This window comes from Chenopodium quinoa, unplaced genomic scaffold (genome assembly GCF_001683475.1).
Source record: "Chenopodium quinoa cultivar QQ74 unplaced genomic scaffold, ASM168347v1, whole genome shotgun sequence".
NCBI lineage: Eukaryota > Viridiplantae > Streptophyta > Magnoliopsida > Caryophyllales > Amaranthaceae > Chenopodium > Chenopodium quinoa.
Genome location: NW_018744268.1, coordinates 835763 through 907851, shown reverse-complemented (window position 1 = coordinate 907851; position 72089 = coordinate 835763). Strand labels below are relative to the sequence as shown.

Below are 72089 nucleotides of genomic sequence, written 5' to 3'. Positions count from 1 at the left end.
ATCGTTAAGGGGTGTAACCTTCACCCTATGAACGGTTTACAAGTTCCTAAAACTTGTTGGCGACTCTTTTTCGCTATCTTCTTTCCCTTTGGACGCCACCATGCTTAAGTGTATGATCACAGTGGGGTTCAAGTTTGAGATAACGCTTGAAATATTCCCTACAAGTGGAGTTGCCAAAAATATGTAGGGAATATTTTAAGCATTACCCTAAATATGAACCCCACTTTGATCATACACTAAATTACGGCGGCGTCCAAATGGAAAGAAGATAGAGCAAAAGAGTCGCCAACAAGTTTTAGGAACTTGTAAACCGTTCACAAGGTGAAGGTTACACCCCTTAACGATCCAGGAGATCGTCAACTCCAATAGGCGGGGAACCATGACTGGTAGTTCGGGGATGAAGGTACAAATCCAACCTAAAAGAGATTGAACCTGCCCTAATAATAGGCCTCTACTTTATTCTGATCGTATTCATGTGCGCTTTTGGACTAACATGCAATCATTAGGACAACCCTAAACCTGTTTATCTATGTTGGTTGAATATTAATGCACAAATAAAACTATAATTGGCGATCACTTGAATTATAATAAAATTAACCCTAAACAAGATTATTAATTATCTCATTAAGCATGATTATAAGTACAAATTCCCTTTAAACATGCATAAAAGACGTGATCAAGCAATAACAATAATATATATCAAGCAACATAATAATAATCACAATTAAAAAAAATAACCATAATCATAATCATAATCATAATCATGTTAAAGCATAATATTAGAAAGATCCTAGGGCCTAGGCATGATACTAACAAGATTAATAACAAATTCTAGCATGTCACTAAACATCAAAGATCAAACATATAGCACTAACATGATACTAACATGAATATTAGGAAGGAAAATAGGAAACATCACAGAAATTATAATAAGCATATTTGATATTAAACTTTTACCCTAAACATGATACTAGGAAGCTATAAAACTTCCTAACATGATACTAGGAATCAAAATAACAATCTAGACATGATTTCTATATCATAATATCCATTAAGCAATTAAAGAACTTACTTGGATGCCTCGTACCTCTTTCTAATAACAAAATACACCACGTTAGTAACTTCAAGGAAAATAATAAATCAAACAATTAAATTAAATAATTGAAAGAGAGATTTGGAACCAAACCCTCAGAAATTAAAACCTTTCACGTCTAGGGCAAAGGCAACTTCGAATTTGGCTAGGTGCTTCTAGATCTTGTGAATGCGGAATTTTGTATGCAAAAAGCTAGAGAAAAAGAAAGAGAGAGATAACAAGCTTTAGCTTAGATAGAGAAGAGAATTAGAGAGTTGTTAATTATTAATGAGAATTAATAATAATTGATGATGGAAAACAGAGGTTTTAGGAGGCTATTTATAGAGAAAATCAGCAAGACGGATAGAAAAACGAATCAGAGTTTCGAAGAGAATAAAACAACTTAGCGCCCGACGCCAAGCATTAGGACAAGGCACTAATCCTGTCATCAGGCGCTAGAAACCAGCTTCACGCTTTTTCTTAATACAGAAGAGAAAAATTGTACTTTCCTTAAAAAACACTTCTTGAATTCTGATTTTTTTTTTTTTTTTTGAGGAAACGTTAATTCTGATTAAAACTCTAAAAAAAGTCAACCAAAGTCAATTTATCAATGCTAATTAAATTAGGAATGAAAGGAACCTTCTAGAAGAATCTAGAAGACTATAATCAATTCTAACTGCATTAGGAATGGTAAATCAATATTAGGCCCTCCTCTAGATTATTTGACCGCACATAAATATCAAACCAGGCCCTCCTCTAGCCTTAATAGCTACTTGTTTCAAACACTTAGCGAACCAAGGATTGTTTCGACATCCTTAAACATTACTGAAAGATTCTCTATCCTTAGAGAACTTCGCAGAAAGAGTCTCGGATTTATTTCCTTGACTACTTTGATCATCGTCTATTCTAGACTCGATCAAAGTGGGGTCTAACTGTAAACATCTACTTTTGGCCTCTTGTTTTGACAGGAAGTGTAATGACGATAAATAAAACCATCTTCGTGTTGGATCAAAGTGAAGAATACTTATGGAGAACTGGTTAAACCCTAAAAGACAAAAGACTAGCCCAATTAAAGATAAAAGCCAAAACAAAGGTCCAATTAACTAAACCCGATCATAATTAGGTTTAATCCCGTGCTTAAAATCCAATAATGACGGATTTAGGAGCGACTAGGTTAAATTTTAATACTGCCGCATAAAAAGCCGCGTGCATCTCAAACAGTTGCATAGGGCTGCCGCGTGCAGCTAATTCAGTTGCGCACGACACCTAACGCAACCTCTAGAGTTGCAATGCGGAAGATTTAGAATCATACGTGAAATATAAAATCCAATCTTACTATAAAGTCGCGCGCAAGACAATTAGTTGTGTTGCCCACAGCAGCACAACCTAATCACTTGCATTGGGCTGCCGCGCGCAACTCATCCTGTTGCGCGTGACACCTGCTGCGGCAGAATTCTCGTAACCCTAAACCTAATCATTCCTTATAAATAAGAGCTTAAGCCAAGGCTTAGATAGACAGAAAATAACCTAAAACTCTGGCAAAATACTTGTGAACTTGTGCAACCTAGCCCCTCTTCTCCTAAACACTCACCCCTTTTGATATTTTGTTACTACGGTGGAGGTTCCCCAACAAGAATGAGTCCATAAGTATTCTAAATGGAGATCTAGCAAAGAGAAGTGGTAAATTCCCGAGAACTTAATTATATCACATTTATTTTCTTGTTTAAAAGAACCCTAATTAATTAATTAGTGTTGTTTGATCACCTTTAAAATGATTAATTAATCAATTTCACATAGTATCTTGCGTTAAATAAAGATTAGAATTGAATTAAATAATTGTTGGTTGATAAATTAAGCTATGGTGAATATTGTTTATTTTCTTGTCCTTTTCACGAATTTAATAAAATAAAGAATAACGACATTACGATGTAAGTCCTACGTGAATTGGTATGTGTAAATAAAATCAACTAACATAGTTTTAGGTATCGCCTTGCATATATTATTTGGTGATGAAGTTTTGAAAAAGCAAGAGCTAGTAGAGGCCGTACTACGTTATTTTAGTACCCTCGCTCCCGAACTCATTTCTACTTTATCTAGACCAATTTGGGCATGGGTAAACTTATGATTCGTGCTCATTATTCCATGAAATCCACATGGAAGAAAGGCATGAACGAGGTTCATGAGTTTTCCTAAAACTCATTGGCGACTCCTACTTGTTTCTTACAAAAAAGAGTGATGAGAGTATCATTTCTAATTCAAGGTCTCCCAAATAGTCAGGAATTCAAATCCTACTACACCCTAACAAGTGTAAAGTCCTAGGCTTTTAAATGTCCATGGGCATCTAAGGAAGGACCCTCTTACGATGGGATCACCCTCCTTACAATACGTTTTGAACGTTTTTCGTAAAAGTGTCTTAAGATGTTCCGTAGTGGTGCTTTACGTAAAAGCTCCCATAGACAGGTTTGTCATTTTACTGTAATGACGTTATAAATGTCTTGATTTTCTTCTTTTTTTTTCACATCCACAGCAAAAAGAAAGGCGTCATCATGCAGTGTAAAAATGCAAGGCGTTATCATACTGCGTAAAATTGTATGGTGTAGGTGTTGTGTAAAATTTCACTTCTTCCCCAGCTTTACGAGATCTACCTCTTGGAACTAAAAGGTAGAGAATTGCTTTACTTTAGGCGCTAGCTCACGATTTGACAAGCACGCCAAACCATTCAGGAACAGACACTTCTTGGTTGGAAACAAATACGGTAGTTAGTGAGCTTACTCGCTTACCGAACAGTTAGGTGTCGACCACCTCCTGTATAAAGAGCAACGAGACGATGTCGCACCTATGTAGTCACGTGCCCCCAGTATTGAGACACGTGTACTCATCTTGTGGACAAAACTGCTGAGAGATTTATCGCTTTTCTTCTTTCTACACTGGATTTGGATATATGCCTTTAGTCCTAAGACATGTATTTTTATCTTGTGCGCATTAAGTATTACATTTTGACAACCAAATTGTCAAGAACTTTATTGCGGCTGCGAAAGCTGAAACGTTTAGGCTACGAAAGCCAAAAGGCTGCGAAAGCCGAGACGTTCTTTTTTTCATCTTTTAAAACTGTTAAAATCAGGCTAAAGTTTCAATGACGTATTGAGGGACTTCAGCCCAACGATGACATGATTGGGAGGACATCATCCCCTTTTAATCCTTTTAAAATCAATCTCTTCTCATGACATGACATCACCCTATAGGGAATATTTGAAGCATTACCCCTTACTTGAACCCCATTGTGATCATACACTTAAGTACGGTGGCGTCCAAAGGGAAGGAAGATAGAGCAAAAGACTCGCCAACTAGCTTTAGGAACTTGTAAACCGTTCACGAGGTGAAGGTTACACCCCTGAACGATCCAGTAGATCGTCAACTCCAATAGGTCTGGAACCATGACTGGAAGTTCAGGGATGAAGGTGCAAATCCAACCTAAAAGAGATTGAACCTACTCTAATAATAGGCCTCTACTTTATTCTGATCGTATTCATGTGCGCTTTCTGACTAACATGCAATCAATAGGATTAACACTATGTTGGTTGAATATTAATGCACAAATAAATCTATTATTGGCGATCACTTGAATTATAATCATATTTACCCTAAACAAGATTATTAATTATCTAATTAAGCGTGATTACAAGTACCAATTCCTTTTAAACATGCATAAAAGGCGTGATCAAGCAATAAATAATAATAAGCAACATAATAATCATAATTATAATAATAACAATTATAAAAATAATCATGTTAAAGCATAATAATAATAGCAAGATCCTAGGCATGATACTAACAAGATTAATAACATACCCTAGCATGTCACTAAACAATAAAGATCAAATATTTAGCCCTAACATGATACTAACATGAATATTAGGAAGAAAATGGGAAGCATCACATAAATCATAATTGATTTAAGAAACTTATTCTTTACCCTAAACATCATACTAAGAAAAGCATCCTAACATGATAATAGGAATCAAAATAACAATCTAAGCATGATTTTTATATCAAAATATCAATTAAACAATTAAAACACCTACTTGGATGCCTCTTACCTCTTTTCTAATAACAAAATACACACGTTAGTAACTTCAAGGAAAATAATAAACAATTAAAATAAATAATTGAAAAAGAGATTTGGGACCAAACCCTAAAAAATATCAAACCTTTCACGTCTAGGGCGAAGGAAACTTCAAACTTGGCTAGGTGTTTCTAGATCTTGTGAATGCGGAAATTTGTATGCAAAAGGTTAGTTTAGAAAGAGAGAGATAAATAATAAGCTTTAGCTTAGAGAGAAAAGAGAATTAGAGAGTTGTTGATTATTGATGAGAATTGATGATCAAAAACGGAGCTTTAGGAGGCTAGTTATAGAGAAAATCATCCAAACGGATAGAAAAACGAATCAGAGTTTCGATGAGAATAAAACACTATTGGCGCCAGACGCTAGACATTAGCCCCAAGCGCTGAAGGTTAGCGCCAGGCGCTAATAACTGGCGTCAGGCGCTAATAGCCATTTTCACGCGTTTTCATAATTTTGATAAAATTTAGCTGTACGGAAGGGCAAAATCGTATTTTCCTTAAAAACACTTCTTTAATTCTAATTAAAACTCTAAAAATACAACCAACGTCAGTTTATCAATGCTAATTGAATTAGGAATGAAAAGAACCTTCTAGAAGAATCTAGAAGACTAAAATCAATTCTAATTGCATTAGGAATGATAAATCAATATTAGGCCCTCCTCTAGATCATTGGGCCCATATAAAGATCAAACCGGGCCCAGTTTAGTAATTTGTCCATAACTTCCTCATTATTTATCGAAATTGGGCTTATAATATATCGTTGGAAAGCTCTTTTCAAGCCTCATCCAACTATACCATTATTGGACCCTTGAAATGGACCAAACCAAACTAGATTGGATGTTTTTAAAAAATAAGGTAAGAAATGAAATATTTTCATAAAGAGAAAGAAGAGATATTTTAATAAAAACATCCTCATCATTAGACTTTTCACACTTTCTCTTTCTTCGATAATAAAATAACAAGAAAGGTATTCATCACTGGGTTTGGTTTTGGGGAGACACAAATGGGTGTCTACACACCTAGAACACCTTTACTATTAAAAGCGTTCTACAATTGCAAAGGATCAATCTAGATTCTTTAGCGGGTTAAGACTATAAAATACTTTTGTAGCCTTAATAGCTACTTGTTTCAAATACTTAGGGAATCAAGGATCGTTTCGACATCCTTAAAATTTCTGAAAGATTCTCTACTCTTTGAGAACTTCGCAGAATAAGTCTCGAATTTTATTTCCTTAACTACTTTGATCGAGACTATTCTAGACTCAATCAAAGTGGGGGCTAACTGTAGACATATACTTTTGGCCTCCTGTCCCGACAGGAAGTGCAATGATGATAAATAAAACCATCTTCGTGTTGGATCAAAGTGAAGAATACTTATAGAGGACTGGCTAAATTGCAAAGACACAAAAAGAGTAGCTTATCCCAAAAAAAAATACAAACAACGCCAAGTTAACTAAACCCGATCATAATTAGCCTTAAGCCCGTCCTTAAGACCCAATAATGACGGATTTAGAGGCGCCTAGGTTTATTTTATTGTTGCCGCATAAAAAGCCGCACGCATCTCAATGAGTCTCTTTGGACTAGCACGCGCAACTAATTTAGTTGCGTGCAACACCCATCGCAACTGCTAGAAATGCGCTTGCAGAAGATTCGGAATTTCATAAAAATATAAAATAAAATCTTACCATAATGTCACGCGCAAGGCATCTAGTTTCGCTGCCAACAATAGCACAACTAAATTACTTGCCTTGGGATGCCGCGCGCAACTCATCCAAATATGCATGACACCTACTGCGACAGAATTCTTAAAACCCTAATTGCATCCATTCGCTATAAATAGGGGCTTAAAATGAGGCTAAAACACACAAAAATTAACCTAAAATTCTGGCAGAAACTCTTGTGAACTTGTGCTCTCAAACCCTCTTGTCCTAAACACTTACCCCTCTTAATTTTTGTTACTACGGTGGAGGTTCTCGAACAAGAAGGAGTCCATAAGTGTTCTAAACAGAGATCTAGCAACGAGAGGTAGTAAATTCCCAAGCACTTAGATAAATCACATCTACTTTTCTTTTTTAAAAGAACCTTAATTAATAAAATAGTGTTTTTTGACCACTTTAAAAGGATATTTAATTAATCAATTCCACATAGTATCTTGCGTTAAATAAGATTAGAATTGAATAATTAATTGATTGATCACTTAAGACAAGGTGAATCTTGTTTACTTTTGCTCCTTTCACGAATTTGAATTAAATAATGAATAACGACTTTACAATGTAATTCCTACGTGATTAATTCTTGTAAATAAAATTAACTAACTTAGTTTTAGGTATTGCGTTGCATACATTGTTTGGTGATGAAATTGTGAAAAAGGAAAAGCTAGTAGAGGCCACACTAGGGCTAGAATAGCGATTCTCCATTAAAGGGAACGTTATTTTATTACCCTCGCTCCCGAACTCATTTATGGTTTATATAGACCAATTTGGGCATGGGTAAACTTACAATTTGTGCTAATTATCCCATGAACTCCACATGGGGGAAAGGCATGAACTAGGTTTATGAGTTTTCCCAAAACTCATTGGCGACTCTTACTTGTTTCTTACAAAAAACCGTAATGATAGAATCAATTCTAATTCAAGGTCCCCCAAACAGTCAAGAATTCAAATCCTAATACACCCTAACAAGTGTAAAGTCCTAGGATTTTAAAAGGCCATGGGCATATAAGGAAGAATCCCCTACGATGGGAACACCCTCCTTACATATATGATTTTTGATAGCTTGAGTTTATTAGTAGCACATTATTTGATGTTCCCTAAATTTAATTGCATGAGAATGATTTGGATTAGAATAAGATCACCTTTACTTTGATGATTGCATGAAAATGAATTGTTTAAGTAGAGTTTTATGTATTGTGCACTCTTAATCGCTTGTCATGATTAGTGACTGATTGGATACATGAAAGTGATTCAATTAGGACAAGACATAGTTCATTGATTTGCTTATGAAATTGCATGAAAGTGAGTTGTTTAAGTAGATCTTAGCATTCTATGGCATGTTCTTCATGATAATCATCATTGTCCAACTATGTTTGATCATGTTTGACACCCCCATACCCCTAGAGTTGTTTATCTTTGGTTTAATCCTTTTTATCTTTCTTTCTTTATTGCTTTAGTTTATTCAATCAAGAAAACCAACAAAAATATTATCCCATTTACTCTTGCATTAGTTGATTTGGTGTTTAACTTGCGTGCTTCCTCGTGGTTCGACTCTATACTTGTCGCTAACTAGTTTAGTGAAAGGTTTAGGCTTATAAATAATTAATTTGATTAGGGTATTAGATTCAGCGACCTACTTTACCGCGATCTCCTGCGTTTGGGAGGGATTCCAATGCTAGCCGCATGGCCTCCCATTTTGCCTCTTCATCGTATCACATGACTGATAGAGTCGTCTCATAGTGCTTGATGGGCAAGATGGCTTCAGCACCGTATACCATGAGAAATGGGGTTTCACTAGTTGCCCATTTTTAAGTTGTCTGGATGGCCCATAGGACATGAATTAATTCTTCAGGCCTTAAACCACCGGCTCTTTCTATTTTCTTTTTGATGTCGTTTAAGAAAAAATTTTTGAAGGCTTCAACATGGTCGTTTTCTTGGGGTCGGCCAACTAATGCAAAACAATGTGAGATCCATTGATCTCTCAACCAAGTCTTGAGAAGAGGCGTTTCAAACTGAAGGCCATTGTCAAAAATCATAGACATTGGTACCCCAAACCGGGTGATGATGTACTTCAAATTGAAAGAGATGACCTCCTTTCTCTTGATGTTCTTGACCGCCTCCGCCTCTACCCACTTAGTGAAGTAATCCACAGCCACAAGAATGTACCTTTTTTGCTTGGTGTAAGCGTATACGGACCCAAGATGTCCATGCCCCATTTAGCAAACGAGACTAGGCTATGGATTGCTGTCAGGTCAGTTGCCGGATGATGGATGAGCTTGCCAAACCTTTGGCACTTGCCACATTTTTTACCATTTCCATGGCGTCTAACTCATTAGTGGGCCATAAATAACCCTGCTATCTGGCCCTGACATCCAAGGATCTATTGCCTATATGAGAGGCAAAGTATCCTGCGTGCAATTCTTTGAGAAGTTCATGCCCCCTTTCCGGGTTAACGCACTTCAACAACGGCTTTAACAAACCTGCTTTAAAAAACTCTCCATTTTTTATCTCGAAGTTTGCAACTCACTTCTTCAGGACAGCCAATTCCTATGATGAGTCAGGCAGCGTGTTGTCTTGAAGATATGCCTGGATGCCATCCATCCATGTAGAGCTTCGGTCAAGAACTCTAATTGGCTCTTCTTTAGTTATACTTCATTTTTCCATAACTTCCTAGAAGAATGACCAAGGCATATCACAGGAGGCTGGGGATGCTAATTTTGACAATGCATCCACCTGATTGTTTTCAGACTTGGGAAATTGACTCATATGGAATTCTTCAATTGTCTCAGCTTCAGCTTTGACCGCCTGAAGGTATTTGATCATTTCCGGATTGGTGGCTTCATAGTCACCATGGTATTAGCTTACGACCAACAGTGAATTAGAGCAGGCGTCAATTTTTGTTACCCTTGTCGCCTTACACATGCGGATACCGGCTAGCAAGGCTTTATATTCCGCCTCATTGTTTGAGGCCTGGAACTTGAACCGTGGTGCATACTCATATTTGTCCCCCTCGGGAGACTGACAAATTATGCCTGCACCACATCTTTTCATGGTACAGATCTCGTCTACATACACCTTCCAAACCTGATCAAGATTGTCTGGTGCAACCGTTCTTGTCATTTCAACAATAAAGTCAGCAAACACCTGACCCTTCACTGCCTTTCTTGATTCATAAGTGACTTCATGACTTTGTATTTCAATATCCCATTTGTGTATTCATCTGGATGACTCCAAGGTTTTCATTGGCCGTTTGAGGGGTTGGTTTATGTAGACCACAATCGGATGTGCCAAGAAATAAGATTTAAACTTCTTCAAAACCGTGTAAAAGCTAAGGCCAAAATTTTCAGCCATGGGGTACTGTAGTTCAACATTTTTTAGTACATTTCTAATTAAATAGACTGGGAGCTGAATGTTGTCTCTCTCAGCAAGGAGAATGACACTAAGGGCATGATTCGAGACGGTTAAGTACATATAAAGCGTCTCTTTAGGCAGAGGGAAAACAAGCCTTGGCAAATAGGGTAAATGTTCTTTCAATTTCTGAAAGGCTTCCTCAGCATCATCCCCCCATTCAAACCTTGTCTTCTTTATGATTGCTTAGAAGAAATAGAGGCACTTGTCACCTGACCGGCTGAGGAATCTCCCCAAAGCCGCCAGATAACCGGTAAGTTTCTGAACTTCCCTTACAGTATAGGGTGACTTTATGTCAATCATCGCCTGTATCTCTTCTTGATTGGCCTCTATCCCCCTTTGATCAATCAAGAATCCGAGAAACTTCCTAGACTCAACACCAAAGACACACTTCTTGGGATTAAGAATGACCTTGTCCCGCCTAAGTGTAGTGAAGGTTTCTTGGTGGTCAGCAAGATGATCCGTCTACATTCCTCCTAATCTGATTAATAAAGACAATTTTAAACATCCGTTAGAAAATAGCAAGAGCATTCTTCAAGCTAAACGGCATCACAATATAGAAGAATAACCCCTTATCAGTGACAAAAGACGTCTCCTCTTGATCTTTTTTCCACAGGGGTATCTGGTGGAAGCCCGAGTAGGCATCCATAAAACTCATCAAGCCATGCCCGGCTGTAGAGTCGACCAGGTTGTCGATCTTTGGAAGCGGGTAACTGTCCTTTGGACATGCCTTTTCAAGTTAGTGTAATCTACACACATGCGCCAGGTATCATTCGGCTTCTTTACAAGCATAATGTTTGCAACCCAATCAGTGAAGTTACATGGCCGAATGAACCCAGCGTCTAACAACTTTTTAACTTCGGCAGCTGCCGCCTGATTTCTCTCCTTGCTGTGATTTCTTTTCTTTTGCCGAATAGGCTTCTTTTTGGGATCCACGACGAGTTTGTGGACAGCGAGATCCGGGCTAATTCCTGGCATCTTTTCCACTTCAAACGCAAAGATGTCTTTGAAGTCATTCAGCAAAAGGTGCAAGTCTGCACCCAACTTTTCAAAGGCAACTGTCCCTACCTTAACAGTTCACTCTGAACTACTTTCATCCAGAGGAATGTCAATGTGATCATCAGCCGGCTAGGGACGGAGTTTATCTTACCGTTCCCCGGTCAGTGATTGCTATTTCTTCTCTTTCTTCACCTCCACCAGCTGATTAGCTTTTCTTTTCTTTCCGACTATTGGTGGGGTGGGTCAGAGTCCTTGACATCATCAAGATCTATTGGCTCCTTCACATGACCGGTGCAACAACCATTAAACGCAAAATTTTGTTCACCAAGTCTAATCAGACAAAGCTACCAGTCTTGGGGTTGGACATTATGTGTCGCCTGAACTCCGAAGAGGGCCTACCACATGAAAGGTGGGACATACTGCCCGTACGGCATTTGAGGCGTATGCGGGACTGGTCCAATCATCTGAGAGTTAGTATGGGCAGACTTGCCGCTTGTATGGCTCTCTTGCATGGATTAAGAATTCCTTGCAGATGTATTTTTTAAGCTGTCTAGAAAGCTTGATGTAGAGGCTGACTCAGACAGTTGTTGTCTCCAATTTTGCTCGATGATATGTCGGGCATCAGTGAAAGATTTCTTGCTGCCATTCGGTTGGATGTGCCGAATGACCTTCCTTTTTCCCGTCTGGGAATGAAGGATCTTGGACCAGTCAATGGCAGGCGTAGTCTTCTCCTTTGGATGTGGAGTAGGTTGCCTGTCTCTTGCTGAATTTCTCCTCTCAGCTTAAGGAGTCTTTTTGGCCGACTGACCCTTGCGTGAGCTAGTCGTCCTCTTGTTGATCAAGTCCTTGATTTCACCCTTTAAGCTTGTAATCAACTGCATAAGCTCGTCTCGGGTGACTAGAGCCTGACCACGCGTCGCCTGGGTGTTCCGAGGTGGGGATCTAGCAGTCTTGTTGGTACCAGATTCATTGTTTCCTCGTTCCAGCTTATCTCTATAACATATGTGCTTAGAGAGAAGTGACCCATCAGGGCCCACCCGAGTTTCGACTTCACAATCGTTGTCTGTATCTTGGTCTAAATAGACCATCCCATCAGCTCCAGGTCGATTAGGTTCAGGTGGCAGTACAGACTCTTAAACCATCTGACCTAATAGTCTTCACCATTTTGCGGCTTTCTCGAGAATTGGGCTTTGAAGGTCGTAATTCTAGCTCATACCTGAGGCTGACACGTGTTAGCTGGTAAGTGGTCCACATTGGACCTGTCCAGGCTTAACTCGTGTCCCTCTCTATTTGGGTCACGTGTCTAGGGTGTTTTTACCCTAAACAAGTTCATTTCTAAGTCTTCAGATAAGAATAAGGTGTTCTATGAGGTACTAAAAAAGAACAAAGAATTTAAATGACAACAACAGCATGAAGAAGTGTTTCAGAAGTTGAAGGAGTATCTAGCAAAACCTTTGATAATCTCTAAACCAAAGGAAGGAGAGCCACTTTAGCTATACCTTGGAGTATCAAAAGGGATGATCAGCGTTGTTCTCACCAGAGTAGAGGATAAGGAGTAATTTCCAATTTATTACGTAAGTAAAACCTTACTCAGTGCGGAAACCAGGTACGCTTCTGTAGACACCCATTTGTGTCTCCCCAAAACCAAACCCAGTGATGAGTACCTTTCACGTCGAATCATAATCAAATGAAGCGAAAGTGTGGAAAGTTTAGTGTTGCGGATGGTTTTAATTAATTTTCTCTTCTCTCTATTTTTGAAAACTTATTTTAAGAAAACAGCCAATCCAGTTTTTTTGGTCCATGATATGGGTCCAATAGTAGTAGTTGAATAGGGCTTGACAAGAGCTTTCCAATGATATATTATAAGCCCAATTCCGATGAATATTGAGGATGTTATGGCCAATTTACCAAACTGGGCCCGGTTTGAACCTTATATGCGGCCCAATGATCTAGAGGAGGGCCTAATATGATTTATCATTCCTAATGCAATTAGGAATGGTTTTAGTCTTCTAGAAGGTTCTTCTCATTCCTAATTCAATTAGCATTGATAAATTGACTTTTGTTGACTTTTAAGAGTTTTAATTAAAATCAAAGAACATTTTTGAGGAAAAGATACGATATTATCCTCCTGTACGGTAATTTTTTATCTGATTTTAGAAAACACGTGAATTTCTGAAATCAGCGCCAAATGCCAGATGTAGCGCCTGGCACTACGCTTAACGCGTGGCGCCAGCATTGGCGCCTGGCGCCAACAGCCAGCGTTGGCGTTGGTTCGTTTTGATGTGTGCCAGACTCTATTTTTGATATTTTATCTTTTTGGCTGATTTTCCATATAAATAACGTATTAAAAACTCCGTTTTCATTAATCTACAACCAGTTTTCATTCATCAATTTTCTCATTCTTTCTTTAATCATTCACCATCTCTCTTATTCTTTTTCAAAACTTGCTTTTTACATACAAAATTCCGCATTCGCAAGATTTAGAAGCACCTAGCCATATTCGAAGTTGCTTTCGCCCTAGACGTGAAAGGTTTAATTTCTAAGGGTTTTGTCACAAATATCTATTTCAATTATTTAATTTAATTGTTTGATTATTATTTTCCTTGAAGTTACTAACGTGTGTATTTTGTTGTTAGAAAGAGGTACAAGGCATCAAAGTAAGTGCTTTAATGGTTTTATTGATGTTATGATGTAGAAATCATGTTTAGATTGTTATTTTGATTCCTAGTATCATGTCTATGGTAATTTCAATATCAAGTATGATTAAAAGTATGATGCTTCTTATGTTCTTCCTAATATGTATGATTGTTAGTATCATGTTAGGGTTAAAGATTAGATTTTTATTGCTTAGTGACATGCTAGGATTTGTTATTAATCTCGTTAGTATCATGCCTGGGATCTTGCTATTTTTATTATGCTTTAACATGATTTAGGATTATTTTTATAATTGTTTTGATTATGATTATAATTTTATTATTGCTATAATTATTATTATTATGATTAACATGATTATTATGATTATGATTATTTTAATTATAATTTAATTTTATTTTGATGATTATAAATATTATTTTTATTATTTTATTATTATGTTGCTTGATAATTATTGTTATTGCTTGATCACACCTTTTTAAGCATGTTTAAAGGGAATTTGTACTTATAATCACGCTTAATAAGATATTTAATAATCTTGTTAGGTTTAATTATGATTATAATTTCAAGTGATCGCCAATAATAGTTTTATTTGTGCATTATATCCAACCAACATAGATAAACAGGTTTAGGGTTAATCCTAATGATTGCATGTTAGTCAGAAAGCGCACATGAATACGATCTGAACATAGTAGAGGCCTATTATTAGGGCAGGTTCAATCTCTTTTAGGTTGGATTTGTACCTTCATCCCCGAACCCTTATTTGGTTCAAGACCTTATGGAGTTAACGATATCTTGGATCGTTAAGGGGTGTAACCTTCACCTTGTGAACTGTTTACAAGTTCCTGAAAAAACTTGTTGGCGACTCTTTTTCTCTATCTTCTTCTCTTTTGGACGCCACCGTACTTTAGTGTATGATCACAGTGGGATTCAAGCTAGGGGGTTAACGCTTGAAATTTATTCCCTACAGCTTCCTTAGAAAAAATAATTTTAGTCTTAGTCACTTCTTCAATACTTTGAAAGCCATGCTATATATGTACGTACTAATTATCCCATTAAGGCTATAATGAGAAAACTAGAAATGTTGGGAAGGATGGAAAAATGGGCAATTCATCTCAGTGAATATGATATTTAGTAGGATCCTAGAATTGCAATCAGGTCACAAGCCTTGGCAGACTTCGAAGTAGATTTCGGCCTAGCCCTTGAGCAGGAGGCACAAAAAGAAGTATTATCCCTACAGGAACCCAAAACCACACAAAAATGGAAACTCCATACAGATGGGGCAGCTAATATACGAGGCGTAGACTTGGGATAATACTAACATCCCCTCAAGGAGACAAAGTTGTGCATGTAGTAAGGTGCATATTCAAAGCAACCAATAATGAAGCCGAATATGAAGCATTAATAACAGGATTGACCATCGCTAAGGATATGAGGATAAGACACCTAAAGGTAATATCAAATTTCTTACTCATTATAAACCATATCAATGGCAAATACGCAACAAAGGATACCAAGATGATTGCATACCTAGAGGTAATAGGAAATCTCATCAAGGAATTCGAGGAATTCAAAATTTCTCAAGTACCCAGGAATTTGAATACCAAAGCAGACGCTCTAGCAAACCTTGGGTCAAACATTAATCCTGATGAGTTCGGAGCTATACCACTAGTACACGCATATTGTCCCTAGTAATAGAGAATGAGCCAACAATGAACGTCTACGAAGTACAAGTAGATCTCACTTATGAAGAAGACAGCTGGACAAAACCTCTAAAAGATTTCCTCACAGATAAAGTAATATTAAAAGGAAGGGTAGCAACATATGCGTTTACCATGAAGGCATCCATATATTGTTTAATCATCAACGTACTCTTTAAGAAGTCAACAGCGGGCCCATACCTAAGGTGTTTAGAGAAGCAAGAGGCATCACAAGTCCTACAATCATTACATAATGAAGAATAAGGAAACCATTCAGGAGGACGGAATCTAGCTAACAAAGCCCTCAGAATAGGACATTACTGGCCAAGCATGAGAAAAGACACAACAAAATTTAGAAAGAAGTGCCAAGTGAAAGGAATGGTGTCCCTCGAACAAGTGTATTATTCCGATAGAGGGTTCGAAGCTATTGAAAAGCTATTTATTCAATAAGTTAAAGTGATCTGAATGCCTAGGTTGAGGCCACTTCCAATCAGTAATATTAATGCATAATTAATATTACAGCTTAATCTTGACTAAACCCCTTGGGTCACACCCAAGTAACTAACGATTCGACACGACGAATTAATTCGGAAGAAAGTAATGACTCGCTCGAGTAAGAAACATTTTAAATTTCGGAAATCGAGCTAGGAGCGTCTCAAGTCGAGTCAAATTAATTTAAGATGAGACAGTAAACTCACTTAATAATCAACAATTTACCAAAATACCCCTAGCATCGGAATGCCCCAAGTAAACCGAGTGCTAGGGGCATTTGGTATAACCAAGGTGGCTAGCAATCGCACCAAGCCAACCAAGGTTGGCTAGTGCGTGCTAGCGCACCATGGCTAGCAATGTTGCCAGCACATGGCTAGCAAGCCATGCTAGCATGTGCGTGGCAGCCGCAACTAGCTAGCAGCAGTGGGCGCATGGCGCCAGCTAGTAGCACATGCCGCAGCATGCTACTAGCAGGCTAGCACGCATGGCGCACTAGTTCGCGGCAGCATGGCGCGCTTGATGCTGCACCCAGCCATGTTACCAGCAGGCTAGCAGCACACCAAGCACCAGCTAGGGGTGTTTAAGAAACCCGACCCGATTGTCTAGACCCGAATTCCCAATGACCTGGTAGATACCCGATGGGAAATTTAGGAGAAAAAACTGTTTTTTCGGGATGGGTACCCGACCCAGGAAAATTGCCTTAAATCCGGGTCGAGACATGGGGCGCATTTTTCCATTATCGGGTACCCAAATACCCGATAATAAATTAAAATTTTTTTAAAAAATCGCTACTAACTTACACAACCCAACCCATAGTATAAGTTTGGAAATTGGGGTTCTCTTCCTCTCTCTCCGCCGCTCACTTTTTTCCTCTCTTGCTCTTCCTCTCTCTTTCTGCCTCTCTCTCTCTCTCTCTTCCTACCTTCTTCTTCCTAGAAAAGATTGTTCGTGTTATTTTATGGATCCGACGTAAGTGTCAGGTCAAAGGAGGATGTGTTCGAGATGGGTTTTTTTCTGGTACATTTCTTCGATGGTTTTTTCGGTGGTCGGAAGGGGGTCGGAATTCATTGGAGATTGTTCTCTATTCTCAAACTCTCAAAACCTCTTCTCAAGAATCTCAACCGCCTTCTAATTCAATTCCCTCACTCTCGATCTGCAATCTCCAACTCCTACCGCTGCTTTGCCCACCTCCGTCTGATTCTCACTGCTGCTTCGCCTAGCTCCAGTGTCTGTGGTTGCTGCGTGCTACTTCGCCCAACAATGTCGCGTTGGTCTTCGCTGCATTCTATTTTGCAAGTTTGCAACTGTTGCAACAGTACCTTGGGAGAAAATTAATTATAATTTCTAATTATATTTTCTAATATAATTAACTGTTGCAAGACTTGCAATTTCTAATTATATTTTTTTTTCTTCTAATTCTTTGTATATTTCAAATTTTATTATTATTATTGAAACAAATCTTTGTGTAATTGGTTATTTTGTATCTTAGTTGTTCGATTGTGTGGAGATTGGGTAGTAGATCTAAATTGTTTTTCAGTTTTTTACCTTTTGAAAGAAAATTAATTACAATCATTCAAAAATTCAGGTACCCTATGTCCCAACCCGAATAAATCGAGTACCCGGAACCCGGGTACACGAGATATTCGGGTCGGGACATGGGACAAATTAACAAGTACCCGAAATCTGGTACCCGGATTTGAACACCCCTAGCGCCAGCTGGGCTGCTTGAGTGCCTTGGCTCTGCTTACCACATGGCAGCATGCTATTGGGGAAAGTAGGAGCATATGGCAGGTTTTCTTGAAAGCTTTGGGGATCAAGTTTGGTCCCCCCTTTCCCTTGTGGTCCTTACCTAACCCCTCCTCTTAGTAAGCCACTTGTTGATTAATTAGTTGTTTGCTATTTTCTTTTTTGTTTATTTAAAAATAAAAAGAGAAAATTAATTTTACCAACTCTCCCACATTGATGGGAGAGTGGATTTCTCACTTGAGTATCCTATAAATACCCAACTTGGGAAATGGGAAAACTCACTTGAGTAAGAGCTTAATTAGGCATCTACTTGAGATAAAACGTATAAGCTCATTAATTACTCGGGTAGTCTTTTTAGTCGGACTTGGCTAACCTCCAAGTAGTAGACCGGTCGGGTCGAGTTGTGGGTGGACTTCATTGGAGGTCCTTGCCATTTGTGAGGCTTGGCTTTTCTCAAGTAAGAACTCCTTCCGGTTGAGCGAAGAACACTAAATAGGTAATTTAGTCTTTTCTCTATTCTTGTTATTTATGCATTTTGTTATATTAATTGTGAGTTTGTTCCTCGGCTAGGGTTTTATTTTCGCGGTGAGTCGGACTCATCGAAACCCAACAGCGGTATCAGAGTCTTAATCATTTATTTTTATAACAAATAATTTTCATGCTGTTTTTTTTCTGGTTTATGTTACTAATTAGATTAGTAGTTCGGTTTTATTAATTTAAACTCGTTTTAAAGCTAATTATGGCCCCGAACCCAGATATTTGCCCAAAAATATTGAATTTTGGGTGGAAACAACGTTCTGGAAATCTTTTAACCCTTTAGGGCTCTAAAAAAGGTCAAAATCTGATTAGAAATGCCTTTTTCGAGGTTTTTCGTTTTGACAAGAAATTTTAAATCTTTTATCATAGAATCTTAATGGCATATTTATGGTGATTATGTATATGGTCTTTCCTTAATGTTTATGCATTTTTTGACCTCTTTAAGTATGGTTACTTTGTAGTAATGAATGCTTAAAAGATTGGTTAAATTTTCACATAATTGCAAGTCCAATGCATTAAGTGTGAAAATTTTATTCTTTGAGGCTTCTAAGTACTAAAGATCCAATCTTTAATTGTTTTAAGTAGACGGAACTTTGAGTTACTAAATTCCATCAATTTTTGGTTGAAATTTTGATTTAATCATGTATTAAATTGATTGGAATCATAAAGTTTCAATATTTTGATAGAAATTTCATTTATCTTCATATTGGAAGATATAATTTTTCAAGGATTCACAACTTAAAGTTGGAATCTTTATTTGAATTTTATGTTCATAATTCCAACTCCCCTTTTGATTTTGTCAAATCTCATGGTTAATTTAAATTAATTAAATTAATAGGGAGCATTACCCTTATTTATTTTATTGCACCAAGTTGAACAAAATTTTATTAAAAAATAGTTCTTGGGAATAATTTTGGTTTTGTGCACTTTGATAAATTTTATTTAAGTTGGACTTGTTATAATTTTTCATTTTGCTCATTAAATTAGTTCTAAAATCAATGTGAAATTAGTTAATTAACTTCACGCAAAATTCAGATTTAATCCAGAGAGTGTGGCACGCAAACCAAAACACACAACCCTTGTCCAGTTGGGCTGCTAAGTATCCCACATGTGGCTGCTAAGGGTTGGTGCGCTTGGTGCGCACCACAATGCGTGGCTACTTCCCTCTAACCAGCAGCATGGCACACCATGGCCAGCCAGCAAGTCGCAGCCTAGCACAGCGTGTTGCTGTGTGTGCATGGCTGTACGAGCGTGGCTGGAGGTGCGTGCTTGAGCATGTGTGTGTGTTTTGGTGCATTGCAATGAGGGCAAGAAAACTTATGCGTGTTGCCTTGCACCTTGCAACCCACAGCAAACGCCGCTAGGCTTGGCCTAGCAGTGCTGCGTTGGGGTGGTGCGGGAGCACGCACCAAGCTGCATTGCCCGGGGCTGCTAGGCACCCTTGGCTAGCAATAGAGTGCACCTAGCTAGTCTAGGTGTGCGAGCCACTTGCGTGCGGTTGGCTATGTGTTTGCTATTTTTTGCCATTTTAATTATTCTAATTAATTTAATTATATTTTATTTTAATTATTTTATTTAATTTTAGAGGCTAGGCCTCGGGTTTTTGAGCGGCATTTGCAAAATTAATTTTGGCAAAATTATGGGTTTACCGGCTTAATTAATTGGATTAATTAAGATGGATGCGGAATTTAGTGGGAGCTTCAATTTTAATTGCGCTAAATTACATAATCGGTGAAACAACTTTGACTAGTTTTAATTAAGCGCGTTAATCGGATTAACAACCTAAATTAGTTACTAGTTTACGCGTGTTTATGCATTGTTACTTGTTTATCGTTGTAAAATGCATGGGCCATTCACAAATAATGAATGGATGAATTGAATGTATATTCTCTCGCAGGTTTTATAAAAATGGCAACTCGTGGGTCCCGATTAGGATAGAAAATACGGACTGCGTTCCATCTCGTATTTATGTAAATCTAAATACGGTATGCGAACCGTTGAGTATTTTGCACCTTAATATTTATATTATTCCTAATAGTAGATACTATTATTTGCATTATTTTTGTTATGTCTTGAAGACGGAGGTTCTTGGAAGATGAAACCATGAAGTTCCAAAAGACGACCCTTGAAGATTTGAAGAATCAAGAGGACATGCTAGTTGCCAAATGCATCATTTTTTATATATTTTTATGATTATATATATGAATTATATGTTATATGCATGTTTAGGATTTTGAATGTTGCGATGATTAATTACATTCACTTAAATCAACCAACATAGAAACCCTAGGTCCCTAAAATATTGATTAAAATTTGCTATTCCAAAATAACACTTACCGAACTATTGAGAGTAGTGATGGGCTACGCCAAAACGAGGCATCACTATTTCTCCCTAGGATACGTAAAGCATACCGGGTATGCAAGTTGGTTTTGGTTATACTCAACGATATGAGTGAAGGAGTCCTAACATGTCGTGGAAAAGTGGATAAGTTGTTGAGAGAGCATTAGATGCGATGATTTATCTAACCAAGAGTGTCTTGGAGCCATTAGCAAAGAGTTTCTTACCTTAGAATATTGAATGTTAAGACAAACCAAAGCATGCTTAACTACTCATTTTCTCTTTGGAACTTGGAATCGACTTATGCTCACCAAATGGGGACAATTTAATGTATGAATAAGATGTTGAAATAAGTTTGATTAATATGTATTATTTCAATGTTATTTAAGTATTATGAATGGTTTTTCATTTCAAATTTTTTCAATTGTAGAACAATATCTGCAAATAACTCAAACAACCAATTCTCGTTGCGCTCAATTCTCGACAAGGAGAAGTTAAGTGGGCCAATTTTCTTTATTGGCAAAGGAACTTGCGTATAGTTCTCATGCAAGAGAAAAAGGAATATGTCCTTGACGAGGAAATGCCCAAGACTCCCAATGAGGAGGTGACTCAGGTTGCCCTAAATCGATGGCAAATTGCCAATCGAGATGTCAAATGCATCATTTTGGCCACAATGTCTCCCGACCTTCAAAACACTCTCTTTGAGAAAGAGACTGTTTTTTAGATCATTTCTGAGCTGCAGAACATGTTCCAAGAGCAGGCCCGAACTGAATGATTTGAAACCCACAGGCAAATCTTTGAGAGCAAGCTCAAGAAAGGAGAGCCAGTTAGCCCACATGTACTCAAAATGATAGAATTATTTGAGAACATGGAAAGGCTTGACGCGCGATATTCAACCGAGATGACAATTGACATCAATCTCCACTCGCTGCACAAAGGTTATGATCAGTTCAAGATAAACTATAAAATGCACAACATGGAGAAAACCATCACGGAGCTTCATAGTATGTTGAAGCAAGCCGAGAAAACGCTCAAGAATGAGGGGAAGCATGATATGCTCATGATCAAAAAGGGCAAGTCGTTCAAGTAATCAGGCAAGAAGAAGAAAGTCTTTAAGGGGAAGGGTAATAAGAAGACCATTCTGCCTAAGTCGAAGTTTACCAAGGATAATAAGGAGAAGAAGATAACATCTTCCAAATCTGATTCCGAATGCTTCTATTGCAAGAAGAAGGGACATTGGAACAGAGATTGCCTCAAATTCAAGGAAGATAAGTAGAACATAACTATTGCTTCTGGATCAGGTATATTTGTTATAGACTTTAACTTCACTAGCTCAACATCATGGGTATTAGATACCGGATGTGGCTCACACCTTTGTTCCAATTCTCAGGGACTAAGGAATACTAGGATGCTAGCGAAGGGAGAGGTTGAACTCCCAGTCGGCAATGGGGCTAAAAAAGAAATTGTATCCGTAGGAACTCTCAGTTTGTCTTTAACCCAAGGGCTAGTTTGGAACTTGAAAACTGTTATTATGTTCCCAACATTACCAAAAATATTATTTTAATTTCGGCGTTGGACACCAAAGGTTTTGAGTTTCGAGTAAAGGACAATGAATGTTCGTTTTATCTCGATAATGTTTTATATGGTATTACACATTCTGAAAATGGTCTTTATGTGCTTTCATTAGACAAATAAGTTTATAATGTAAATAATACCGCCAAGAAAGCTAAGACCATTGAGTCAAATCAAACATAATTGTGGCATTTTCGTCTTAGCAACATTAACATCAAACGCATCAAGAAACTAGTACAAAAAGATGTTATTGACTCATTCGATTTACAATCGTTTGAAAATTGCGAAGGATGTTTATTAGGCAAGATTATTAAGCAGCCATTCTCCAAATTGGGAGAAAGGGCAGATGACTTGTTGGGCCTAATACACACCAATGTATGTGGACCAATGAGCTTGACCATAAGAAACGGCCATCGATATTTTGTCACATTCACAAATGACTATAGTAGATATGGCTATGTCTACCTTATGTCACATAAATCTGAATCGTTTGAAAAGTTCAAAGAATTTCAGAGTGAAGTTGAAAATCAGCTTGGCAAGAAAATAAAAGCCCTTCGAGCAGATCGAGGTGGTGAATACTTGAGCCAAGAACTTGATGACCCTGAAAGAATAGGGCATAATTTCAAAATTAACACCTCCAGGAACTCCACAATGGAACGGAGCATCCGAAAGGAGAAATCAAACCTTGTTGGACATGGTACGATCAACAATGGGTCTTAGTGATCTTCTTATCTCTTTCTGAGGACACACACTTTTAACTGCGGCACTAACACTGAACTGTGCTCCATCAAAAGCTGTATAAAAGACTTCATACGAGCTATGGACAATGAAACCTCCTAGGTTGTCTTTTCTAATGATATGGGGGGATGCAAAGCATATGTCAAGAAATTAATTTCTGACAAAATTCACCCCAAATATGACAAGGTTTTCTTTGTGAGCTACCTAAAAGAAACCAAAGGGTATTAATTCTACAATAAATCCAAAAAGAAAGTGTTTATTGCTCGCAATGGTGTCTTTTTGGTGAAGGAACACCTTTCCAAAATGACAAGTGGGAGGAAAATCAAACTCGATGAAGTTCGAGAGGACGAGCAACAAAATCAGATTGACATTCAAAGTGCTCAAACAGCATCTGTTGACGCTAGTCAAAATGTGCAAAGTCAAACTGACAATGCAAATGCTTAGTCTGTTACCCTGCGTAAATCGCAGAGGCCGAGGTCTCAACTTGATAGGTTTCTTGGTATTGTATTAACCGAGAATCAGAACATCTTAGTAATGGATGGAGATGAATTGGCAACCTACAAGCAAGCGATGGCTAGCACCAACTTTGCTAAATGACAAGAGGCCATGAGATCTGAATGGATTTCATGTTGAAAATCAAGTCTGGGACTTGGTTGACTTACCCGAGGGTTACACACCTATCGGATGTAAGTGGATTTTCAAATTGAAAACCGACAAAGTTGAAATGCATTCATTTACAAATCTAGATTGGTAACAAAAGGTTACAGAAAAATTCATGGTATTAATTACGATGAAACCTTTTCTCCGGTCGCAATGCTTAAATCCATTTGGATCCTCCTAGCAATTGTTGCATATTACAAGTATGAAATATGGAAGATGGACGTCATAACCGCCTTCCACAATGGAATTTTGGAAGAAATTGTGTACATGACACGGCCTAAAGGTTTTGTCAACCAAAACAATGCTGGGAAAGTGTGTAAGCTTAAAAAGTCCATCTATGGGATAAAGCAAGCGAGCAGAAGTTGGAATCTGTGATTCGATGAAGCCATCAGTAAGTTTGGTTTTATCAAGAATCCAGATGAATCTTGTGTTTACAAGAAGGTCAGTGGGAGTGACATCGCCTTCCTAGTCTTATATGTCGATGACATATTTCTCATTGGAAATAGCATTTCGATGTTAGATTTTGTAAAGGCTTGGCTTGGAAAATGTTTTTCAATGAAAGACTTGGGAAAGGCTCAGTACATATTGGGCATCAAGATCTATAGGGATAGATTGAAAAGGATGATTAGATTGAGCCAGAGTACTTATATTGATAAGGTACTGGCACGGTTCGGGATGGAATAGGCCAAGAGAGGTCACTTGCCCATGTCACATGGCATAACCTTGAGCAAGAAACAGTGTCCAAAGACACCTGATGAGCAAGAAAGGATGAATGAGATTCCATATGCTTCGATAATTGGACGATCATGTATGCCATGATATGTACTAGGCCAGAGGTATTGTATACCTTGAGTTCTACGAGCCAATACCAATCAGACCCAGGAGAGGCATATTAGATTGCGGTCAAGAATATCCTAAAGTACCTGAAAAGGAACAAGGATAAATTCCTAGTATATGGTGGCTTAGAAGAATTAGTTATTGAAGATTATACTGACGCAAGCTTCCAAACAGACAGAGACTATTTTAAATCACGGTCAGGATATGCGTTCTGTCTAAATGGAGGAGCGTTTAGTTGGAAGAGTGTCAAGCAGAGCACAACTACAGATTCTACAGCTGGAGTCGAATACTTGGCAGTTGCTGAAGTGGCTAAGGAGGCAGTTTGGATTCGTAAGTTTGTTGGTGAACTTGATGGTGAATCCTCTACCAAGGGTCCAATATCCCTCTATTGTGACAATAATGGAGCTATTGCTCAGGCCAGAGGGCTAAGGGAACATAAGAATGTCAAACATGTCAAGCGAAGATTTCACTTGATAAGAGAATGGAAATCAAAGGGTGAAATCGGAATTTGTAAAGTTGGAACAGATGACATTGTAGCCGATCCACTTACTAAACCTTTACCTCAAGTGAAGCATAACAAGCACGTTGGAAATTGGCTTTGATTTCTTTATTTAGTGTTTTAATTAATTTTAAACATTTTAATGTAAGACACTAAGATGAACCATTCAGGCTTTGGACTAATTTAATTCATGCAATTTATCACTCTATATTCTATTTAATTGTGGTTTAGGATTAAATATTGAGTCCATTCGATTATGAGAATATTAAAAATAGAGTATCACGACTAGTCTTGGATAAAGAAACACCTACTAAGTGAACATTGAATATTATAATCAAGAATTATCCCTAATCAAGGTCATTTAAATGATGAATGATTAATGACCACTTGAGATTAGTGTGTAATTTTATTTATAGAACCATTTCTTGTGCTACAAGGACATGATTGTCATAAATCATTTGCACAGGTATTCGTTTAGAACCATACAAGATCAACCTATGAGAATACTATAAGATATTAAATATCGTCATAAGTATACTTCTCATTATGACTATTGGAACATCTTTCCTCGACCATGAGTATCGTGAGTTCTCTTGTTTGAGTACTAGTCCGTTTTGATGTTAGTCAAATGTCTGCCGTACATAGAGATTATAACAGCAACACTCAGGTCGCTAGATCCTCTTGGTAACAGAAGCTTACATTACAAGATTGGGAATGTCCCCCTAAAAATAGGGACATGTCTTTATTGTTTACAAGGCCTCTCGAAGAGCAAGGCTGTGAAAATGCATGGCCGTGCTCGGATGGATTTTAAAAATCATCTGTTTATTGACAGTCAAACTTGGATTTTGAGAAACAATTCTGGACGTATTAAGGATGACGAATAATCTTACCTTATAGTTCATGAAGAGACATTAAGTGACATAGAAAAAAGGTTATACACTAAAAGCACACTTGTTCGGAAGTACAAGTGGGAGATTAATAAGAATGGTGTCCTTCAAACAAGTGTATTATTCTAATAGAGGGTTCGAAGCTATTAAAAAGCTATTTATTCAGTAAGTTTAAGTGATCGGAATGCTTAGGTGGAGGCCACTTCCGATCAGTAATATTAACGCATAATTAATATTACAGCTTAATCTTGACTGAACCCTTCGGGTCACACCCAAGCCACTAACAATCCAATACGACGAATTAATTCGGAAGGAATTAATGAGTCTCTCAAGTAATAAATATTTAGACGTCAAAAATTGAGCTAGAAGCGTCGAAACCGAGCGTCGCAAGTCGAGTCGAATTAATTAAAGAGGAGACAATCACTAATTAATCAACCATTTACCAAAATAGCCCTAGCATCGGAATGCCCCAATCAAACCGAGTGCTATGGGCATTTGGTATAGACAAGGTGGCTAGTAAGCGCACCAAGCCGAGCTAGAAGTAGTGCACACATGGCGGGCCAGCCCGCAGCAGCATGAGGCGCTTGGTGCTGCGCCTAGCAACGCTAGCAGCAAGCAAGTCGCACACCAAACGTCAGTTGGGCTACTTTAGTGCCTTACCTTTGCCTATCACGTGGCAGCATGCTATTGGGCCAAATGGGAGCATATTGCCAGTTTTCTTGAAAGCCTCGGGGAACAAGTTTGGTCCCCCCTTTGCCTTGTGGTCCATACCTAACCCCTCCTCTTAGTATGCCACTTGTTGATTAATTATTTGTTGGCTATTTTCTTTTTTTTTATTTAAAAATAAATGGAGAAAATTGATTTTACCAACTCTCCCACATTGATGGGAGAGCGGATTTTTCAGTTGAGTTTCCCTTTAAATACTCAACTTGGGAAATGGGAAAACTCACTTGAGTAAGAGCTTAATTAGGCATCACCACTTGAGAGAAACCTATAAGCTCATTAATTACTCAGGTAGTATTTTTGGTCGGACTTGGCTAACCTCCAAGTAGTAGACCGGTCGGGTCGAGTTGTGCGTGGACTTTGTTGGAGGTCCTTGGCATTTGTGAGGCTCGGATTTTCTCAAGTAAGAGCTCCTTCCGGTTGAGCGAAGCATGCTACAAGGATAATTTAGTCATTTCTCTATTCTTGTTATTTATGCATTTTGTTATATTGATTATGAGTTTGTTCTTGGGCTCGGGTTTTATTTCTGCGGTGAGTCAGACTCAACGGAACCCAACACCAAGCATGCCTAAAACATGCACCATTGACTCATCAGCCATTTGAAGAGCTAAAACCAACATTGATACCCTGGCCATTTATGAAGTGGGGAATGGATACAGTTAAGCTGCCTCCCTCATCAGGGCAAAGAGTTTACTTCCTAGCCATGACAGACTATTTCTCCAAATGGATAGAGGCTGAAACGTACAAAGACATTAAGGAAAAGCATGTCATTTCACTCATTAAAAGAAATATACTAAGCAAATTTGGAGTACCGTAAGAAATCATTACATATAACGGGTCCCAATTCATCAACAACAAGACCACCAATTCTACAAAGAATGAAACATATCACTCATCACTTCTACACCAAGATACCCTTAAGCAAATGGACAGGCGGAATCAAGCAATAAAGTTCTAATCAACAACATGAAGAAGAGACTTGAAAGCGCAAAAGGAAAATGGGCAGAAGAACTACCCAACAAACTATGGGCAGACAAGACAACACCGAAATACGCAACAGGCCATACATCGTTCTCACTAGTGTACGGTTGCGAAGCAGTAATCCCTACAAAAGTAGAAGTCCCAACTGCAAGATACGGATTAATGACAGAGGACATAAACAAGTCTGAATTGGAATATAACTTGGACATTGTAGACACCTAATTATGTCTCCCTAAAAACCAAACCCAGTGGTGAGTACCTTTCACGTCATTTGATTATCGAATAAAGAAAAAGTGTGAAAAGTCTTGTGATGCGGTTGTTTTAATAAAATATCTTTCTTTCTGTTTTCAAAAATGAACTCTATTTATGGAAATGTACATTCCAATTTAGTTTAGTACATGATAAGGATCTAATAATAAATTAGTTGGATTGGGTTCTAAAAGATCTTTCGAACGATATATTATAAGCCCAATTCCGACGAATAATGAGGAAGTTATGGTCAGAATAATAATTAGGCCTGAAATGGCTTTATGGCCCAATGATCTAGTGGAGGGCCCAAAAATTAATATTCCTTAAATTATTAGGATTTATTTTAATGTTCTAGAATAGAATAGAAGGTTATTTTGAGTTCTAATGCGGTTAGGATTAATAAATCTTTTATGAAAATAAAGAATTCTATTTGGATTAAAACAAGTGTTTTAAAGATATTAAATCTAGTTTTCAAACATAAGTACGAGCGTGAATTAATCAAAGTTAATTAGATTAAGGATTCAGTACGGGTTTTTAGAAAAAGCATGAATCATCACGAAACAACAAAGATGGCGCGCCACTACAGAACAGTCACACAACGACAGGGTTGTCGCGTTGCGCTAGACCCTGTCGTTCTCCGACAGAGGTAATTTATTCCAGATGGGATTCGGTCTTTTTCTAATCGTTTCTGGGCTATTATTCTTATGAATAGGGTCGTATTTCTCCGTTTTTATGAATTCATAAAAATTTTCTATTCTCTTCTCTCTCAAGCTAATAGCTTTTCTTTCTCCCTCTTTCTAAGCTTAACCTTTTTTGTAAAAATACCGCATTCACGAATTCTGACACACCTAGAAAAGTTTGAAGTTGTCTTTTCCCTAGACATGAAAGGTTGATAATTTCTAAGGGTTTGGTCTCAAATCCCTATTTCAATTATTGAAATTAGTTATTTGATTTAATATTTTCTTTGAAGTAACTAACGTGTATATGTAGGCATCTTTTGAAGTGCGCCTACGTTAAAGCATGTTGTAAATATGCTTGGCACTCATAGGAAGTGGGAATTGACATAATACAATTAGGGACAAAGCAAAGTAGGGAGCCGCCAACAAGTTTTTAAGGAACTTGTAAACCATTCACGGATCATAAAAGGCAACCACAATTAAGGGACAACAATAGGCAACAACGATTGACCCGTGAAGCTAAGGTTACACCCTACTCATAATCCATGAGATTACTAACTCCATATGGTTCGGAACCACTAAAGGAGGATCGGGGATGATGGTACAAAGTGAGTCATGGAGTCACATTCTCCCGTATTGGCCAATACTCGATTCTTATAGTGAAAAGTGATTCCTGTGATCTCAAAGGCATGCAAACAAAATATTCAATTAGCTCCAAACTATTATTAAGCTAAATTGGTTAAATATTAATGCAACACATAATTCTAAAATATTTGTGATCACTGGAATTAAATAACAAGATTAAAAAGGAACCTAAACCGGTTGTCCAAATTATCTTATTAGGCGTGATTTTCAATTACATATTCCCTTTAAATATGCAATATAGTGATCATAATAACAATAGAATAAACATAATATTGGAAGCAATTTAACAATAATAGTGTTAGTCAAATAAAATATAAAATAACCCTAATCATGATACTAGCAATAAGAATAAAAATAAGAGTAATTAAGTGATTAATTACTCACTTTCCGCATTTCCTTGAATTGTTACATCATGAATAAACTGTTAGTAACTTCAATTAAAATAAATCAAATGGAAATTAAATTAAATAAATGTAGATTTTATTTGGTCCAAACCCTCAGTTATTGGTACCTTTCACGCCTTGGTTTAAGGACGGAACCTCGGGTAATGTATGGACTCCTTGTAATGCTTAAAGGAAGGAATAGTGAAAGAATGGGGAGGCTAGTGTTTAGGCTAAAGAGGGAGAAGAGAATTATTTGATGATCAATATTGTTGATGATTGAAAAAGGGGAAATATGACCTCTATTTATAGAGAAAAAAGAAGGGTCGAAAAAACAAGATAAGATCCGAATTAAATCGGAATAAAACTAAATAGACAGCAGTTTTTGCAGTTTCTTTTTTATCATATCTTTTGATCCAGAAATTGGAATAAGATGAATAATATATTTTTGGAAAGCTCTTGAAGTCTACTTTCTAATAAAATTAGAATAAGATTAAAATATTTTATATAATAAAAGATATGTCCAAAATAGTGACATGGTTTCAGTTTTGGATAGAGTTTGACATTTTATTCATATCTTTTCCGTTATAGCTCGGAATTGATATTATAATATATCATTGGAAAGATAATTTCAAGGGATATCCAACCAAATAAAATTTGAATAAAAATATGAGGCACGAAAATCATATATGTCTATCTTTGAATGTCTTTCAATTCGAATAAAATTTGGACTTTCAAAAAAAGGAGTTTTATTCAATTTCAAACTCTTTAATCTTATCTTTCAAAAAGGATAATTAAGATCTTTTAGAAACTTATAGAAGTTTCCAATTAATCCTAATTTTTTTAGGAATGAGATTAAATCATTTGTACCCTCCACATGATCATTGGGTCGCAGGTAAGGTGGGCTTAGGTTCGATTTGAGCTCAGTTTAATATTTTGGCATAACTTATTCGTTATAACTCGGATTTGGGCTTATAATATATCGTTGGAAAGCTCTTTTAAAGACCCATCCAAATATTTAATCATTAGACCAAGATTTTGGACCGGGATAAACATTTTTATAAAAAATGACACGAAATGAATGATTTTAAAGGACACGAAATGAATTATTTTGGGTTTAAAGGCACGAAAAGAGGAAAATAAGTTATGGTTTGAGGAAATAAGCTAGAAGTTGGGTTGTTTTATGAAATGGAAATATGGATTGAAGTTGTTCAAGATTAAATACTCAACCCGACCAATAATGGAAGTAAAAGGTTGTTCATCATCGGGTTTGGTTTTGGGGAGATATTTTAAGTTGTCTATAGAAGCCCCCACTTTGACTGAGTTTGTAGAAACGTTAGTTTTGAAAACGATATTCAAATAAATCGATAGGGACGGAGAATGATTTAAGACGTTCTGCGATCCTAAATCACTCTGTATACGCCGATACCTGTAGAAAAATGTTAGTTATACATATGAAAGAGTAAAAGGATAGAATACGTATCTGACACCAGTGTATCGGTGACAAATTAGTTTGGTAGCTTCCTATGCTTGAAGGAGTCCACCGGATGACGTTTGTTGAAACGCTTTCCATGCTTGAGGAAAGCCGGCTGACGAGTTTGGTAGCTTTCTATGCTTGAAGAAATCTACCGGATGATACTTTCCAGGCTTAAGGAAAGTCGACATATGAATTTGGCGGTTTTCTATGCTTGAAGAAATCCACCGAATAATACTTTCCATGCTTGAGGAAAGTCGACATGATTTTGGCAGATTTCTATGCTTGAAGAAATCCTCCGGATGACACTTTCCATGCTTGAGGAAAGTCGACATATGATTTTGGCAGGTTTCTATGCTTGAAGAAATCCACCGGATAATACTTTCCATGCTTAAGGAAAGCTGACTGACAAGTTTGGTAGCTTTATATGCTTAAAGAAATCTATCGGATGATACTTTCCATGCTTGAGGAAAGTCGACATATGAATTTGGCGGTTTTCTATGCTGAAGAAATCCACCGAATAATACTTTCCATGCTTGAGGAAAGTCGACATATGATTTTGGTAGGTTTCTATGCTTGAAGAAATCCACCGAATAATACTTTCCATGCTTGAGGAAAGTCGACAGATGATGAGATTGCAAGTCTCTGTGTATCGAGAACCTTGCGTCGTGAAATGATGGTGGTTCGATTATCCCCGAACGTGGGTTGTAGTTGGTTCGCTTGTCCCCGAACGTGGGCTGTAGTTGGTTCGATTGTCCCCGAACGTGGGTTGTAAATGGTCCGCTTCTCCCCGGACGTGGGCTGTAAATGGTCCGCTTTGTCCCCGGACGTGGGATGTAGATGGTCCGCTTGTCCTCGGACGTGGGCTGTAATTGGTCCGCTTGTCCCCGGACGTGGGATGTAGATGGTCCGTTTGTCCTCGGACATGGGATGTAGATGGTCCGCTTGTCCCCGAACGTGGGATGTAGATAGTTCGCTTGTCCCCGGACGTGGCCTATAATTGAGACCTGCAAAATAAAATTTGCCAAGGGACTCGTATAGACTCTGATTAACTTGACCAACTGATTTGACACGATATGACATGTGTATAACTTGTGAGTGTGTGTGTATGCAGACACAAGCAAACGAAGATGCAAAAGAGAAAAATTTCCGTCAATTTTTGTCATGAGTGGAGGGTACCGACTTTCTCCCGAAAAAGAAAGATGTGAAAGCTGAACTTTTATTTTCGAACTTCCCTCGATGAGAAAATTTTGAAAAAGTTTTTTTAAACTTCCCCAAAAGAAAAGACGTGAAAATAGGAAAGAAGTTTTGAACTTCTTCGTTGAGCAAGACAAAATGAATCGCATGGATTGAATTGCTTTTCTTGAAAGTAATGTATGCATGATGCATGTCCTTAGGCTAGGAGGCTAAGGACAATTACATCATGTGACACGATGAATGAACTTAGGTCATGGAGCTAAGCATCATATATGGTGTAAAGAAACGATCTTGAACGTCACTTAGATAAGCACGTATACAGATGAAGTGATTATTGCATAATGAACGTTGCTTTGGTCAAGGAGCTAAGCACGATATGCTTTGTATGATTAAAAATCATTGATATATAAATGTTTCTCATCACATTATGCGATGCATGAAACAATGAATATTGCTCAGGTCAGGAAGCTAAGCAAGTATACAATGTTTCTTCCAATGAATGTTGTCTTTAAATATGATGAAACATGCACAGTGTTGAAAAAAGATTTCATGATAAAGGACTCTTAAAGGGAAGGATGATTGATATGGATATGGATGTGTGAGTGAAGTGTGTGAATGTGATACTAAGGTTGGCTGCAAGGGTTATGGCGATGGAAAGAGATGTGAGAAGAGTCAAAGATGATGACTCTTTAGGCTGAGTAGGCTAAATGATGTGGGTTCAAGCCCCCAAGTCTAGCTCTAAATGGGTAGGGGTAAGCATTGGATATTCTTTGACTCAATCATGCATGGATATGAATTTGAATGTGAATATGATTGTGGTCGCACCTCGATGTGAGGTTGCCTACGTATCCGTTAGGAATCAGGCCAACGTAGCTCTAGCCGAACTTTGCACAAGTGTGTACACCTCAAAGAGGTCTTTCAAGGGTTGTAATGTGGTTAAGTTGAAGGTTTAAGGAAGAAAGGGGTAAAAGGCTCAAGACCCGAGAGAAGCCCCCCAAGATATGCTATTATGTATTAGACTTTGAAGGTTTATTTTTCATATATTTTTTTTTTAATTTCTTTTTTTAACATTCTTGTGAATCAATGTAGGCAATCTCAGATCATGCGGTCCATCACTCACTTAGCATTCATGTTTCTCAGGCACGGTACCAAGCACTCGATGAGAGACGCAATTTGAGACATGTTCATATCGGAGACATTGGAACACTTGCCTTTAGACATTGTGTCTTTTTTTTATTATTTACTTATTCTTTTCCCCTTTTTTTTAATTTGAACTTGCTTTCTGACTGTTACACAAATTGCACACCTTCCCATCCCAAGGTTAAGTTAATGTGGGTTGAATAAATAAGGTCAATCATTAGACGAGGCTCAAAGTGGTTGACGAAGAAATGGATATGTGATTAAATGGTTAATAGGGAATGACAGGGTTCCAAAGGTGCCTTAAGTCATTGGTGTACCTTGTGTTTAGTTCGGCAATTTTTTTTTATTTTTTCTAATTACGTGATCGAATGTAAGAAAGAGATGCTCATTTATGAAGAAGGTAAGAAATGTGACACATAGACACATGGATAAGGAGAACTTATGCTAAACTTTTAGGGGGGAGGGTTGAAACGAAAGGAAAAAAAAAAAGCATGAAATCTTGTATGGGAACTTTTCTTGTGCTTCGTCTTCATGGTTGCCTATGAATTACTTGTTACCACCAAGAGGAACACAAAGTTTGTTATTGTTGATGCTTTGATTGGAAGAAAAGAAGGAAGGAATGACGTTCCCCTTATTCTTCCAACTCTTAACTAGTGATTCTTGAACTCGAGTAAAATGGAACAAAATGAGCTCACTTAATGCATTGACTCAATACTCGGATTGGAAAGGAAGAGTGTATGAAAGAGTTTTGAAAACCAATGGGGAATACTCCACTCATTCCTATTACGACGGAAGACAACACATGCATGGTCCTAGTATACGATCATAAACAATATAGTGCATTACTCGAATACAAAGTGTGTGCAATGACTCAACATGTGAGATTAGATGAGTTTATTAAGACCGGTGGCATGATCGCATAGCTAGACATGAGGACGTTGTGAAAAACAAAGGACCCAATGACCAAATAGCACGGAAGACTAAAAGACAAACTAACTTGATTAATTTTGTCCAATTTTAAAGTTTATGCTATTTACTAGGTGAAAAAGGTCCATTGGCAATCATTAGTCATAAATAAGATCAACCACAATCAAAGACAAAGAACACATGTTAAGATTAATTAGCACAAAAATCGATCACAAGAAACTAAGAAGAGGACTAGAATTCTAGAAGAGTTAGGACTCATGGGCATAAAAATAAATAAATAAATAAATAAATAAATAAATCTATAATCCTATGCTATATGAGTTTACACGGATTAAAGGACTTGGCTAAGACTAGCTTGACACGAAAAGTTATAAAAAAAAAAATTAAAAAATTAAAAAAAAAAATTGACGCTAAAAAGACACTTAAACTGGATAGGCTGTAGTATATCGTTTATAACTTTTGATCTGTGACTCTGATTGGGACGAAACCAATTCCAAATGAAAGATAAAACTCGGGGCTATAGATCCATAGGTTTCACTACACCTAAACTTGATAGGCTGTAGTATATCGTTTATAACCCTTATTGTCATGAGCGTTTTGGGTTGATAGAGCTTAAATCCCCCGGGCTAGCCACATATGTAGAACACGTACTATTGTGGCAAAAAAAAGTAACCTAAAAAGCATATGCATATGTGACAATGCCAATTAAACTGCAAGAATACAATTCAAGAATCTTTCAAGTCTCATCCACTCATCTTAATTAAATACTGATCACTCAAATCGATATGTAACCAAGAATCCTCCCCAGTGGAGTCGCCAAATTGTAGGCGTCGCTCGAAGTGCGCCTACGTTAAAGCATGTTGTAAATATGCTTGGCACTCATAGGAAGTGGGAATTGACATAATACGATTAGGGACAAAGCAAAGTAGGGAGTCGCCAACAAGTTTTTAAGGAACTTGTAAACCGTTCGCGGATCATAAAAAGGCAACCACGATTAAGGGACAACGATAGGCAATAACAATTTACCCGTGAAGGTTACACCCCATTCATAATCCATGAGATTAATAACTCCATATGGTTCTGACCACGAAAGGAGAATCGGGGATGATTGTATGAAGTGAGTCATGGAGTCACATTCGCCAGTATTGGCCTCTACTCGATTCTTATAGTGAAAAGTGATTCATGTGATCTCAAAGGCATGCAAACAAAATATTCAATTTGCTCCAAACTATTATTAAGCTAAATTGTTTAAATATTAATGCAACACATAATTCTAAAATATTTGTGATCACTAGAATTAAATAACAAGATTAAAAAGGAACCTAAACCGGTTGTCCAAATTATCTTATTAGGCGTGATTTTCAATTACATATTCCCTTTAAACATGAAATATAGCGATCATAATAACAATAGAATAAACATAATATTGGAAGCAATTTAACAATAATAGCGTTAGTCAAATCAAATATAAAATAACCCTAATCATGATACTAGCAATAAGAATAAAAATAAGAGTAATTAAGTGATTAATTACTCACTTTCCGCGTTTCCTTGAATTGTTACATCATGAATAAACTGTTAGTAACTTCAATTAAAATAAATCAAATGAAAATTAAATTAAATAAATGTAGATTTTATTTGGTCCAAACCCTCAGTTATTGGTACCTTTCACGCCTTGGTTTAAGGACGGAACCTCGGGTGTTGTATGGATTCCTTGGAGTGCTTAAAGGAAGGAATAGTAAAAGAATGGGGAGGCTAGTATTTAGGCTAAAGAGGGAGAAGAGAATTATTTGATGATCAAGCTTGTTGATGATTGAAAAAGGGGAAATATGACCTCTATTTATAGAGAACAAAAGAAGGGTCGAAAAAACAAGATAAGATCCGAATTAAATCGGAATAAAACTCGATAGACAGCAGTTTTTGCGGTTTTTGTTTTTATCATATCTTTTGATCCAGAAATCGGAATAAGTTTAATAAGATATTGTTGGAAAGTTCTTGAATTCTAATTTCTAACCGAATTAGAATCAGATTAAAATATTTTATACAATAAAAGATATGGCCGAAATAGTGAGATGGTATCAGTTTTGGATAGAGTTTGACATTTTATTCATATCTTTTCCGTTATAGCTCGGAATTGATATTATAATATATTATTGGAAAGATAATTTCAAGGGATATCCAACCATATAAAATTTGGATAAAAAAATATGAGGCACGAAAATCATATCTATCTATCTTTGAATGTCTTTCAATTCGAATAAAATTAGGACTTTCAAAAAAGGAGTTTTATTCAATTTCAAACTCTTTAATCTTATCTTTTCAAAAAGGATAATTAAGATTTTTTAGAAACTTATATAAGTTTCCAATTAATCCTAATTGGTTTAGGAATGGGATTAAATCATTTAGACCCTCCACATGATCATTGGGTCGCAGGTAAGGTGGGCTTAGGTTCGGTTTGGGCTCAGTTTAATATTTTGGCCATAACTTACTCGTTATAACTCGAATTTGGGCTTATAATATATCATTGGAAAGCTCTTTTAAATCCCCATCCAACTAATTAATCATTAGACCAAGATTATGGATCAAAATAAACTGGGATAAACATTTTTATAAATAGGACACAAAATGAATGATTTTAAAGGACGCGAAATGAATTATTTTGGGTTTAAAGGCACGAAAAGAGGAAAATAAGTTATGGTTTGAGGAAATGGGCTAGAAGTTGGGTTGTTTGATGAAATGGAAATATGGATTTAAGTAGTTCAAGATTAAATTCTCAACCCGACCAATAATGGCAGTGAAATGTTGTTCATCATCGGGTTTGGTTTTGGGGAGACATTTTTAGGTGTCTACAGTATATTGTTTTGATAGAAAGAGATAAGAGCTGAGGAAACAAAGTAAGTTGTTTTATTGCTCTATTTCTTTAGGAATCATGCTTAGATTATTTTAATTCCTAGTAGCATGTTAGGATGTTGTTATGATTCCTAGTATCATGTTTAGGGTAATAACTAATATTCCTAATAAGATGTATGTTTATGGTATCATGATTAGGTTGCTTCTTATTTTCTTCTATCATGCTAGTATCATGTTAGGGATAAAGCTTTGATCTTTATTGATTAGTGACATGCTAGGGTTTGTTATTAATCTTGTTAGTATCGTGCCTAGGATCTTGCTAATATTATTATGCTTTGATGATATTATTGTGCTTTATTGAAATTATTATAATGATGATGATGATCTTTGTGATTATGTTGCTTGATATATTGTTGTTATTGCTTGATCACGCCCTCTCTTGCAGGATTAAAGGGAATTTGTACTTGAAATCACGCTTAATAAGATAATTAATAATTTTATTTAGGCTAATATGATTTTAATTCAAGTGGTCACCAATAATAGATTTATTTGTGCATTAATATTCAACCAAAAAAGATTAAACAGGTTTAGGATTAATATATTGTTTGTATGTTAGTCAGATGGCGCACATGAATATGAGAAGAATGAAGTATAGGCTTATTTTAGGGCAGGTTCAATCTCTTTTAGGTTGGATTTGTACCTTCATCCCCGAATATCCAGTCATGGTTCCAGACCACTATGAAGTTAGTGATCTCATAGATCGTGAAGGGGTGTAACCTTCACCCTATGAACGATTTACAAGTTCCTTAAACTTGTTGGCGACTCTTTTACTCTAGCTTCCTTCTCTTTGGACGCCACCATACTTAAGTGTATGATCACAGTGGGGCTCAAGTGTGGGATGCTTGAAATATTCCCTACTGACACCATCAAAGAAATCAGGGAAGACGCAAAGATGAGAATGGCAGTCTACCAACAAGAAGTTGCAAGAAGCTTCAACAAAAACATAAGAATAAAAAACTTCAAGATAGGAGATTAGGTCCTTAGAAAGGTATACGAAAACACAAGGGAAGTGAATGTTGGAAAATTAGCACCAACTAGGAAGGGCTATACGAAATTATAAAAGTAGTAGGCAACAGAGCATACAGACTAAGGAATGCAGAAAGGAAAGAAGTCATACAAAGCTAGAACGCAACACATATAAAGCTTTACCATTTCTAAGGTACGCAAGAACCAAAATAGTCAAGACTTGAGAAAGGTACGAAGTCTCCCCCCCCCCCCCCTCCTTTACACTTTTATGCAAATCCTTCCCTTCACATTTTCTATGCAAACACTCCCTGAAAAAGAAGGCCCACCTAGAAAGTATTCCAAGTACATACAACGTAAAAAGGTACATTTTTCTATCTAACACTTAGTCAATTAAGTTTATTTGAACTACGAGTACTGACTTAAGCATCGGAGGGCCGTTAGAGAAACCCAAGGCCACCCCTGACCTTTTCCTGTTTTGCAAGGAAGCCACTACAGTACAGAAAGCAACAAGGCACCAAACGCCCCCTACATAATAGGGAACATACGAGTCACAAACTTCAAACAAGGAAAGCATGAAAGCAACACCGCATCCTAACTGTAATGCAACAGGGATACATTGAAGCAAGATAGAAACAACAAACAAGATATATAAAATATAAAATTACTTAAGTGCGCAAAGCAACAAAACAAACAAAGCATCCAGCTACGACAAGGCAGCAAAAAAGCAAAAGAAAATAAATATCCCACTACACTTAGGCAGTAATACTATAAATACTAAGAAATATAAAACGAATTATTCTGAAAAACTGAGGGAATGACACTGCAAAGCTAATTTCCTCCAGTCTTGTCATCAAGGACCTTCTCTTCTTCTGGAGAAACCTTCACGTCGTCGTTTTGGCCGGAGAATTCACCTCTTCATTAGCATAGCTCAGCAACAGGGAGCCTGGAGCGACAACTCCATCAGGGAAAGACATTGCAAAGGCAACCTTCTCTGTAGCATAATCCCATGCCTCATGTTTGTCTTGCTGATACTCCTCTATCATCTCCAAACGAGCCTTGCCAAAGTAGTAGCTTGCCATATCAAGAGATTCATTCGCAGCAGACTTCAAAGTGCCTTTTGTCTCATCAAACTCAACACGATAATCCTTGTACTTAGTTTGTTCACTCTTCAAAGCTTCGGAAGCCGCCTTAAACTTATCAGAGAGAGAGTCACGTTCCTTCTTCATGACTTCAAAAGCCCTGGAGAACTCTGACACCTTACTCAACACCCCTAAGAAAGATTGAAGACTCTGAATAGACATGAGTAACATTAGCAAGGATCAAGTAATTTCCTCGTGTCTGTCTAAAGAATTTTTTTTGGGGAGTATACCATATTGGAAAAGAGTGCACAACAGCCTCCTGAGAAAGGTCGACAAAAAGTCTACAAGGATTGACGTTCTTTAAACAAAGGGAACAACAAGTTATCTGCATAAGGAGCCAAAGTCTCATAGGAGAAACTCAAGGCATCAAAATCAGCAAGGACTTCAAAGTTCCTCTTTACACCAGAAGCATGGGGCGAAGGAGGAAAAAGAGCCCTTTTCATTACAAGACCCTTCTCAAGAATGTCCTCCCCAGCTTTAGAAGCCTTCTGTTTAATACGCCCCAAGATAGATGACGAACTAAGCAAATCATGGGACCTCAACGAACTAGCAATATCTAAAGAAACAAAGTGCAACGAACAAAACCAAAATCAGTTTAACAGGACAATTCAGAGCCACGACCTTGAAGAATACATAGCATAATAAGACAACCAACACACAACACAAGCAAAGCTATACATTACGCTAAACATACACAGACCAAGTATGTCAAAACAACATAGACAAAGCAGGGGCAATTTCTTCGTCAGATTCCCACTCGTCTAAGTTCTCGATTTGTACAACTGCTTCGGGTTGTGTCAACTTACGAAGGATCTCTCGACAAAACTCAACTTGTACAAACGATTAACCAAGGGCTGAGATTCAGTGTGGTGCTTCAACTTACTCACTGCAAATAAAACGTAAATAAGCCCAAATCAACAAAGAAGGAAAATCAACACAAAATCAGAAATTAAAAAAACCTTCAGCCTCAATAGTGTCAATTAAGAAACTGGTATCTCCACCAAAAGAATCAATCCTCACAAATAACCTATGATACCACTTCTTATTAAAAGCCTGCTCCAATTTTGTCACCAAACGATCAACACCATCCTTCAAACATAGAGTAACCCGGCCCTTACCACTGGTCCTAATAGTGTAGGGATAGCAAAGATCCTTCACATCCAGCGAGATACCCAACTTCGCACTCAGCAAATCAAGAACTCGCAAAACCCTCCAAGTTAAACACACCCAGCAGCCAGGGGTAGTCCAGTCTGCCCTCCCTTTAGAAGATATAATCTTCACCACCACCCCATCGGGAAAGCGTGCAACAGTAGCAATTTCCTCACATCATCCTTCGTCGGTTGAGAAGGATAAATTTCCTTAACAGGAATACGTTCTGCGCAACAAAAATCGGCTTCATTCTTTACACCTTCCTCAGCAAACACCACTCTCACCATGTCACTCATCGTAGAAAATGCAAAAGAAACAGAAAAAATAAAACAAAGAGGAAAGAGAAATACCTGAGAAAGAAGTTCGAATTGGGGCAAAGAGTAAAGTGATTTCATTGAAGCCTGCACACCCGATAAATACTTCAAGGAGACAAATCGTCGGTCACGACTCCCAAGTACTTGCGTAATAAACGTCACCCACTCCCTATTTTTGTTAACCGTTGTAAGAAAAAACTTCCAAATTTTAAAATAATCCAACGACATGTTTTATTACTTCCATCTTCAAATACTTGAACATAGAAATTAGGGCAATTGTTGGGCCCATACTCTGAAGAAGCCCATAAATCGTAGGGCATAGCCAAGTGACCGAAAATAGGTCAAATAAATCAAAGATCAACCAAGATAGCTTGATTGATACAAGTATGGCAAGAAGATCAAAGAATCAATCAGTTGGGAATATGCCAAAGATACCCGAGCTGCAGAATGAAAGAAGAACAAAATCAAAAGATCTTGTCTTTTGAATATACTCTGAATATTCATATGAAACCTAGGAACCCCTAGATATATAGCTAAACCTAGCATTGTAACACTCTCATACGCATACTCATACATTAATACAAAATGTGTTAGCAAGTTCTTGATTAATTCTTACGGATCTATTGTCTATTCTGATCAAGGAGCCTATCTTTATTCAATATTGTATCTCTAAACTCTCTTATAATATTTGGATTACTTGTTTATTGCTTTATATTTACTCTTGGTTATTATAATTGATGTTATGGCTATGATTGTAATTACCCCTTAAACCTTAAGCAAATTCCTAAGATTACCTTACTAAAATTTGCCTAAACATCATGAATAGTACACACACACACACATACAAAAAAAAAAATCAAAAAACAAAAAATAAAAAAAAAAAAAAAAAAAAAAAAAAAAAAAAAAACCATTGTTCATGGTAAAACAACTAACACTACTAGCCGTTCTTCCTTGGACATTGTTGTTTTTGTTACTTATTTACAAATATATCAAATTGTTAAACTTGTATTTTCTCTTTTTTAGATAATAATAAAATGCTAGATTTCTTTTAATTGATTTTGTATGTTTTCCTTTTTTTATAAAAGAAAAAATTGTACTCGTGTTAGTTTTTAATAACAAGTACCCAAAATAATCAATTGAAGAGTTTTTGCTGCATTTCCACTCTAATGTGGTTACAAAGTTAAGAACTGCACACCCAAGTATATGATTTTTGAAGCCCCTTGCATGTTCTTGCAACAAAAACATAACCATTTGCTGTCGCAGCATGTAAATCTCGGCCTTCCTGGTGCAACCCAGCAAATTTAAGAACAGGAATAGAACTTATCAGCTCTAGTTATGGTTCACCAATTTTATTTCCTATCATTGTTGTTATATGCAAATTACAAGAAATTTTGGAATTCAATGAATTAAAGAACAGAACAATAAAAGCATTTCTTCCACTTCTCAAACTAAAACGCGAGTGTTGTGTAATCATCTCCCCCTATCACCCTTCTTCAGCCAGACCACAGCCCGTCTATCATCATATCAGACTTCACTAAAATAATACAATTGACTACATGAATATCTTTCACAAAAAACACAAATCTTTCCACAAAGTTCTCTTGGGCAGAAGCTTGGACATGACACACGCTTGTGAGATGTAACATCACAGCTTCTTGACTACACCAGTGCAACAAAGTTGGGTACCATATCAACATGAAATAACTCTTTTTGAATGTTCAAAGTGAGGTGTGTTGACAAGAGAAACATGGTTAATGTGGAACTCTCTTTCGGCTAAGAATTTCCTGCTCTTTAAGCCGGTGCTGAAATCTGGCAAGCCGAGCCTGCAGGCTAACTAGACCTGCAGCCTTCCGTGAGAGAACAAAACTCAGTTGTGCAACATAATTGTCGATTCGACTCCCTGGTTGCTCAACTTCTGCCAAAAGCTTCATTTCCTGTAGCATATAAAAGAAATAGCTGCAGTTACTGCACATTGTAGAAGTTAATCCTATTAGTTTATTCATTAAGAGCTACTTCCTTCTTTCAAACTTCAATGCGTACTTCAATTTTCTTAACTTCAATGTGTTAATTTTAAGGATGTTGCAACAGAATAGAAACAGAATTTATCTCTTACTAAACTATGTTCTGGAGAAAATTAAGATTGGACATGACACTAAAATTCACAAGCAAATTGTTTATATGCTAGATATACCCTAAACTTTAGGCTAAATATGAAAAATGGAAGTAACAAAGGTTTTAATCACCCTACATAACCTTCAACACCTCCCATCAACTTTAAATGCCCTCCCATGTAATAGTGAATACACAATCACACAGTGTAAAGCTGGAAAATATTAGCTGTCTATTTGCAAACACCATCCAAGGTTTTTTTGTTTCTAGCTTTCTCTTTTTGTCGTCTTTTGTAAAAGAATATGCTTACGAAGAACAATTTTGTAATCCATAAAATTTATTTCCCAATCAAACCAATTTACGTAGTAAAAAATAACGAATAACATAAATGCTTTTTAAACAAAAGCTCTTTACTAAAAGCTTTACAACTGTAAAGATACATACTTCACGGACAATCTCCATTGTATCTTCTATCTCCTTTCGATGTGCGGCAATAAGTGCTTCTTCCTCCTACCAAAAATTGAAACAGATTGACATAAACACTTGAGAAATGCAAAATAAAATACAGCAAGCAAGAAAGAGACTTTCAGCTAGTGTCAAAATAGGTAAAAGATTGCAATTTGACATCAAACCAAAGCTGTAAATAGTGATAAAGGGATACTGATCAAAATCGTGGAAAACCAACCTCTAGTATCGCATCAATATCTCCATCATTCGCAACAGTTTCAGGTTCACTATGCCTCGATGAAACACTGTTTGCATTTGCAGCACTCATATTATGAGATCTGTGAGTTATGGTTGATGGATCAGGCCCAACCCCATCTTTCTTAAGCCAGGTCCCAAGTTTTTCTGTCTTGTCATCCCTACTTGAGATTTTTCTGCGAGGAGGGGATGCCTTCTGAATGTTTTCTTCCATATCAGCAGAATTCTGGGCAGATGATGAGTAACTCTTTTGACTAGTAGAACCAACAAAAGTATTTTTCCTCTCAAATTTATCTCCATCACTTGATCCAGAAGCAGCACTATTCACACTCCTTCCATTGTAGCTGTAACTTGGAAAATCAGATGGAGGGTTGTAGGAAAAGTTTTCCTTCTCTACTGCTTTTCTACTGACAACAGCTCCTCTAGCCTCTGCACGCTCCTGAACAGCCTCAACATCTGTGAAAACTTGTGCGCTTGGCATGGACGAAGATTCCTTATTTACAGTTGGTAGTGAACTCTGCAACGAATCCTTTTTTAGATTCCCACTTTTCGAGAGACTTTTTACCCTGTCCATTCAAATCAACAATGAAAATTGTAATTAAGATATATGCAATTAGAAACACATAATCACAAAACTGAATGAAATCCTAAGTACCTATCTGCATATCTTAGAGTATTAAGGGTATGTTCACATGATCCAGCATTTGGAGAAATGCAAGAAATCATAACAGTCTTAGAGTTGCCAACAAATGAGTCACGAAGAACCTCAGTGAGTTTACTCCCTCGAAATGGAATATGAAGTTGGTCGTTGTCAAGTGCCCGAATGCACTCCTTGAGAGCCAAAAGACTCTTATTAATCTCAGCTCCCTCAATCCTGAAACAAGTCAACCAAGAAAGTGACAATAAACATCATAAGCAACAAGAACAAATATTTGAAAAGCAGAAAAGGATATCAGTCTAATATGTTTTATATATTCAAAATTTCTAATTCTCCCGACTTTAACGGCCTAAAATGTGGTATGCCAACAAAAAAATACAGATGGAACTACAAGCAGTAATGAGTAGTAGACTTAGTATTAAAATAGGAACTAAATGACCTCCATCGCAGGACAACACTGTATTCATTTTTATCAACAAAACTATTGTTTTGTCCTTGTTGCCACTTCATGAGGACCAAAGACGGAAGCAAAGAGATTTTGTGGGAAAAGCACCTTGTTTGTCGATCATTATCAGTTGTATCTGCCCCTCTTTCACTTCCAGCCAAATCAATGAAGGAAATTTTTCCAACCACCTTCCCAATCTTGGCTTCATTAACTTCATTATTTCGTCTTGTGTCCTTTACTTCAGTGTGCTTTTTCACAACAAGCTGAAGGATAGCATGTGACCTTGAAGATTCTTCATTGGCCCCTGTGGTACCAGTACTTCTTGCTCCACTCCCTCTATCAATATACTCTTTAACTATTTGCACATCACAAACTTCAAACTCCTGCAGTCCGACAATGCAGACCTGCTGCCGTCCATCTTCCCTCATACAGAGTTTCCTACAGAGAAAATTGCTCATTCAGTAAGTACATCTGCCACTTTTCAAAAAATAATGCAATAATGCCAACTAGAATAATTATCAACATAAAACTCTCAAATATAATGCATTTTATCTGATAATATACGGATTTAATAGGTAGTGTAGAAGTTAACAGTACACTAGTTGATATCACAAAAAGAAGATAATTTTCATTGCCTTTTCCAAATAGGACATGCTGAAAAACAAACCAACATCCATTGCAGCAAAATCATACTAAAGCGCACAAAGCAGTTTTCTAAATAAGATTTAATTTAAAAGAGAACAATTATCAGCCAAACGTCACAAACCACAACTAGTTTGTAAAAAAGTGAAGCAAATAGCAAGGTATACAAAGACATAAAGTAACCCATCCAACTATCCCAAAATGGAACACGAGTAAGAAGTGAATTAACATGTATGAACCATACTTTCTGTCACATAAGAGGTCAAACAATTTGCCCCCATAGATCTCAAAGTAACTGAGCCACAATTTGAATCTTTGATTACGATAAACAGGCTGGTGCAACAGTCTCAGAAGATCTTCAGCAGCTCTGATAGGTAAAGGTTTCATGGTAAATGTCTTACCACTACCTGAAAATTAGATACAGAATGATTTGTTACATCACAGGTAATCGATCATCCAAAACATAAAAAACAAAAAACTATACATCTCCCTTGTATATCAGAACATAGATCAGAGTTTTGCCTTGGAAGAGAATTTTTTTTTAAAACTTTACATAACTATTTAATACTTTGAATTACAATAACAAGAATTGTTTCCTCCCTAACCCCTCAAAGCTCCCACCCTCCTTTGTATATCAGCAACCCCATAGACTGAGCACAGGAAAGCTGCTTCCAGCAATAATGCTCCCTCGTTCTTGCTTACTCGCTCGAAGGATCATTTCATTTCCGTAAGATCTCCACCATTCAATGCTTAAGCTCCGAAGTGTGAAAACTTACAATAAGTTAGAACTACAAGTCTATCCTCTGGTATATTAATCCAGCAAAGAAAGTCACAACAAATAATCCCTAAGAAGATGCTCCCACTACAGCCCACTAAAGTACCAGAAGTGGAGATCTTGACGAACAGAGACCAATTTTATTATATCACAAACTCTGAAGAGTTGATTAAAAAAAAAAAAAAAAAAAAAAAAAAAACAATACTATAATTCAAACTTGCATGAGGAAAACTGACAAAAAAAAACGAAAACAATCCTATATTTCACATTGCATACAAGTAAACAGAGAAGAGAAACCATACATACCAGTTTGACCATATGCAAAGCATGTTGCCTTTGTGCGCTGAAATATGGTTGGAATGATTGGTTCAACTGTACCACGATATACCTGACGGAAAAAGAAATGAGGAATAACGAAAACAGAATACAGATGAGCTTTACTATATGTCCACTAGTATAACCAAAATACTTAAAATTCGAAAAATGGAATACCTCATCATTTGTTACATGCTCATCCAGAACAGCATCAAAACAAAATTCATGCTTCTCAACATATGCTGTTAAGTCCACCTTTCATATGAGGCAAATATAGAATTAGTGATTTCACAACTAAAAATAGAATAATATCAAGGACAGAAATAGTAAACAATAAAACACTAAAACCCACAGTCAACTTTACCCAATACAAAGCTAATCTCAAGTTGTCACTGCATACAAAAATATAGATACCTTCAATTTGGGTTCATGAACAGTCAAAGCATTGTCGTAAACAGTAACTACATCATCTTCCTTTCGAGTAAGCTCCTTTTTGTTCAAAGGCCTTTTGCGCACCTAATAACATAAACATAGCCTTTAGAGATCCCACATATCCCTTAAAATGGATAAAAGACGACATAACATTACACACAACTTATAAACAGTTACAGGCTTATATCAATTTACGCAAATATATCATTGTTAACAGCAAGCTTAGGGAGAATCCAGGCATCTGTATTAGCAAGCAGCCCACGACAGGACAATATAATTATCTACTGAAGGCATCTACAACAGCTTCAAAAATTATATACTATCCTAGCATGAATTCATAATTGGCTTCTCTAAAACTTCGTAAAAAGGAACTGTGCTGCATACAATGTCTGTCTACAAAATATACAAGAAACGCTAAAAACTCACATAAATCTTGCTGACGTAAATTCGTTGGCCATAAGAATTAGATTTCTTAACATGCATGAGCACAATGCAAAAAAATAATAACTAAACCCAACAATCTATTTGTGCGCATTTACATTAGATTACCACAGGAAAACATGCAGACTAATAGTCAATCTTCTTCATCAACTTTATAGCACTAATATTATGAATTGTGTTACTTAGACTGGAGCATGGATATCAAATATAGACACAGATCTAAGTAGCCTACTTATCAAGAATCCAAATTTCAAGCACAAGATACTGCCTAATGTTTGGACACAAGTGCAAAGACAAGTTGTATACATTATTAAGAAAAGTAGCATTCTAGGGAATGACCTCTACATTGCTCTCAGTAGTAGACCTATTGCATGTAAGCAAATTACACTTCATCAGCCTATTTAATTTGCCCACTGGCCCCTCTCACCTATTCATAAAAAGAAACATACCATTCTAGCCAAAAACCTCTACATCGTCTCCTCGGAAAAGTTTACTTTTGTCATTGCTTGGGATTCCATAAATCTATTTACAAAAGGGTTTATTTTATCCATAAACAAGTATTTATTTGTAGGGTTTCGGGCAGATAATTTAAAAGTTGATCAATAGGGACATAAGAGTGGTGATTGGATTTGAGCATAGGTCATACTCATGGGGCTTTGGAGAGGGTGGTAGCGCAATTTGGATTTAACACATAATATCAATACATTTAATTTATAATCAATCCATATTAAATACCCTAAAATATCCACATCCCCAATCCAGGAGAGAATCAGTTTTAAAAAGAATTCCAACCCAAACCGAAATTTCAGCTCAATTATCATAATCTGATATTCATGTTTGGGTTTAGAATTTGGATTCGGTTTCATAGCACATCCCTAAGGGTGAGTGAGTTTTCATAAGAATAAAATCTTATAATTCATCATCTATATCCATTTGAATTTCTCCATAATGTATTGGTGGGTTTTGTCCCAACACTTGCATTCCCTATTTCTAACGAAAAAAAAAAACTTTCCTTGTATTTTTATAAGTTATATTTATCTCTATTTTATTTATCTCTATTGTATTTTTATAAGTTATATTTATCTCTATTTTAATTGGCTGTTTGCTAGATTGAATTCATTATTGTTAATTGTATATTTGTATGGGTTATCAAATACGTTAGTTTAGCACGTTCACAATTCCCCCATTACTTTTAGCAATGCCATTTGAGATACATAGGCAACCATTTACCATTTGCAAGCCCAATATACCCGCATTCAAATTATGGGAACAACAATCCAGTGAGGAAACAGGACAACATATTAAGTCATATATATAAAAAATCATGAGAGCACTTATTTGCTTCAATAAAAGAAAAAAAGGAAAAGACTCAAAACACGCTTTAATGACAATAGCATAAGAACTCACAGATGCAAGAAACTAGATTAAAAAGATCATTTCAGATAATACTTACAACTACTCTTATTTTGGCCACATTATTTTCTTTTGGAATAGTATCTTTATCAAATGCAGTTGACAAAGCAGGAGCATCTGCATCAGGCTGTCCTTGTCCCCTAGACTGTCTGTCATCATCAAGTGAAGCTGCTGAACCCGGCAAGAAAGGTGAGGGCTCAAAGGGCTCCGAGAAAACATGCTGGAGGAATAATTTGAAAAATGAGGAAGAATGAAGAAAAAAAATTGGTCAATAAAATAAAAAGCACAAGAATAAGTCATAAAACAACAAAGCCTCACAAAAGAGCAATACAGACACACCCTGAATAACATTAACATCTTGCAAACTCCATATCGCATGCTATCAAGGAAAATACCTCTGACAGAAGTTCTGTGTCATCCATAGCATGCAGGTCCAAAAGCCCAGCTCCAAAATCCCCGCGAAACTCAGGTGAATAGAAACCATCTGCAGAAACACTCTGGCCTGTAGGCGTATATGGCTCAGAACCAGATTCCCCATTGAAATTCAGGTTTCTCATTAATTTGAACAGCCTTTGCTTCTCCTCCATAGATTGTGCCCCATAGCCCTGCAACACCGTTAATGCACTATACAATTAGCTAACAAACTAAAAACTCCACAATCAACACAATATCTATAACAGCATATGTTATCAAAACAAATCATATTTTTATTTGAAACCCCACATTCCCCCATACAATATACAAGTACATAATTGATCATTTTTTCATCAGATGAAAAAAAAAAAAAATCTAAGACAAAGCACATTTAAAATTCACTCATCTTTCTATAATTAGTCTATATAGCTTTAAAATCCAAGACCCCCATACAATATATAAGTACATAATTGATCATTTATTTCCAAAAAAACAAAGACACATTTTCACAGGGATTGGGAGACCGAAAATGACTTGGTTGGAAGGAGTTAGGAAGGATATAAAGTATATGGATGTGCATGAGGATGAGGCATTGGATCGTAAGGGATGGGGGAGGAGGATCTTTGTTGATGACTACACGGAATAATCAAATTTGGTTCATGTAGCCGACCCCACTTATAGGTTTAAGGCTTTGATTGATTGAAAGACACATTACTATGAACAAATAAGTATCTAACAACAAGAAATGCATCCCATTTAAAAATTCACTAGTCTTTCCAAATTAGTCAATATAGCTTTAAACTCGAAAACAATATACCCAATTCAAAAAATTAAAAAACCAAATCTCCCCAAATTAAATTATATTTTTGAGAACAGTTAACCAGAAAGTGATCATCACAATAAATGCAAAAAAAGCATACCTGCATCAGAAGATTGGGCACATTGTTGGAAGCCAAGGGAGAGGCCAGATGCTGCAACCCGGCAGATTGGAGCCAGCGAGCCATGACAGCATCACCGGCATCGTTACTAGTGGGACCCCCATTATAAAGGGACCCACCGGCAGCACCGGGGTGATCATACAGAGCTGCCGCTGCTGCGGCATTGCTCTGTTGCATCTGGCCACTCATGTGGCGCTGTGACCGGCGTTGGGGAGCCAATTTCAAGATCTAAGTTATCCAACCTTCACATTCACATATAAAAATTACAAATCAATCAAACATCACATTCATTCTTCAAATACCCAAATACTATTCACTAAAATTTAATCAAACATAATAATTATAATGTGATACTCACAAGTCGGTGAAAATTCGAGCCCAAAGCAAAACATCAAAGTTGGTTCCACAAGAAATTTCCACTAAAATTGACAATTAATTCTCGGCGAAATCTGATTTTGCAATGATCACTCGAAATTCCAAATTCAATCCAAAAATAACACCTAAAATGAGAAAAGATTCGTCACAAATTATGAAAAAATAAACAAAAAATTAAAGAAGATCGAAATAAACAGAAAAAGGACATATACCAGATTCAGCGACGATCTAAATTCTTTCTCAGAAATGTACTAACGTAAATCAAATTTCAATCCAACAGATCAAAACCAAAACTGAACAAATGCAAAAACCCTAATTTGGATTCCATGCGAAAAAATAGGGGACATGAAAAGAAAAATGGGGGGGCACGAAATGCGCAACCTTCAAAATTTCTCTCTCCTCTTTCTGAACTTTTTCTTCACGTATTATACTTTTTCGTGACAGAAAATAAAAAGTATTTTAAATTTACAGGTAAAAATAAAAAAATGAACGGCTATTTTTTACGGCACAAAAACACAAATACCCTCGTAAAAGCAAATATTTGTGTCTTTGAAAATATTCCAAGGGTATTTTCGGAAAAAGAAGTATTTTAATTGTTTGAATGTCTGATAATTAGGTGGTTGTAATAATAAAGATACTTGTAAAAAAGGATTTGTAGTTGAGTAAGAAGAGGCGCGGGGGTGTCTGAATCTTTACGTTACTAAAAAATAGGGGTAAGGTAATGTTTGGTTAATTTTCTGAATTGACCTTGGACATGTGAAGATATTACATCTTTTTAAGTAATGAAAGAGAGGGAAGCGTGCTGGAGAAGCACGCACCTGGAAGTCGGGTGGCAACTGTGTTTCTGAGCTTGTTTTAAGGATGATAATGATGCTTTCGTCAAAAAAAAAAAAAAAAAAAAAAAAAAGGATGATAATGATGCTACCACGTGCGTTGGCCTATTAAGTTTAATTTAATAAGGAAAATTTGCAAATTACTACCGCAAATTAATACCACCTTGTAAATTACTGCCGCAAATTAAAAAACTTGTAAATTACTACCGCAAAAAATTTTAAGATGTTGGAATTACGACCAAACCCCCCTTAAACCCAATTATGACACCATCATACCCCTTTAACCCATGTTTGACCATGGATAAGGGCTTTAACCACCAAAAAAAAAAAAAAAAAATTAAAAATCTTTTTACCCCCTCCTAACCCCAGTTAACCCAAACAACCCCATTCTCCCTTTTTAAATCGATTTATTCCCAATCTCCATTGTTGTGCAGGCTCTGCTCCAAAATTCAATTCACTACTGCTGCTGTTTACATCAATCGTGGTAAGTTAAGCATCTTTATTCTTAATTCAATTCATTTAATTTTGTCTTAGGAATTATAGTGGTTTCGAAAATTATGGTTTCGAAAATTATGGTTTATTTTTGGGGATTTTGCTATTGAATGAAAAAATTGGGGCTTTCTTAATTTTCCTTCAATTCAATTAGAAATTAAGCTTGTTATGTAATTAGTTAATGGTATTTGATATTGATACTATTATTTTTTAATTTTGTACAGGATTATGGCTTTGATTATAGGTTGGAAATGCAAGTGTGGGTTGTCTGCATCAATTATGAAGTGATGGACGAATGAAAACCCAGGAAGAAGGTTCATTGCTTGTCCGGATTTTGATGCTGAGAAAAATACGAGGGGGTGTACTTACTTTGTTTGGTATGATGAAGATATGACAATGTGGCAAAGAGACATAATATTGGGGTTGATAGAAGAAAAGAAAAGAGTGAGCTTGGAGAATGAGATGCTTAGGAAGCAAATTGCTGATGTGAATTGCAATCTAAGGAAGATGAACACTCAATATGTGATGTCGAAGATGAGAAGCAATGGTTTAGATTTAGGAGCTGTTTTATGCATATGTTTTTTCATTGCTGTAATTGGTGTTGCATGGTTTTTTCATTAGTTGCTGTCATGCTATGTTCAGTATGGCATGAATGAAATGTATGGTAGGTATTATCCCTTGGAATCAAATGTAACCAATTTGGTAATGAATGAATGCAAAGAAAATTTATTTAAGTTTGTTGTTAGTTTATGCTGCGTTTTATTTGTTCATTTTGTTTTGAATGGGAAAGAAAGGCATGAAATGAGGCAGTAGCACAATGAACATATACCAGACATAATATGGCAGCAAATGTTCAATTTTCATAAATAAGTCAAAATAAAACCATATGCACCCATCACAATGTTAAGGGTTACAGTAGTGTTGAATCACAGTGCCAACAAGTACTCAAAAACATTGACATTGAAATAGCTTTTTGTATTCTTGCTGCAAATTACATTACAAACTTCACTACAATTCCCCTAGCTAGACAAGGCTGGTATGCTGTTTGGACAGGGCTGCCGAGTATAGTTGAAGCTTGAGATGAGATGTCCACCATAGGATCATCAGTGCACTGCTTCAGAGTGCACTGCCTGCTGTTGCTCTTGTTGCTGCAGAAATTATAAAAATAGAGTGAACACTAAGTTGGTTTTGTAATATAAAAAAAACCTGTAAAATGCCATGTAATATAAAAATTAGCCGCCGGCAGCAGCCGACAGCCAGTGGTGGCTGCCGCCCTTCTTCCCCTTTCCCCTTTTTTTCAAACCTTATATAAAAATAAAAAATAAAAATAAAAAATAAAAAAAAATAAAATAAAAAAAATTGAAGCTTTCTTGTTTTAATTGAATCTATTCTTGGATCTAAATATAAATTATGAGTTTGGGGGTTTAATTTTGATGTTTGATAATTGTAATTGTATGAATTAATTTTCAGATTTGGTTTTTAATTAAAAAGCCCCAATTTTTGAAACCCTAGGTCCTTGATTTATGAAAATTATGAAAGCATATGAGGAATTAATGTTTAGATCTTCAATTTAAGTGTTTTAAGACTAAATTACAACAAATTTTAATTAGAAATAAAGTGCTGGAATTTTATGTAGAGCACTTAATATTATATTTTTAAAGGAAATTTAAATTACCCATTAAGTTGGACTTAATTAGAGTGTTTTAAATATAATTTCAGCTTATTCAAATTATTTTAAGAGAGGTTTTAGGATAGTATATATTGCTGGAAATTTGTTTAGAGTGGGTTTTAATGCTCTATTATAATTTTAATGTGTAGGAGACTTCGAAGTGAGCAATTTTTACTAGTCGTGACGATTTTAAGATCGTATTCAAGGTACGTTCGCGTATTTAGCATATTTTGATGATGTAGAATCATGCTAGGTTTAATTTCAATCAATTACAAGTAGTATCATGCTAAGGTTTATGTATTGAATCGTGAATTATTGGTGTTGGTGATTGAATTGTGAAGCATGAATTACTTGTGATGGTTTATGGATTGGAAAATTATATTTTGGCATGATTATATGGACTACATATTTATTTATGGCATGATAGAGAGCATGTTTAATTAAACTAATTGTTTAATTATGTTTGGAATATTGAAAGGAAATTTTATTATGGTTCATATAATTTTTATTGACGCTTTAAGCATGAGAAATGAGCTATATAAGTGTCTATGTACACAAGGAATAAATTGTATGTTGGTGTCTTTGTGCACTTAAGGTGTTTTAACACCGAGGTATAGGATTGTTGGCGCTTTATGCGTTTAAGGTGTCTTCGACACTGAGGTAAAATTAAAAAGAGTTCAACATTAAATATTATGTGGTCACTAATTATTGAAGAATTAAATTGGTATATTTGTTTGATTGAATAATTATTGTTGATTGACTTATTATGCCTTGAGAGTCATCACCAAGTCTAATAATATGTAAATAACGTAAAGTGAAAGAGATTACGCACCAAAACTCTTGGAACGTATATACCTTGAGTATGAACATATGGGGGGGAGTTATATGACTTTATATTTGATCATAACTTCTAACGGAGTACAGGACGCTGTATATTCCTTTTTTTTATGCGCTGGAATTCCGCCACCTATGTGTGGCACAGGTTTGTTGTTGGCACGGTTAGCTCCCGTGTCAGTTAACCCCAATTTATTGGGATAGGATTAGTTGGAAACCCGTTCGATGCGTAATCAACGCTAATTGAATTATTTAGTGTCTAGTTAAAGTGTCTTGTTGATTGTTGTGTGTGCTTGTAAACAGGTGCAATGAGGTAAGTGTGTGTGATGATAGGAGAATGCATGTTAGTGTGTTTAATTACGCTTATGTACTCAGCTTTGCTGATTGTGTGTGTTGTTTGTGTCTGGCCATGTCTTTATCTTGGCCCTACGATGATCCATTTTAATGGAGAGTAGTGGGGGCAAGTAGAGATACATTTTTCAGGTATTGAAGCATATTCATGACGGGGCATGAGTGAAGAGAGAATCATGCTAGCTTCTATTAGAATATGATGTGTTTTATGCATTGAATATTTTATTATATTACTTTATGGACTAACACAAAAGATTGGTTGTTCGGTTTTGAATAAGAGCCTTAAATGGTTCCAAGTTGTAGTGGATTTTAATTGGCTTTGGTTTTGTTGATTTTCAACTTTATTTTCGTTAGGTTGGTTTTTAAATCGTGTTATTTAAATAGTTTTGGTTTTCAAGTCTTCCGCTGTGTATCTTTGATAGTTGCCTTAGCCGTTTTCACGGTGGCGGTAATATCTTAGATATTCCTAAAACGTATTTTAAAAGGAGTAAAGTGTGCATTTAAAGGAAAAGAATTTCTAGGGTGTTACAGTCAAGGTGTGTATAGGAGTGTTATTTGGGGGAGGCATCGCTTTTGATGACAAGACACTCCTATTTACATTACCACCTTCACCACTACCTACCAATATTGATGAATTAGATTCAATGGGCCCCACTTTCAACTTTTCCCACTTATCAACCTCAAAAACCACATACAAATTGACCATGTCTACTTGATGGGGGAGGTAATTAAATATTCTGATTGGTCATCAATTCCATTAAACAAGCATTGTAATTGATGCTTTCCAAATAAAAAAATCACAACATTTAATAAGATACAACTAATTAAGCAATTTTTGTGCTAAAATGTAAGATTCCAAATATTATTCATTCTCTTATTTTTTTTTTGTGATTGATTCTATATGGGACTAACAAAGTGAAACGAAGGGAGTAACACTTATGAATCTATAAATGTAATACCCTAGAAATTCCTTCCTTTTAAAATACCTGTTTTTTCCTGTTTAAAACTTTAAATATGAATATGTAAGACATTACTGCCACCGTGATAACGTTAAGGCAACTATCAAATACACACAGCGGAAGACTAATTTCAAAACATTTCAAACCAAGTCAACATTGAAAATCAAACAACGAAAGTAAAGTCAAACCAAAGTCAAACGAACTAAAATAAAATCAACCTACAACTTGGAACCATTGTAGGCCCTTATTAATCCAAACCGAAATCCAAAACCTTTTTCATTAGTCACATGAAATAAATAAAGTCATAAATAATTAAAAGCAATAACACTTTCATATACTTATATATGGAAACTAGCATGATTCACTCTTCACTCATGCCCATTCATGAAAATGCTTCATCACCTGAAAAACTTATCTCTACTTGCTTCCACTACTCTCCATTAAAAATGGGTCATCATAGGGTCAAGGTAAAGACAAGACCAACAAACATACAAAACACACACAATCAGCAAAGCTGAGTACATAAGCGCAATTAACACACTAACATATAATTTCCTATCAACACACAAATTTCCTTATTGCACCTGTGTTTCAAGCATACAACATTCAATAAAAGTTCTCACTAGACGCTACATAATTTATATTATATTGACTACGCATCGAACGGGTTTCCCCCTCAACCTCCCCCAAATAATTTTGAGGTTACTGACACGGGAGCTAACCGTGACAGCATCAATAACCACTCGTAAGTGGCGGAATTCCTGCGCATAATAATAATAAAAGGAATGTTCAGCGTCATGTACTCCAGTAGAAGTTATGATCAAATATAAAGTCACATAACTCCCCCCATATGTTCATACTCAAGGTGTATACGTTCCAAGAGTTTTGGTGCGCAATCTCTTTCACTTTACGTTATTTACAAATTATCAAACTTAGTGATGACTCTCAATCATAATTATTCAATCAACAATAATTATTAAATTAATCAAATATACCAGTTTAATTCTTGAATAATTAGTGACCACATAATATTTAATGTTGAACCCTTTTTAATTCTACCTCGGTGCCAATGACACCTTAAATGCATAAAGCGCCACAAATCCTATCCCTCGGTGTTAAAAACACCTTAAGTGCACTAAGGCACCAACATACAATTTATTCCTCGTGTATATAGACACTTATATAGCTCTTTCCTCATGCTTATAGCATCAATAAAAATTACATGAACCATAATAAAATTCCTTTTTAATATTCCAAACCAAATTAAACATTTAGTTTAATTAAACTTGCTCTCTAACATGCCATAAATAAATATGTGGTTCATAAATAATATTCCAAACTATTATTTTCCATTTAATAATCCATCACAAATAAACCATGCTTCACAATCCAATCACCAATAATATCCAAATCATGATTTCCAATCCAAACCTAGCATGATACTACTTGTAATAAACCAAATACATATAGCATGCTATTTTATCAACATAATTATGCTAAGTACGCGAACGTACCTTATATACGATCTTAGAATCGCCACGACTAGTAAAAATCAATCACTTCGAAGTCTCCAACAATTTAAAATTATAGAAGCGTATTAAAATCCACTTTACACAAATTTCCAGCAATATATACTATTATAAAACCCCTCATAATTTAATTAAAACATGCTGAAATTATATTTAAAACATCATAATTCAGTCCCAATTAATGGGTAATTAAAAATTCCTTAAAGAAACTTGATTTTAAGTGTTCTACTAAAAATTCCTGCACTATATTTTAATTAAAACTTGCTGTAAATAAGTCTTAAAACGCTTTAATCAAAGATCTAAAATATTATACATCATAACCCTTCAATAATTTACAAATCAAGAACCTAGGGTTTCAAAAATTGGGGCTTTTTAATTAAAAACAAAATCTGAAAATTAATTAACATAATACTTATAATCAAACATCAAAATCAAATCCCAAAATTCATAATTAACAATTAGATTTAGGAATAAATTAGTTTTAAGTAATAAAGACTGATTTTTTTTATTTGAAAAAGGGGAGAGGGTGTAGCGGCAGCCACCATGCCGGCTGCCAGCGCCGGTGGCTGCCTGTTGCCGGCGCCAGCGACCACCTGCTGCCGGTGGCCGGCACTGGTGGGGGGGGAAGCAGCCGAATAAAAAAAAGAAAGGGGAAGGGGAAAAAGGAGAAAGAAAAATAAGAATAAAGGAGAGAGAAGTTTACCTTGGGTTTTCTCCACTCTGGGCAAAGTTTGATTTGCCTCATATGTGGGATATTTATACCCCTTCTCTACAAATCCTTTTTCCCTAACTTTCCTCTTTTAATTTTCCTAATCCTATCCCTAATAAAACTTTACTAAATTAAAACTTTCCTTAAATTAAACCCCAACTTAATTAATTTAATTAATTAAATAAAATTTTCTTTTATAAATATTTCCAAACTTATTTTAAATAATTTATTAAAATACTTTAAATAAAGTAATTCAATTTAAAAATACTTATTTTATTTAAAATACGTATAAAAATACGAGGTATTACAATAAAATTGTAAGACGAAACGATTCAGGTCTTGTTTGTCATTGTTTTTTGTTTTCAGTTTTCAATTTTTTTTAAAACAAAAAACTAAAAACAAGAAAAATGTGTTTCCACTTTTCTGTTGTCATATTTCAAAATTATCATAATTTTTAAAAGTTTGACTACTTTTTTATTCATTATAAGACATATATTATATGATTTTAAAAAACAGAAAACAATGATCATGTTAAACGAACCCTAAGTAATAATGAATTTACTTACATTAATGTCTTAATAATCATACATTATTAACCTCTAAAAATAATGATATAATACTTTAAAACAACTTATTTATGGGAGATATTTCTGTGCCACACCGTGTAGCCGTGGTTACTTGGTCAGGGGTTACTAGAGTTACTTCTGACTAAGTAACTCCTCAAATAACCCCTTGAGTAACCCTTGACCGAACCCCTCAAGTAACTTATAACTCCTCGAGTAACCCCTACCTAAATAACCCTACAAGTACCTCGTAACTGAACCCCTCGAGTACCCTAACCAAACCACTCAAGTAACCCCAATAACTCAAGTAACCCCTGATTGAGTAATAAAAATTTGTCATATAATATTATACTACCTCTGTTAATTGTTATGCAACTTTGGAGTATTATTTGTGAGATATAAAATATTCCAAAGTTGCACATAATATTTAACGGAGGTAATATTTTGTATATCACAAATAATGTCATATATATCTATTTTCTCCTCTATGGCATCTAAAAATACTTGTGTTAGTTCAGACGAACACTACAAGAGGGGGGTGAATTGTATGTGAGTTCTTATTGGCTATTTTTTGCAGAATGTAAAACAAACATTAAAGAAACTTGCTATGCACACAATATTTTACGAGGAAACCTTCCAGGGCCCAACAAGAAGTAAAACCTCAACCTTTCTAAGGGATTTTCAAATCAAACCAATTCACTATAATAGGGCAAACTTCTCAAGTTACAATCCTATTATAATCCGACCACTACTCACACGTTCCAGAGTGAACTTGCTACACAGTAGGACCCTATCCTACTCAGTCTATGTCCTTGACTTAGACTCACTAATACTTACTAAGTACAAATCTCACTATTGTATGCAAAGATTGAATACAATGACACACCTAAGATCCCAACCAATTACAAAGTATAAACTAATTATATGAGAGGCAAGCAATGCATGAAATCCGAAATAATTATGACAAAGCTAAAGACTTGGCAAACTTACACAATTAAGCACTCTTAGATTTTCTTCACGCATAAACTCACAAAGAATGAATGTTCGGATATCTAATATATATACAAGACTAGCTTGTATATAAAGTAGGGTTTTAAAAGATAAACATGTAAAATTTCCTAAATCCAAAAACACGGTTTAAGTAAATCTTTTAGAAGAAAATCTTTTAGGAAATTTAGTAAAGATAGATTATCTTAAAGAATAAAATCTTTTAGGTTAATCAGTTTTTTAAGAAAATAAATCTTTTTTATATAACAGAAATCCATTCTTAAAAACTTATCTTTTTAATTTTCCAAATCTAAGAAGCTTGCCAAGCTTTTGTCATATTTCCTAATAATTCTCATGCATAACCTACTTAAAATATTTACAACAATTTCTAAAGATAAAACATTATTTAACCGAGTTACTGCGTCAATACTCTGAACATGTAGGATGCTTGCACTTCACGCAGTCCAGGACTAAGTTCGTGTTATCAATAACCTTCCAGTCTTAAACTGGAACTTCGCAAACCAAGTTTTTCCAAAACTTCTTGTCTTCATTGCAGACCAAGTCAATTTCTTGCCTTGCTGTTTTCAGGTTCCTATTAAGGAACTTCATTAGTTCCTGTGAGGGAAGTCTTCTTCTCTCTATCTCAACTTTCCTTGAGCTCTCTAGGACGTCTTTATAAACGACGCTACTTTTCCACTTTAAAATTCAACTTCACCTGTCTAGATCATAACACTTAGAAAACTCTTATTAGATTTGAAGTTTGCTTAGTTTATGTTCATCATCATCAAAACCTTTAAGCTTCAACAATTTCCCCCTTTTAGATGATGACAAAATTTAGCAAACTTCGAAGAAAAGTTAAGCTATATGAGAAGGAAATATTTTTTGTAAACAAAAGTAAACAAAACAGAGCAACAAAACAAAACAAAATTTGAACAGAAATAGAATACAACAAAGAAATAGAAATCATACAAAACATGAAATTAAAACTAAAAAAAATAAAAGAACCACCAGACAAAAACTATAATAACATAGTAGCATCAGAGAGAGTTCTGATACTTTATCAACTGGAGCCTATAACAACTTGAAAGTTAAGTTCCACTTGCATATATATGTTTTCATAACACAGAACAGACACAAGTATAAGCAGAGTTCCAAATATTCAATAAAAACCAAAATATAATCCTTCTTATCCAATTACAAATCAAAATATTTTCAAGGTAACAATAAATAAATAAATAAAAAATAACATGTTCATGAACTGAAACAACAGAAAAGAAGATTAAGGCTAGGCTAGGCTGAGGATAGGCTAATAATAGGGTGGTAAGATATAAACTGGTCAACTCTTGAGGAACTCCAGTTTCTTCTTGTTGTCTTCCTTCTGATGCTCAATACTGGCCTCTAGTTTATCTTCCAATTCCTGAATAGTCTTCTGGAACTCGACCTTCTGTTCCCTAAGACTCTTTTCCAGGCCCTGTACTCTTCTCTCTAGCTTTTCATAGCCTCTTTGAGCTGTTTCTATACAACCTCAGCTTTGTTAGTCAACTCAGAAACCTGTCCTTCATGCACATTATCTTCAGTATCTAGTTCCAAAGGTTCTTCCAAGCCGGTCTTGGGAAGTGTGCTTGAAAACAGCCTTCTGATTTTCCTTACTGACGCGAGTTGAGACTAGGTCGTTGAAACTAATCCTCCCACGGTCAAAACTAAATTTGTAAACACTTAACCAACCCAATACTAGTGTAGAGGCAAGTCATGGGTCGAACCCAAGGGAATGGAGGGAAGTTAACTATTGCTAAAGTTAAGCTATCTCAAAGCGTAAATGGGAAAATAAGATGTCTAGATTAAACTAAACAAACAACGTAAACACAAATTAAATCAATATATCAAGCACTAGGGATTAGGATCCGCATATACTTACAATAGATACAAACTAATCGGGGTTGGGATTGATTAAGCCAAGTATTGCGAGGGAAAATCAATGATGCAATCAAAAGAGTATGATAAGCTATTCTCTTAGAAGTCTAACTAGCGCAAACTACGAGAGCTAGGAACTTCACAAACCAACTTAATAGACAAACGTAAGCCACAAATCAATTGTTCGTATCAAAGTGAACTCACAATGCAATCTAGTGCACCAATCAAAGTTAGCTACTCTTCAATTAATCCCACACATGCACATAATCAACTAACCTATTTAATCACAAGATTAACTCAATCAATTTCCCCCAATTAGTATTGATACATTACTCATATATGCTTCACCATCACCCTAGCAAGTAAACTACTCACAATCCATGGAAGAAATCAAGATAAAAACTAAGCTAATCAACAAGTTCATCATCATCATATTAATCAAACTAAATTCAATCACTAATCAATTAAACTTGAACAATCAACAAAACAATTGAAATCAAAAGCCAAAGATTGCATTAAAGTAAAAGAAATACTTACAAACTTGCTTCAAATCAAAGGAAAATGTGCTTAGAACCATTAATCATCAACCATATGAACTTCTCTCTCTACAAACTAGAGTTTCTCTATCTAAATTTGATCTCAAAACTATCTCTAATTATCTTTTCTCCCTAAAAATTCCTTCTCCCAAATTCATTCTCCCTCTAAAAATAGAAGAAAAGTCTATATATAGTAAAACTAACACTAGTAGAAAATTATAAAAGGGCACTGGTTCAAAACCCCCCTATAGCACCGGCTTTGAACTGGTGTTCATTTGAGGGATGCCAAAAAGTGAGAGTTTTTGCCACCGATTTAGAAACGGTGGCAATAACACAGTTATTAGCACCGGTTCAGTTCAGAACCGGACAGAACCGGTGCCAATAATACAATTTTTAGCACTGGCTGGTTCGGTTTAGAACCGGTGCCGTTAATGGCCCATTTTTTTTTTTTTGCATTTTTTTTGACTTAAATTGATATATAAACACTTACATATACATAAACTTATAATTTTTATTAATATAAAGCTGTAACATTACAATTTTAAATAAAAAAAAACAAAAACAAAATATAGTTTCATATTGTAACAGACCAACTGTAATTGTTTCGGGGTTTTCTGATGTCCTGCGGGAGAGTTACAATTCCGAGACTGGAACCGGACGCCTGTACCTGCAAAATAACGGAGACTCCTGAGAGCTCCGCCTCCAACGGTCAAGTTAGTACCTGATTAAGGAGTAATTAATACGGAAATTAAAGTAATAAGACCTCTCTAGGTGAGAGTGTTTAATGTTGGTAATCTGCTTTGTTAGCGAGATTAGCCGGTTATTAGTGTTCCGTAATGTTTCTGCTCCGTTCTTCAGGTGAGATTAGTTGCTTGATCAATTGCTCTCTCAATTGCCTGATGTTTTCTTGATTTCTTGATCTCCTCTTTAATGAGGATTAATTAAGTATTTATAGTCTTGAGAAGCGTGCCACTCTCTAGGTTTAGGGTAAACCTAGGGCTGACCGGGCCTCTAGACAGGATTGGGCCTTGTTGGCCGGTTTTCCCATTTGGCATGGGTGGACACGTGGCGTGCCTCGATTAGTCCGTAGAGGACGTATCTGTGATTGACACGTGGCAGGCTCCTATTGGCCTACGTGAAGGACACGTGGCGGAACCTGGTTGGTCCACTTGTCAGACGGTGATTGGAGGATAAAAATCCCCTAATCATTTGCCCCTCACAGGTGGCACGTGACTGGTCACGTGTCGCCTGTGACAGGTGTCGCCCGGTGACAGGCGACGGCCTGCTACAGGTGTCACCTTGCAAACGGCCGAGAGATTTTCCCGCCCAAATTTTGAATTTGGAAGCGACCCTTCGCCTTCTCACTTTGCCTATATAAGGAAGTGCTGACTTCGGTCATTTTCACATTTGAGAACTTTGCGAGAACATTCGGACCCCTGAACTTGCTCTGACATTTCGGACCTTTTCTGCCTACCGCCTGTTCTGACAAGCCGACTGCACCGGATTTCCAGAACTTCATCAACCGTCACTCGTTCAGGTAACTGAGTTCTCTTACTCTTAATTTTCTTTTTATTTTTTGAAATGGCACCACGGAAGCACACGACACGACCTAAGTTAGTGATCAGCCGGTCACCGGGGACGGCTGAATCTAGGACTAGGAGTGCCGCCTGCCCTTTTCTGGACCCATCTTTGCCCTTTATACAAAGTCCGACTGTATCTGTGTCTATGCAGAACGTGATGGCCAGAACAAAAAAGACTGCTATGATATCAAACTCAGACGGCTCCTCCCAAAGGGTGCTCATTAGTGAAACATCTGACCAGGCGCCAGATGTAGAATTGAAACGAGACGGCTGCCAAGCCGACAGTTCTGAGAGAGGGGCCAAGGTGGTCCCTTCCCATCTTACCGTTGATATGTCTAATTTTCCTCCTGCTCCTTCTAAGGGAGAGGAGGCGGGCCCCTCTGGGAGAGGGGAGGAGTCGTCCTCTTCGGACTCGTCAGAGGACGAGTCCGAGTCCAGCTCTTCTGGCCACAGTTCTCCAGGCTCAGAAGAAAGAAACAGCCGCCTACAAGAGGCGAGACTTTCTCATGCAGTTGAGAAGGGGGACAATTGGGCGGAGCCGTCCGCCTCTTACAGAGAGGAAAACGCCCCCTACTACTGCATGGTACCCCGGGGCCGGATCGCAACCATGCAAGACAAAGTGGAGAGCTTTATTGCTAACCACAGAATGGGCCCGGAATTTTTACTGTTCGTGCTGGATCCAGAAGACACTGTCGTCTGGCCGGCTGGTACCAGCTATGATGACGGCTGCTTTGGCTGCTATGTGGCGGCCATCAAAGCTGGACTGCGCTTCCCATTACATCCGGCTGTTCAGCGGATTTTAGATGGGTATGATTTGGGGTTATGGCAGTTAGCCCTTAACTCTTGGGTAAACGTACTCGGCTATGTGGCCGGGTGCGAAATGTACGGGGTGGAGCCAAGCTTTGAGGCTTTCGCCCACATGAACTATCTCAGCCGGACCCCTAAGTCGGGAGGTACCGGCTGGTATCAATTAACAAGCCATAGGGGTTACCTCATGACGAGAGGTAAGGCGAACAAATGGAAGGATTGGCGGAACACCTTCCTTATCATTGAGGGTTCAGACACGGAGCTGAACCAACGTTTTAACAAGTGGAATAGGGATCCGCCTCTTCTCGCAGGCGGCCGCAGCATGCCGCCTGTTCCCCCAAAGGCTAAAAGAGAGATCCTAGACAAAGGACTCTTCAAAGTAGAGACTAGGGTGAACTCTACTTCAGGGGTACGAGAGCAAGTACCCCTAAACTGCGTCCCGAGCTTCAAGTGGCTCTATGACGAGTACTTTTTGGCCGCCTGTGGCCTCAGCAGTCGGTGCTCTAGAGGTAGCCGGCCTGTCAAATACTCTGTTTTTTCACGCTTTGTTTACTTGGGATTTTACTAACTTTGCTGTTCATTTTTTGCAGCTGACGCCATGAGTAAAATAACAACATCCAAGACTGCGGCGGCCATGTTGCGGGCCTCTCTCATGCAACAGTCTTGTGCCGACTCCCCTAACAAGGGGGCACCCTTGGTAGGCTTCGAAAACTCTTCCTCTTTTAGGAGTTGTCTTATGCATATACTAACTCTTTTTATTTTCAGTCGGGCACTCCAAGAGCTTCTTCCTCGCAACAGCCGGACCCCAAGGCCCGGAGGACGACTGTTGCAAGCTCTCCTAGGTCTTCCAGGAAAACAGTGGCGGCTGAGAAGCAGCCGGCCACTTCTTCTAAAACCCCGGCGGGGCCGCCTAGAAGTATGGACAATCACTTGTAAAAACTTTCACACTTGCTTCCTTCTTGACTAGGTCTAACTTGCTTTTTTACGCTTGATGCAGCCGGCCCTCAGGGGCTTGACTTGGTTGAGGTAGCCAAGTCCATGATCAAAGTAGTTCCTCCATCTGAAAGGGAGGCGGTCAGGGGTGCCGGCACCCTTGACCTTGATGGGATTGCAGGGGTCCTTGCTGAGGTATACTTTTTGAGTATTTGAATTCCAGGACGCCTGATATCTTTTTTGTTTGGAAACTGACGCCTGTTTTCTTTTTGTACTTAGGCCCTGCTCCGAGTTAACAGCCTTCGCAAGCCGATTGATCGGAAAAACACAGAGGTAAAGGCTGCAAAAGCTATGGCCGCCTCCAACTGTGATAAGACAATGTTTCAAATTGCCCAAAATGAAGTACTGACCATTGATATTCTTTATTATCAGGCGCAGGCTACCGCCGCTGTTCGGGCTCAGTTAGAGGCGGCCCAGAAGAAGAATGACGAGCTGGAGGCGACCGTCACAAATCTTAAGGCCGAGCTGAAACCTCTTCGCCAAAAAATGCACTCTTACGAAGCCATGGAGAAATCTTTGGCCAACGTAAAAGAACGCCTGGTGAGCCAAGAGAAGAGTCTTACCCAAGAGCTCTCGGAAAAGGCCGAGCAAGAGAAGAAAGAGCTCGTCCGGGAGATGGTGGAAGACTCTGCTCAAATCCAGCGCATGACCTGGGGCCGCCTGTTCCCCAATGCCGACTTTGCCTCATGGGAAAGAACGTACCGCCAGTGTTCGGAAACATATAATCAAGAGATCCTGGCGGCTGCTGAAGAAGAGGCATTGGGAGATACGTTGGAGGAGGAGGAAGAGCCGGTTGTGGCGCTTGTGCCACTTGGGGGTAAGGCATCAAAAGAGGGTGCAGCTGAAGCCGAGTCCAGCAAGAAGAGTGCTGACCAGGCGGCAGCTGCTAATACTGAACTGCCCCCTTCTTAAGCTTAAAGTATTTTTTCCACGGCCTGCGTGCCGTTTGCTTTGTTTTTACCCGGCCAGGGGGCCGGGGCTTTGAATATTTTGCTGGTCTTTAATGACCGGCTTATTTTTAATCAAATTTTTGTTTTGATTCAAATTTGTCTAAGTATTCAATATCTAATATCCCATTGTTCACTAGACCGACTGTTGTACATGGCCGAACGTTGCAGACAGGTACAAATAGTAAGTACGCCGCCTATGCCCCTGGACGACTGGTTGTCTGTTTCCAGGATAGACGATCAGTCGGCCATTTATTCAATCGGTATTCGAACTATTTATTCAATCGGTCTGACCAAGTAAATAGTATTACCTAGTCGCCAAGGAATTAAGTAGGATAACAAGCGGCGGGTACCGGTTGTTTCCCTTTATTGCCAATGTTGGCTTTTAACTCGTAATTTGTTAACCTAGCAAGAGTAGTGGTTGAGAGTCCCTGTTTGTTAAAAACAGGCGGACGACTCATACCTTTTAGGCTCCATACTAAGTTTGAGTGACTATTAAGTTAACATAGGAGTTACTTAGTCTTCGTCACACTCTAGATTGAATAGTAGAGGTACCAGGCGGCGGAGGCCGGCTGATCCTCTTGATTTGCCAATGTTTGTTGGCTATTAACTCAATAGGTTACCTAGTAGGAATAGGGGTTTGAGTGCCCTTGTTTGTTTAAAACAGGCGGACGACTCAAACCTTTTAGGTTCCATACCAAATTTGGAGTGACTATGAGTTAACGTTGGAGTTACTCAGTCGCCGTCACTTTTGTTTGAGAAGTAGAGGTACCAGGCGGCGTAGGCCGGCTAGACCCCTTGATTCGCCAATGTTTGTTGGCTATTAACTCAATAGGTACCCCCTGCATTTATCCCAAGTAATACAGGCGGTCATCTGACTCAGATGTCAACTGCTACCACTGGTTTGGTTAGTGATAGAGTTATCCTTGTCTCAAAAACGGCTACGTGGTTGCCCTTGGGGACAGTCGTATAGGTGCCGTGTAATTAGTTTATAGAACAATGTTCCACCCAAAAGGGAGCTGCTCTCTGCGACGAATTTCATCCGGAGGGATGCCGTCGGACGCCTGCTATGATGTTGGGACAAGTCGTATTAGTTTTGTAGATTTGATCAGTTGGCTTGGCGCCTGGTCTGATCATTCGGCCGGTGGCCTTGGTAAGTTCTTGGTGAACGTAGGTGCTAAGTAAAAGAAGGGTAGCCGCCTGTTAGGCACAGGGTCGGCCAGGCCCTAATCTTTTTAGCTAAGTATTGTGAGTAAAATACTCAATGGAGAGTAGCCGACTGTAAAGGTACAGACGGCATGCCCCTCGTAATACAAAATTGAATAGTAAGTGCAAACTTTATTAAGTAGCTCTTTACTTTACATTATTCAGAAGAAATATTTTTTAAGGTTATCTACATTCCAAGTTCGAGGCAACGGTTGTCCGTCTGGTGTTTCCAGACGGTAGGTACCGTCCCTGACTTCCTCATAGATTCGGTAGGGTCCTTCCCAGTTGGGAGTTAGTTTGCCAGACTCATTAGCCCTACCAACTGCTTCCATTTTTCTAAGTACAAAGTCCCCTACTTTGAGTGGACGCCTATGTACTTTTTTGTTGTATGATCTAGTCATTCTCAGGCGATAGATCTCATGGCGCAAAACAGCATTGCCCTCTTTTCAGGAAGTGAATCTAATGCCAGGCGCATGGCTTCCCAGTTTGCCTCTTCATCATATAGCATTACTCGAAGAGTCGGCTCGTAGTGTTCTATTGGAAGAACAGCTTCCGCACCATAAGTTAGGAGGAATGGAGTTTCTCCAGTCGCCCCTTTTTCAGTCGTCCTGATGGCCCAGAGAACATGTGGTAGTTCATCCGCCCATAGGCCGCCTGCTCGTTCAATCTTTTTCTTGAGACCGTCTGAGATGATTTTATTAAAGGCTTCTACCTGGCCGTTTGCTTGTGGACGGCCGACAGATGCAAAGTAGTGTGCAATTCCTTGGTCTCCCAACCAGCTTTTGAGAACAGGCGTCTCAAATTGGGGACCATTATCAAAAACCATAGACATGGGAACCCCGAACCGAGTGATGACGTTTTTCCAAATGAATGAAATTACATCTTTCGTCTTGATTCCCTTTACAGCCTCCGCCTCTACCCATTTAGTGAAGTAGTCAACGGCAACAAGTATATACCTTCTGCCGCCTGTAGCAGGCGTATATGGACCCAGAATGTCCATGCCCCACTTAGCAAACGGTAGTGGGCTGTGAATGGTAGTGAGGTCAGTAGCCGGACGGTGAATTAATTTGCCAAACCTTTGGCACTTGTCACATTTTTTCACCATCTCCATTGCATCTGCTTCCAAAGTAGGCCAAAAGTAGCCCTGCCGCCTTGCCCTTTGAGCAAGCATCCTACCCCCTATATGAGAAGCACAGTAACCAGAGTGAAGATCATCTAGTATCTCTCGTCCCTTTTCAGGAGTAACACACTTTAAGAAAGGTTGAAGGTACCCCCTCTTGTGAAGTTCTCCCTGTATCATTTCAAAACAGGAGGCTCGTTTTTTCAGTGCTGCCGCCTGTTGAGGATCATCCGGCAATGTACCGTTTGTCAGATATGCCCTGATTGAATCCATCCAGGTTGAGCTTCTGTCTAGGATTCCAATAGGGTTTTCCTCGATGCTTCTCTTCTCCATTACTTCCCAAAAAACAGTTCGAGGAGTATCGGAGGAGGCGGATGATGCTAATTTAGACAGTGCATCTGCCTGATTGTTTTCTGATCTCGGCACTTGGATCAGATGGAAATCTTCAAGGGAGCCGACTGCTTGTCGGACCGCCTGTAAATACTTGATCATGGCCGGATGGGTTGCTTCGTATTCGCCATTGTACTGACTCACTATCAATTGTGAATCAGAACAGGCGTCTATTTTTCTTGCCCCTGCCGCCTTGCACATGCGGATCCCGGCTAGTAAAGCTTCATATTCTGCCTCATTGTTTGAAGCCTGAAAACTGAAGCGTAGAGCATACTCGAACCTGTCGCCCTCTGGAGATTGACATACAACGCCTGCTCCACAACCATTTGAAGTAGAGCTTCCGTCCACATATACCTTCCATACTTGGTCTGGAACTTGAGAGTCAGGAGGACGAGTCATCTCTACAATAAAGTCAGCAAAGGCTTGCCCCTTCACTGCTTTTCTAGGCTCGAAAGTAACTTCGAGGCTCTGTATTTTTATGGCCCATTTGATCATTCGTCCTGACGACTCCATGATGGTAAGGGGCCGCTTGATTGGTTGGTCGGTATACACGACGACTGCATGTGCCAAAAAGTAGGGCTTCAATTTTTTAACAGCCATGAAGAGTGCAAGACCAAATTTCTCCACTAGGGGATACCTCAACTCGGCATTTTTCAGTACGTGACTGACAAAGTAGACCGGGAGCTGACAGCCGTCCCTTTCAGCAAGGAGCACAGCGCTTAACGCATGATCAGAGACGGCCAGGTACATGTAGAGATCCTCTTTGGGCAAAGGGCTGACCAGCCTCGGCAAGGAATGCAAGTGAACTTTTAATTTCTGGAAGGCGGCCTCAGCATCCGGCCCCCATTCAAACCTTGCCTTTTTCTTAATTGCCTGGAAAAAGTATAGGCATTTGTCGCCTGATCGGCTTAGGAATCTCCCCAAGGCCGCCAGACAACCTGTTAACTTCTGAACCTCTCGGATGGTACGAGGCGACTGCATGTCAATGACCGCCTGCACCTTCTCAGGGTTCGCCTCTATTCCTCTCTGATTGATAAGGAATCCGAGAAATTTCCCAGACTCAACTCCAAATACACATTTCTTGGGATTGAGCATGACATGGTGCCGCCTGAGTGTGGCGAAAGTTTCTCGGAGGTCCGTCAGATGATCTTTCTGAAGTTTAGTCTTGACAATCATATCATCAATATATGCCTCGACGTTTCTCCCAATCTGATCAAAAAACACAGTGTTTATCATTCGTTGGAAGGTAGCCGGGGCATTCTTAAGACCAAACGGCATGACCGTGTAACAGTATAACCCCTGATCAGTGACGAAGGCCGTCTTCTCCTGATCTTTCTTCCATAAGGGAATTTGATGGAAACCAGAATAGGCGTCCATGAAACTCATCAAGGCATGGCCGGCTGTTGAGTCGACCAGATTATCAATTTTAGGCAGAGGGTAACTGTCTTTGGGGCACGCCTTGTTTAAGTCTGTGTAGTCTACACACATTCGCCAGGTGCCATTCGGCTTTTTAACAAGAACCACATTTGCAACCCAGTCTGGGAAGTAACATTGCCGAATGAACCCTGCATCAAGTAATTTTTTAACTTCGGCGGCTGCCGCCTGACTTCTTTCTTCGCCATGGTTCCGCTTCTTTTGCCGTACCGGCTTCTTTTTCGGATCCACAGCGAGTTTATGTACTGCCAGATCAGGACTAATGCCTGGCATTTCATGGACTTCAAATGCAAAGATGTCCTTGTATTCTTTCAATAGATTGTGAAAGTCGTCACCAAGGTTTCTCAGAGCAGTCGTCCCAACTTTGACTGTTCGGTCAGGACGTGAGTCGTCTAAGATCAGGTCCGCATGCTCACCAGCCGGCTGAGGGCGGAACTCATCCGGCCGCTCCTCTGCCAATGATTGCTATTTTCTTGCTTTTCTTGCGGACTCTGTCTGGGACGCCTTTCTCTTTTTGTCGCCTGTTTCTTGAACAGGCGCACTCTCCTTGACATTGTCAAGGTCTGTTTTTTCTCCACTTGACCCAGTGGCCATAACAGTGGGCTTGACATCCGAGAGATAGCACTCTCGGGCCATCCTCTGATCTCCCCTTAGGGAGCCGACTGTTCCATTATCCCTCTCAAACTTAAGCAGCATAAGAGACGGGATTATAACAGCCTTGGATTTATTCAGGGTTGGTCGACCCAGAATCATGTTGTAGGCCGAGAGTTCCTCTACTACTAGGAACCCTATTAAAGGGTGAGAGGCCGGATGTATGCAGTCCGTCTGATATTTCAGTTTTGACAGACATTTGCTGCTGATGAGATCTGAGGAGCTCCCGGTATCTATGAGGATTCGGCCAACTCTCTGGTTGGCCACTTTACATTCAATAACGAGAGGGTCGTCATGCGGCCCCCTTACCCCTCCTAGATCCTCTTCAGTGATGACAATCTCAGGAAATGTATATTTGGACGGCCGTTCTTGGTGAACGGAATTTACATCTAACCGCCTTATATTATCTTTGTTGCCCCTAATAGTGGGGCCGCCTCCTGAGAAGCCGCCTGCAATGGTGTAGACGACTGCATCATCTGTATCGGAACTGTCGGCCTGTTGATTCTTTTTGGCCGACTGCTTTTTTGAGGAAGTGTTCCCCGTAGATTTCTTGACATAAGTGTCAAGATCACCTTGCTCAGCCAAGCGGTCTAGGTACCGCATGAGACTGATGCAGTCATTGGTGTGATGACCAACGTCATCATGATAAGCACAGATTTTGTCTTGGTTCCGGTTGTTTGCAGAACCCTTCATGGGGACCGGCTTCTCAATTGAGAACCGTCCATTTATTTCTTTTAGGATAAACTGGTTATCCTTGTTAAACACATACTTTGGGGAGTATGGTTTGAATTCTTTTTTCTTTTTCTAGGCCGGCTGTTTAGAGGAATCAGCCGCCCAGACCTCTTTTCTTTTCTCATCTTTGTTAGACGACTGTTTCTGTCGTCCTTCTCTTTTGTCGAACCTTTTCCCATCCGACTGTTTTATTGTACACAGATCAGTCGCCTGTATATAGGCTTCTGCTTCAATCAAGGCCTCTTGAAGAGTCGCCACCCTTTTTCGAACTAAATCAAATTTGAAGGTAGACCCGTCTTTGAGACCTCTAAAAAAGTCAGTATAAGCTACCTCATCCGGTAACCCTTGAATCTGTA

The 72089-nt window shown here is 37.7% G+C and overlaps 2 protein-coding genes and 1 long non-coding RNA gene across 11 annotated transcripts; 1 reads left to right on the top strand and 2 right to left on the bottom strand.

Moving 5' to 3' along the window:
* Positions 1 to 38887: 38887 nt before the first annotated feature.
* On the bottom strand, positions 38888 to 41804 carry LOC110694866. 9 transcript variants are annotated; one of them, XR_002505955.1, is made up of 2 exons: positions 40878 to 41804; positions 38888 to 40786 (listed from the first exon to the last, which is right to left on the bottom strand). XR_002505955.1 is itself a non-coding variant. In XM_021872030.1 (2 exons), the coding sequence occupies exon 2, from the start codon at positions 39547 to 39549 to the stop codon at positions 39121 to 39123; it is 429 nt and encodes a 142-aa protein (XP_021727722.1). In that variant the 5' UTR covers positions 39550 to 40264; positions 40878 to 41783; the 3' UTR covers positions 38888 to 39120. The 9 variants fall into 9 exon arrangements, 7 of the variants coding, with proteins under 7 accessions (XP_021727722.1, XP_021727727.1, XP_021727725.1 ...); XR_002505954.1 differs by having other exon boundaries at positions 38888 to 40753; positions 40878 to 41802; XM_021872030.1 differs by having other exon boundaries at positions 38888 to 40264; positions 40878 to 41783.
* Positions 41805 to 42141: 337 nt separating this feature from the next.
* LOC110694864 (kinesin-like protein KIN-13A) lies at positions 42142 to 50956 on the bottom strand. Its single transcript, XM_021872028.1, has 14 exons — positions 50713 to 50956; positions 50484 to 50625; positions 50108 to 50367; positions 49169 to 49378; positions 48814 to 48993; positions 46902 to 47003; positions 46665 to 46742; positions 46479 to 46560; positions 45642 to 45804; positions 44864 to 45193; positions 44308 to 44526; positions 43636 to 44218; positions 43395 to 43460; positions 42142 to 42775 (listed from the first exon to the last, which is right to left on the bottom strand). The coding sequence occupies exons 3-14, from the start codon at positions 50312 to 50314 to the stop codon at positions 42593 to 42595; spliced, it is 2403 nt and encodes an 800-aa protein (XP_021727720.1). The 5' UTR covers positions 50315 to 50367; positions 50484 to 50625; positions 50713 to 50956; the 3' UTR covers positions 42142 to 42592.
* Positions 50957 to 51262: 306 nt separating this feature from the next.
* On the top strand, positions 51263 to 52559 carry LOC110694865. Its single transcript, XR_002505953.1, has 2 exons — positions 51263 to 51817; positions 52050 to 52559. It is a non-coding gene; the product is annotated as an uncharacterized LOC110694865 (long non-coding RNA).
* Positions 52560 to 72089: the final 19530 nt, after the last annotated feature.

Excerpts from the sequence above, each read along its gene's own strand:
- LOC110694864 (XM_021872028.1), bottom strand. The coding sequence starts at position 50,314 with ATGAGTGGCCAGATGCAACAGAGCAATGCCGCAGCAGCGGCAGCTCTG. Across the intron at positions 47,004-48,813 it reads TGGCCAAAATAAGAGTAGTT|GTGCGCAAAAGGCCTTTGAA; the intron begins GTAAGTATTATC and ends TTATGTTATTAG. Across the intron at positions 46,743-46,901 it reads TTCATGAACCCAAATTGAAG|GTGGACTTAACAGCATATGT; the intron begins GTATCTATATTT and ends CTCATATGAAAG.
- LOC110694866 (XM_021872030.1), bottom strand. The coding sequence starts at position 39,549 with ATGTTACTCATGTCTATTCAGAGTCTTCAATCTTTCTTAGGGGTGTTG.